General features: G+C 43.8%; 3 protein-coding genes across 5 annotated transcripts; 2 read left to right on the top strand and 1 right to left on the bottom strand.

Moving 5' to 3' along the window:
- Positions 1-29,173: 29,173 nt before the first annotated feature.
- LOC311123959 (transcription factor JunB-like) lies at positions 29,174-31,102 on the top strand. 2 transcript variants are annotated; one of them, XM_084198178.1, is made up of 2 exons: positions 29,317-29,470; positions 29,720-31,102. In XM_084198178.1, exon 2 carries the CDS (start codon positions 29,758-29,760, stop codon positions 30,655-30,657), a length of 900 nt encoding a protein of 299 aa, XP_084054304.1. In that variant the 5' UTR covers positions 29,317-29,470; positions 29,720-29,757; the 3' UTR covers positions 30,658-31,102. The 2 variants fall into 2 exon arrangements, with proteins under 2 accessions (XP_084054303.1, XP_084054304.1); XM_084198177.1 differs by having other exon boundaries at positions 29,174-31,102.
- A 1,303-nt stretch (positions 31,103-32,405) lies between these two features.
- Positions 32,406-37,105, bottom strand: LOC311123958 (peroxiredoxin-1-like). Of its 2 annotated transcripts, none has more exons than XM_084198175.1 (6): positions 37,001-37,105; positions 35,657-35,787; positions 34,478-34,631; positions 33,806-33,928; positions 33,401-33,531; positions 32,406-32,984 (listed from the first exon to the last, which is right to left on the bottom strand). In XM_084198175.1, the coding sequence occupies exons 2-6, from the start codon at positions 35,757-35,759 to the stop codon at positions 32,902-32,904; spliced, it is 594 nt and encodes a 197-aa protein (XP_084054301.1). In that variant the 5' UTR covers positions 35,760-35,787; positions 37,001-37,105; the 3' UTR covers positions 32,406-32,901. The 2 variants fall into 2 exon arrangements, with proteins under 2 accessions (XP_084054301.1, XP_084054302.1); XM_084198176.1 differs by lacking the exon at positions 37,001-37,105 and adding an exon at positions 36,038-36,104.
- A 242-nt stretch (positions 37,106-37,347) lies between these two features.
- Positions 37,348-50,592, top strand: LOC311123957 (protein Wiz-like). The gene is made up of 11 exons (XM_084198174.1): positions 37,348-37,435; positions 37,955-38,051; positions 38,360-38,830; positions 39,057-39,443; positions 39,644-40,093; positions 43,563-43,747; positions 47,341-47,515; positions 47,797-48,023; positions 48,767-49,025; positions 49,164-49,329; positions 49,557-50,592. Exons 2-11 carry the CDS (start codon positions 38,030-38,032, stop codon positions 49,759-49,761), a joined length of 2,547 nt encoding a protein of 848 aa, XP_084054300.1. The 5' UTR covers positions 37,348-37,435; positions 37,955-38,029; the 3' UTR covers positions 49,762-50,592.
- The last annotated feature ends 21,497 nt before the right edge of the window (positions 50,593-72,089 follow it).

The following is a 72,089-nucleotide window of genomic DNA, read 5'->3' as shown; positions in this document are numbered from 1 at the left end:
TGAATGGTGTTGTTTTAGACACTGGGTGAAAGAGCAGTTGTTCGGAAGTTGACTTCTATTTCAGTCATTTTCTGAGGGGAACTAGCTAACCTGAATGGTGTTGTTTTATACACTGGGTGAAAGAGGAGAGTCCAGGGGAGGATGTAGAGTGGGGCTCCCGAGTGGCGCAGCGGTCTAAGGCACTGCATCTCAGTGTTTGAGGCGTCACTACAGACCCCCTGGTTCGATTCCAGGCTGTATCACAACCGGCCGTGATTGGGAGTCCCATAGGGCGGCGCACAATTGGCCCAGCGTCGTCCGGGTTTGGCCGGTGTAGGCCGTCATTGTAAATAAGAATTTGTTCTTAACTGACTTGCCTAGTTAAATAAAGGTAAAATAAAATAAATAAAAATAGTCTGAGGGTGTTTGACATTGGCACTGACTGGAGAGATGCCGCTTTGGGGGTATAGAGATCCATACATAGGCTTACAGTATCATCGCTATACAGTATATCCACTACTTGTAACCAGAAGTGTGAAAGCCTAGTGGTTCACACTAAGAGCAATACCATAGAATTATATTATAGCGTGTTAAATATGTCTCTATGAATAGCAACTATTGTAATGAGTGGTCGTTGGTGGGCAGAATAAATACACTGTAGACTTAAATGGATATTAATTCTGCTAACAGCTGAGAAGCTGTGCTGTGGGAGAGAGAGAGAAAAAAAGACTCAGCCCTGCTGTAAGGGGTTGAGAGGTGAAAGGCTAACGGAGTGAACTCCAAGTCCTTACCCCGCTTCCTCCCCACTCCTTGTCACATCAGGGCTGAGTGACGGGATGGGGGGTGACAGTAGCGACTGTCCCCTATCTCCTCTCTCCGCCCCCATCCCCCTCCGCCCCCAACAGCAACCCTCGTAGGGATATAGGGTGACCTCCCATTGGGGCATGAAGGGGGCAAGCAGCCCTCAGCCTCCCTGGCTGTCAAAAGCACATCCAGCATCAAGCAGCATGTCGCCTGTCACCCTCTGGAGAAGACTATTAGGTTCAGTCCCAAATGGCACCCTATTCCCTACATAGTGCACTACTTTTGACAAGAGCCCTATGGGCCCTGGTCAAAAGTAGTGCACTATATAGGGAATAGGGTGTCATTTGGGACGCAATCTTAGTCTGGTGAATTAATGTTGACAGCTTGACAGCTGGTGTGTTTCGTGGCGCTTAAATCTCTATAGTTACTGGAGGTATCAGTGGAGGTAGAACTACTCTCTAGTGACAGGCCTTGATTACGGGTGCCGAGATTACAACTACTGTGTGGAGATTGGAGAACAATTCCCTTCCTGTGACTAGACTAGACCTGACGATACATTTCTAGAAAAAAGTATAGTCAAAGCCAACATATCTGCATCACTTAAATTTAGAGCCAATTAGTTAGAGACAACATCTACCCAATATCTAGTCAACATAATTCAGTAACTTGATAGATAGGCTACATGTTAAACATTCTCATAAAACGCATTCCAACCTTTATTAATCAAACAGTACTACAAATTGCACTGTATTGCGCCCAGAGTGGAAGTACCAGGATGTGTCAATCAAATGTCTCTTTAAATAATGGATGGAAGGGTGTGGCATTGTTCATTACAACACAGTCTGTACACACACACCTTCCTTCACAGTGATATTGCTCAATAAGCAGGTCCCCAGGTGTGGGTGGGTGTATGAACCTGCTGAACTGAATATGATGACAGTAATCAGTGTGGCTGTTGTACACTTGGGTTAATCTGGAACAACACACTCACTCACACACTCATTCACTCACTCATCCACTCACTCACCCACTCACTCACTCACTCACTCACTCACACACTCACACACACACTCACTCATTCACACACTCACACACTCACGTAAGCACACACTCTCACTCACCCACTCACACACTTACACACTCACTCACTCACATACTCACTTACACACTCACTCACTCACACACTCACGTAAGCACACATTCACTCACACACACACTCACACACTCACTCACACACTCACTCACACACACATTCACATATGCACACACACAAACACTCTGGTACGCACACTCACTCACACACTCACACACTCACAGATTCACTCACTCACTCACACACTCACACATTTACTCACTCACTCACACCCTCACTCACTCACTCACGTATGCACACACACACACACAGAAACACTCATTCAAACATCAACACCCAAAAACATAGATCCACACACACACTCACGTATGCACACACATAAACATGCTTGCAAGCACGTGCACACACATGCACCGTATACACTCATGCACTTTCATAAACATACACCCTTATGTACACATATGCACCCCCTCGCCTGCTCTTTTTCATAAACACACTGTACCCAGCTCTCATCATGACATTATGAACACACTCACACGTCTGTTTTACTATCCTTGTGGGGACCAAACAATTGATTCCCAATCAAAATCCTATTTTCCCTAACCCCTAACCATAACCCTCAACCTAACCCAAACCTTAACCCCTAACCCTAAACCTAACCCTGACCCTAATTCTAACCCTAACCCTAAAATAACCTTTTGAAGGAGACTGCGAAATGTCCCCACAAGGATAGTAAAACCAAACACACACACACACAGTCAACTACAGGAGTGTAACACAGTCAACTACAGGAGTGTAACACAGTCAACTACAGGAGTGTACACAGTCAACTACAGGAGTGTACACAGTCAACTACAGGAGTGTACACAGTCAACTACAGGAGTGTAACACAGTCAACTACAGGAGTGTAACACAGTCAACTACAGGAGTGTAACACAGTCAACTACAGGAGTGTACACAGTCAACTACAGGAGTGTAACACAGTCAACTACAGGAGTGTAACACAGTCAACTACAGGAGTGTAACACAGTCAACTACAGGAGTGTAACACAGTCAACTACAGGAGTGTAACACAGTCAACTACAAGAGTGTAACCCAGTCAACTACAGGAGTGTAACACAGTCAACTACAGGAGTGTAACACAGTCAACCACAGGAGTGTAACACAGTCAACTACAGGAGTGTAACACAGTCAACTACAGGAGTGTACACAGTCAACTACAGGAGTGTAACACAGTCAACTACAGGAGTGTACACAGTCAACTACAGGAGTGTAACACAGTCAACTACAGGAGTGTAACACAGTCAACTACAGGAGTGTAACACAGTCAACTACAGGAGTGTAACACAGTCAACTACAAGAGTGTAACCCAGTCAACTACAGGAGTGTAACACAGTCAACTACAGGAGTGTAACACAGTCAACTACAGGAGTGTAACACAGTCAACTACAGGAGTGTAACACAGTCAACTACAGGAGTGTAACACAGTCAACTACAGGAGTGTACACAGTCAACTACAGGAGTGTACACAGTCAACTACAGGAGTGTAACACAGTCAACTACAGGAGTGTACACAGTCAACTACAGGAGTGTAACACAGTCAACTACAGGAGTGTAACACAGTCAACTACAGGAGTGTAACACAGTCAACTACAGGAGTGTACACAGTCAACTACAGGAGTGTACACAGTCAACTACAGGAGTGTAACACAGTCAACTACAGGAGTGTACACAGTCAACTACAGGAGTGTAACACAGTCAACTACAGGAGTGTAACACAGTCAACTACAGGAGTGTAACACAGTCAACTACAGGAGTGTAACACAGTCAACTACAGGAGTGTAACACAGTCAACTAAAGGAGTGTAACACAGTCAACTACAGGAGTGTACACAGTCAACTACAGGAGTGTAACACAGTCAACTACAAGAGTATAAGTTACAGAGTGTGTCATATAAATCAACAGCTATGATGACCTCATTCCAACCCTCCCTCCACCCACTTTATTGAGGTCCAGATGCAAGAGGGCTTCACTGTTCACTCCTCCTGTAACAAAACACACACATGCATACATGCACACACACTTACTTACGGAGTCAAATACACACAGACACAGGCGCACATACACACACATACACACACTTAAACAATGGCCTGCTGTGTGCAGCTGTTGTTGTCTGAGACAGAGAGGCCATGCAGGTGGTGTAAACCTGTCTGCCAAGCCCCACTAGCAACACACCTGGCAAGACACCACACCGCAGACCACCACATGGCAATACACTTTTAGTTTAACAGCCATTTAAGATGTACTAAAGAAAGGATTTGGACTACCTCTTATGCATCTGCATAGAAATCTAATATACCTCCTTTTGTCACATTTGTGATTTGTAATAGCTTTAATACTATAAAAGTTTAATTTAGTAATGTGTGCATTTATTGATGTATGCACTGGCAAAGTGCGGAAGATTTATTGTATAACTTAAACAAATAACCACTTTAATGAATATATTTTTATTTAGCTTTTACCGATTTCCAGGACCCTTTTAGCAAAGAAGAGAAACCTTTCTAAATGTCCTCCTCTTCACTAAAGCACCGAAGTGCGCCAATATCACACTTCCACTCTATGTTTTATAAAGTCACTGACTGGCTCTTTATCTTTCCAGACTAAACCGATGACAGCTTTCCACATACTTCCATAGCCTTCTAATGGCCACCATCTTCCTCAAAAATTGGTTCATTATTGTCGGCTATCTTGGCCCTCGCCAAACAAAACCTAACCAGCATCCCTAAACTACCTCTCTCTCTCTCTCTCTCTCTCTCTCTCTCTCTCTCTCTCTCTCTCTCTCTCTCTCTCTCTCTCTCTCTCTCTCTCTCTCTCTCTCTCTCTCTCTCTCTCTCTCTCTCTCTCTCTCTCTCTCTCTCTCTCTCTCTCTCTCTCTCTCTCTCTCTCTCTCGCTCTCTCTCACACACACACACACACACACACACACACACATATACACAATAGCAGACAACCACAGCTCATAATTACCCATTCCATTCCTACTTGCAGAACCCTAAAACACAGACTCATGCATGCACGTATGCACACATCAAAAAATCCCATCCACAATAAATGAAGCCCAACAAATCATGACCTCACAGTCACACACACAGTCAAATGTAAATCCATTGGATTAGGATCTAAGTAGATCTAAAGCTTTGTGTGATCGTTGTTTTCCCACATACAGTCAACAAACCTTAACACAGAATGAGCTGTGTGTGTGTGTGTGTGTGTGTGTGTGTGTGTGTGTGTGTGTGTGTGTGTGTGTGTGTGTGTGTACTGCGTACATGCCTGCGTGTGACTAACTACATGCCTATAGTTTTGGTCTGTGGTACGCCTTATAACAGACAGTACAGCTATAAGACATGTTCCACTAACCAACCCTTTCCACTGTTCTAGTCTAGCCCGTTGTTCTAACCAATGACTGTTCTAACCCCAGAGTGTTTGGACCAGTTCATGCCAGGTTCCTTGCCCCAGGTCAGGCTGGCAGTCTAGTTCTGGGGTGGTTGGACAGGAACATGCCTTATTTTTTCCATGCCTATTTTATTTTTCCACCCAATGGTTCACTCCATGTTGGTTCTTGTCTTGTCTTGCTGCTAGCTGTTGTTTTCATGCTGGAGTTGTTGCTGCTGCTGTGTGTGTGTGTGTGTGTGTGTATGTGTGTGTGTGTGTTTGTGTGTGTGTGTTTTCAAGCTCCTCAGGAGGAGCTAAGAGGTGATCTCATCTGAATCACCCCTCTCCACAACATTGCATTTATCTGACCAAAATAGCCACCTCGGGTTGGAAAAACCCCACTCAAGACTACAGCCGCCCACAAAAATAGGCCAAGAGTTTCCAAAGCAGGAAGCTAGCATCTGTCCGTCTGTCTGACTGACTGTCTGGGTGTGAGTTGAGGTGGTGGTGAAGCTAGGTGGTTGAGTCTGCGTTATGAGACTGACAGACAACAGCTACAGCGCACAATAACTTATTATTTATTGATCAGGTTTCAAACTCTAGACAAACGCTTCATCATATGTTTCATGGATTGATTGCTGATGAGCTATTGATAAGTACTGACAATCTAGTTCAGGAATTTTCCTGAATTGAAACCTGCTTGAGCCTCAGTTCAATATTGTCAACTAAATGTATCACCATCATCATCATCAATAAGCTTCTATCACCCAGAGCCAGGTCTTCTTTCACCTCCACCACCCTCATCATCATCGAGCTTCATGTTTTGGCTATGAACAGGAGGGAAACAGTGCTTGCTTACATTACTGTCTGACTTTGCTTTGCCAACTCTCAGTGACTGAGGCTTAATTACGCCTATCCGCCCTGAGGGAGACTACACACACTCACACAAACATTAACCCTCCCCATCCTCTCTAGAACTCTACCGTGGAGGAGAAAAAAAATAGAAACGAGCTAAAAAAAAACACATTCCACTTCCCGTAAAACCAGGAAAGGGGCCGTGAGTCACTGTGCAGCCGTCTTAAACGGCCCTGTTCTGGTCAGGCGGCCACCTTTGAATGTCTCCGCGCGGTGCTTTTAACTTCAGTCGCTCCACTGCTCTACTTGCTCCAGTCAAGTGTAGTCGCCCACGCTCTCTAGCCATCCGTCCGCTTCCATCCCGCGATTTGTCCAACTGCCACTCCGTCTCCGACTATAGCGCTGCACTGTGGCGGTTTGTATTTTCTATCGTTTTTGTCAATGGTCCCTTGTTCTGTTGGCTCGCTCCAAAGTGCGCTACCATGATAAGTGTCAACTTCACTAGGCTACATCATATATAATTTACAAAGGAGATTAAAGTTTAAAGCGCCCATCGTGTAAGGAGGATATGCAAACAAAGTTTATCACTACATGCCATGGAAGATGATGGATGACCACTTAAAATAGACAATATGCACCTAAAGTTCAGCAATTGATCAGAAAATATCAATAGAGCAATGTATTTTCACAAACATTGCCAGCATAATCTGATCCTACTAGGCTACTGACACAGAAGACAGTAAACACATCAACCAGCCCACACTGAGTCCCAGCAGATATGCTATTGTCTGTAATTTAGAGTTCCAGTCCTTTACCCTTTATTTTCTTAGTTTAATGGTGCCAGGAAAGGCATTACGGTAAACGGAACCTGAAAGGAACTGCCAAAGAAAGACACTCTTATGGGAATAAGCTTCAGTAGGCTAAAACACACACACACACACACTCTCTCACACACACACACTCACACACACACACACACACTCTCTCTCTCTCGGAAGTACCCATGACTAGTATGACTGGAACCCCAAAACAGATCCAAACCCCCAAACAATAATGTATTATTTTTTTCCCATTCAACTCGCACGCACTTCCCTGAATCACTGATTAGTCAAGTCCAGCTGATATACCCACTTCATACATTCACAACATAGGCAACCCGTTAAGGAACCCAGTCAGGGTTCTGGCGAGGTGTCAACGGAACCTGGGTTCTATTAGACAACTGCAGCTGCATGTGACTGATTAAGCAGAGGGCTTCAGGTAGATCACAGAAATTGTTATGATGATTTCTGTTCATAATTAAGACCAGGGACCCGAGTGTGTGTGTGTCTGTCTGTGTGTGTATTTGTGTGTTTGTGTGTGTGTGCATGCGTTCCTGCATGTCTGAAATAAGATTTATGACTTGCCAAAGGAAAAATGTACCCCCTCCTTCCATCCATCCATACCTCCCCTGCTCAATGTTTCCCCATGATCATACCCCTCTTTATCTATTTTTCCACTCTCTCATTCCATTTCAGAGGATTTTATAGGTAGATTTATGTTCTTTCCCCCATGTCTCGCCCCATTGGGTTTTAATGATCACATGTCGAGCTCCCTCATCTGGCCAATGTCCTCCAGCTGATACCTTTAGGTTCACTTGGGGCCAGATTCCCAGACACAGATTAAGTTTAATCCTGGACTGGACTAAAAAACACACTCAATGGAGAATCTCAATTAAAAGTGTTTTTTAGTCCAGGAACAACTTTTCTCTGGGACAGGAAAACGTACAAACATACAGTAGGTCCTTTGAGTTCATAGTTACATATAGTAGGTTGTGTCTCTATCTTGACAGAGATGCTGTTCTAAACCCAGACAGACCCAGACTGAGACACATTCCCCCCCTATGATGGAGATATCCCACATGTCTGTACAACTCCCTGCCTGGACCTTAGTGCCTGCCTACACACCCACACTCAGCAGCTCCAGACCCCTAACCATGCACCCAAAGGGGACAATTGTGACTCAGAGCGACTCACGCATAGGCCTAGCACACACACATAAGAGCTGCAAACAAACACACACACACACACACACACACACACACACACACACACAGCTATGTCTTACTATACTTGTGAGGACTTTTTGGGGACCAACAATTGATTCCCTGTCACGCCCTGGCTCTGGGGACTCTTATATGTTGAGCCAGGGTTTTCTATGTGTTATTTTCTATGTTTTGTTCTAGTTCGTGTATTTCTATGTTGGCCAGGGTGGTTCCCAATCAGAGGCAGCTGTAGCTTGTTGTCTCTGATTGGGGACCATACTTAGGCAGCCTGTTTGGCACTGTTTATGGTGGGATCTTGTTCCGGAAGGTTTGTGTTCAACCCAGGACTTCACGTATCGTTTGTTTTGTTGTTTTGGTTCGTGTTGTACATTTAATAAAGTATGTACGCATATCACGCTGCGCCTTGGTCCGCTTCATCTAACGACGATCGTGACAGAAGATCCCACCAAAGGAGGACCAAGCAGCGTGTCCAGGAACAGACAGCCTGGACTTGGGAGGAGATCCTGGACGGGAAGGGATCCTGGACTTGGGACGAGATTCAGGCCGGAATGGATCGCCGTCCTTGGGAGGAGACTGTGGAGCCTGCTCCCCGCACCAAGCCAGTGGTGCGCGTCGCCAGCCCGGTCCGGCCCGTTCCTGCTCCCCGCACCAAGCCAGTGGTGCGCGTCGTCAGCCCGGTCCGGCCCGTTCCTGCTCCCCGCACCAAGCCAGTGGTGCGCGTCGTCAGCCCGGTCCGGCCCGTTCCTGCTCCCCGCACCAAGCCAGTGGTGCGCGTCGTCAGCCCGGTCCGGCCCGTTCCTGCTCCCCGCACCAAGCCAGTGGTGCGCGTCGCCAGCCCGGTCCGGCCCGTTCCTGCTCCCCGCACCAAGCCAGTGGTGCGCGTCGCCAGCCCGGTCCGGCCCGTTCCTGCTCCCCGCACCAAGCCAGTGGTGGGTGTCGCCAGCCCGGTCCGGCCCGTTCCTGCTCCCCGCACCAAGCCAGTGGTGCGCGTCGCCAGCCCGGTCCGGCCTGTTCCTGCTCCTGCTCCCCGCACCAAGCCAGTGGTGCTCGTCGTCAGTCCGGCACGGTCCGTGCCTGTTCCACCGGTGCCTGGTCCGGCACCGGTCAGCTGCTCCACACCGGAGCCAGAGCAATCCGCTCCACCGATGTCCAGTCCAGCTCCGGCCAGCGGGGCCAGACCAGACCAGGGGCGCTACGGGGGGGTAGTGAGAGAGTGGTGGTCACGCCCGGAGCCGGATCCGCCTCCGAGGCGGAATGCCCACCCGGCCCCTACCCTCTTGTGTTTGGTTGGCGCGGTCGCAGTCCGCGCCTTTGGGGGGGGGGGTACTGTCACGCCCTGGCTCTGGGGACTCTTATATGTTGAGCCAGGGAGTGGATTTTCTATGTGTTATTTTCTATGTTTTGTTCTAGTTCGTGTATTTCTATGTTGGCCAGGGTGGTTCCCAATCAGAGGCAGCTGTAGCTTGTTGTCTCTGATTGGGGACCATACTTAGGCAGCCTGTTTGGCACTGTTTATGGTGGGATCTTGTTCCGGAAGGTTTGTGTTCAACCCAGGACTTCACGTATCGTTTGTTTTGGTTCGTGTTGTACATTTAATAAAGTATGTACGCATATCACGCCGAGCCTTGGTCCGCTTCATGTAACGATCGTGACATTCCCATTCAAAATCCTATTTTCCCTAAGCACTAACCTTAACTTGAACCCTAATCTTAACTTTAACCCTAACTGTAACCCTAAAATAGCGTTTTTACAAGTGAGGACCTGCAAAATGTCCTCACTTCTCTGAATTTTTGTTGGTTTGCTATTGTTGTGAGGACTTCTGGTACTTACAATTATAGTAAAACGCACGCACGCACGCACGCACGCACGCACGCACGCACGCACGCACGCACGCACGCACGCACGCACGCACGCACGCACGCACGCACGCACGCACGCACGCACGCACGCACGCACGCACGCACGCACGCACGCACGCACGCACGCACGCACGCACGCACACACACACACACACACACACACACACACACACACACACACACACACACACACACACACACACACACACACACACACACACACACACACACACACACACACACACACACACACACACACACACACACACACACACACACACACACACACACACACACACACACACACACACACACACACACACACACACACACACACACACACACACACACACACACACACACACACACACACACACACACACACACACACACACACACACACACACACACACACACACACACACACACACACACACACACACACACACACACACACACACACACACACACACACACACACACACACACACACACACACACACACACACACACACACACACACACACACACACACACACACACACACACACACACACACACACACACACACACACACACACACACACACACACACACACACACACACACACACACACACACACACACACACACACACACACACACACACACACACACACACACACACACACACACACACACACACACACACACACACACACACACACACACACACACACACACACACACACACACACACACACACACACACACACACACACACACACACACACACACACACACACACACACACACACACACACACACACACACACACACACACACACACACACACACACACACACACACACACACACACACACACACACACACACACACACACACACACACACACACACACACACACACACACACACACACACACACACACACACACACACACACACACACACACACACACACACACACACACACACACACACACACACACACACACACACACACACACACACACACACACACACACACACACACACACACACACACACACACACACACACACACACACACACACACACACACACACACACACACACACACACACACACACACACACACACACACACACACACACACACACACACACACACACACACACACACACACACACACACACACACACACACACACACACACACACACACACACACACACACACACACACACACACACACACACACACAGTGCTTCCAAAATGCCAAACAGCCTCTTACAGAAAACAAGCTGTATTATTAGTTGCAGCCCTCCATCTCCCTCCCTGAAGTATCACGTTTTGATGATGGTGACCACTTGGGAATTTGGGTGTTTTACATTAGATACCTTCCTACGCTTTCTGGGCAGAGGGGAGGAGGGGGAGTCGAGGGGGGTTGAAGAGAGGAGGCGAGGGGGAACAACTGATTTTAGCTGGAAGTTCCACTCCAGGTGCCAGAGGAGACACCCCTCCACCCCCTTCCTCACCCCTCCTTCCCCTTTCTTCATGTGGCGGAATGCTGGGTAACTATTAATCACAAACACAATGATGTCATTGCCCCCACATCTCACGTGGACCATTAAAGTGGCGTTGCTACCAGTAATAACACACACAAACACACATTCTAACTATATGGATGTCTACAGTGAGCTCTTGGGCCAAGAAAAACGTATGAATCACAATGATGTTTTTATCAGGTTGTTTCCTATTGAAGACCCACAATGTAATACACAGCACCGCTTTTGCCAGTAGTACTTCATATTATGAAAACGCCTATTGTCCAATTCTGTATTATGATACCAGTGATGATAATAGTGATAATGTTGTAGTGTGTAGATGAGGTATTGAGTATTGAACATTAGTTACAAAGGGGGAGGAGTGTGGGGGGTGAATTGACTCATGTTCACATTTTCCAAGCCATGGAAGGAGAGAATGTTCTCTGGCCCATATGCCCAAGGCAAGCGTAGGCAAGGAGAAATAGTGGAGAGATAGAAAAGGAGAAGAGAGAGAGAGCGAGCGAGAGAGAGAGAGATATATGGTGAGAGAGGGAGAGAGGACAGATTGATGTTGTAACACAGAGAGGGGGAAGTGAGAGAGAGAGAGAGAGAGGGAGCTACAGTGCTATACTGTTTCAGCTGGTCTGTGTGTGTACTGCTAACATCCATGCGTCAGAATGAAGCTATTCCCAGACTCACACACACTCACAAATGCATTTACATGTGAGTGTCTGTAGCCCTCCCTTTCTATGCTCACAATGTCATTCCAGGAGAGAAACTGCGTGCATGTTGTGAGCGTTCTTTTTTTTGGTCTTCGCTCTTTTGATGTATTCGTTGCCATTTCTCCACACACCGCTTTGATTGGCTTTTGGTTGTTTCCTTGACAACAGATCTATATAGGTCGTACCACCGTTGGCGTAGGGGTGGTACACAATCTAGGGATGTATCACTACTAGAAGCAGACCTATGAAGGCTCATGGCTGTAGAGAGACACACCTTACACGACGAGGGTGTGGCAAATACCAGAACATCAGGACACTGGCATTGTATTTCTATCACTATAATGAGTAGAACTTAATCCATATAATCATATCATGACTTTCTTTCTCTCATTTGACGTGAAGAGGCTTAAGACTACTGGCCACCACTCTACAACACCATAGCCAAGGTGAGCTGTGGTACCAGAAAGTGAGCGGGAGTGAGTGTGGCCCTTGAGGCCCCAAACACTGGTAACAGTAGACGTTGGCTAGGTTCCAATATCCATACTAGCCACTTATTTAGTTAGAATCCATGGCCAGTACATTGCTTCATTCTAAGTAGTATGCTAGTATAGACATTGGAAAAAAACGTAAGAGAGTCCCCTAGAGAGTGAGCGTGGCCCCTGAGGACCCCAGACACTGGGAACAGGAGACATCAGACTTGGTTTATCTACAAGGTGATAATCACACAGAGAATTCTGAAGGCCCCGTGTTGAGTGAATGTGTCAATTAGATTTTCTGATTGCCTAACACCTTGTGTTGTCTTGACGTCATTTCGAGGATCTGGCAACACACACCCTAATGACTAACCGCCCACCTGCTGTGTCCGTAGACATTATGATAACATCCACAATATTTTATTAGTTCTATCAAATGGTTTCCTACCTCTCTTGCAACATTCGTGAACTCCCTTTGACTTTCTACTGTTTATTAACATGTATGCTTGACCCTCTAATGTTTCGTCCATTTTGAAGGGGTAATGATTAAAATAATTAATGATTAATGATCTTAGAAGCATTGTTCTTACTGTTATTGTATGAAGTGTATGCCCATGTTAATATTAGACGTACATGACTGAACACAACACACACACACACAAAGACAAGTAGGTGCGCATACGCACACACACACACACACACACACACCAACCCCCAATGCCACTAACATGCTCACTCCACTACAGGAAATAAAGCATTTCCTGCTGAATTTCACACAGGAAGTGAGGTTTGTGGCTCGCTGTGTTTTTGGTGAATTATGAATGAGAGCCGTAGTGTCATTCAGCCCTGATGAACTCTTCTAGAGCTTCTTATTGATAATAAACAGGAAATCAAATCCGTCTTGGTTGTGTGTCTATGAGGCTGAGTGTGACCTATGTCTTACCTCACCTTGATATTAAGTTGTTTACACACATGTAATATAATTCTGCTCATCCAACCAACCCCAAACCCTTCCCTCTGTATCCCCATTCTGGAAACACAACCCTGGAGTCTGTCAAAGCATCTGCCCCCCTTCCCACTGGCTTCCAGTCTATAAAAACAGAAAGTTTGCTGCTCCCTCTCTCGCCTGTGGACAGAAATGAGAAAGGGGAAGGTGAGGGGAGGAGGTGGTGTGTGTGTGTGTGTGTGTGTGGGGGGGGGGGGGGGGGGGGGGTTCCGCTTAGAGCCATGCCATTAGACTGATTACAATTGGTGAATTACACAGGTGCTCGTTAGGCCTCGTTAGAGCTCGGCGCTCTGATGTGGCTTGTCGACACAGGCACTTACAGATACAGAACAAAGAGGGATGGAGGAGGGGGACTCTGTTGTCTTTTCTCTTTATGGCAGGGGTGTGTGTGGGGGGGTGGAGTGTGTGTGTGGGGGGGAGAGGGGTGTGTGTGAAGATAACAATGGGTACATTTACATGGACACAATAATATAATTACTGTGAATAAATCAGATTAATAGAATAGTTTGATAAAAACGTTTACATGCAAGAAGAACGATTTCCCTAATAATCCGGTTTACATGGACACATCTGAAATCAGGCTACAAATTATGAATGTTGATGAATGCAGAAAATCGGCAATCAAAATAAGCATTCTATCAAAGCGGCCATCTTATTTTTGAGAAGCCAATTTAATTCTGAGTTCTGACATAATAAAGTTAAGGGTTAAGATGCATAAGAGGGAGGCTTGCTGGGCTGGTGCTAGCACATGCGCAGATCAAACACACCGCTGGAACGCCCATTAAGGTGTTTACATGTCCTAATCATTTAAAAGATATAATCTAGGGGTTTTACTCAGCGTATGCTTACTTCGATTATGACCTTACATCGATTAAGATAATCAGAGTAACATGTTTACATGACTAATAACATACTCTGCCTATTGCCATAATCAGTTTAATATCAAATGATGAATGTGCATGTAAACGTAGTCATTGATGTAGCAAGGTGGAGCCGAGGGATGAAACCAAGTGTTTCATTAGTGTTGTACGCCTGTGTCTCTTCTCATCCATCCTGTTTTTTCTTCCTCATCAAGGTCAGATCCTACCCCCGATCATAGAAGCCAGTGGAGGCTGCCGAGGGAAGAACGGCTCATAATAATGGCTAAAATGGAGTAAATGGAATGGTATCCAACACATCAAAGACGTGGTTTACATGTGGTTGATACCATTCCATTGACTCCATTCCAGCCATTACTATGAGCCGTCCTCCCCTCAGCAGCCTCCACTGATAGAAGCCCAAAACACTGTTAGGACATCACCTTTCTTTAATGGAGATAATAATAATAATAATATGCCATTTAGCAGACGCTTTTATCCAAAGCGACTTACAGTCATGCGTGCATACATTTTTTTTGTGTATGGGTGGTCCCGGGGATTGAACCCACTACCTTGGCGTTACAAGCGCCGTGCTCTACCAGCTGAGCTACAGAGATACAGTCAAAACACTGTTAGGACATCACCTTTCTTTAATGGAGATACAGTCAAAACACTGTTAGGATCATCACCTTTCCCCTTAATGGAGATACAGTCAAAATACTGTTAGGATCATCACCTTTCCCCTTAATGGAGATAGATGTCAAGAACAATAATTAAAATATTTCCCCCATAACAGGTGAAGACAAGCCTTAAGCAGCAAAGATATTTCACATACAGCCACTCTCCTGATTGAATGATAAGACATCCTCATTTCTAGGCCTCAGCCATCAGGACTACCAAGTCAGCTGCACAGCTGTGGGAGATAAAAAAAAAATACATAACTCATTTTAACCGTTTTGCTGCCGGACAGAATTCAAGTTTAACCGTTTCACTGCCGAGCAGAATTGAGTCGTCTGCGGTCTAGGCTGAGCTCCCTGACTAAAAGCATGCAGCCTTTCTCTCTCTGTCTTACTGGCTGAGAAGTTTCAGTCGCAGCAGTACTGGTGTTGTTGAGGTCCGTTGCTCGGCCTCTCCCAGTCTGCTGGTGGTTGGTAACTAGGCTACGCCTGTCTCAGCTACCACTACCTGACTATTAGCATTGTCAGTACTTCTAGTTTGTGCTGATGACCCAGAAAACACCTAGAATACAACAGACCGACAAAGTATAACTGTAATATCATGGCACGAACAATACCGTCAAATACAATAGTCAAAATATCCTTCAGAATGATTTGTCTTTTTTCTCTAAATTCATCACTGGTAGTCTACTTCTGAGAAAAGGTGTTTATGACTGTTCAGGTACATCATCATCATCAAGTGTGTTGCCAAACTGTTGCTTACAAAAAATAAATGCAAGTAAGCTTTCTCTTTCAGTGAAAAGTAAGGGTGTAAAAGAAGAAAGAAAAAGAAAGAGTGAGAGAGACAGATCTGCTGCCAATTTTCTGAAAAAAGAAACCCACACATGCTTCACCATGCATAGCGGTGACTGGATGTTTTCTCCCCTCTGTCTGTCAGGGGATTCAGGGGAAAGTAGACCGAGGTCAGGGGTCTGCACAGCCAGGCACCGAGCATTTGATGTGTGACCGAAAAGTGTCATGTTTATTTGGGGGCATGTGAATCTGCGAGTCAGAGGGCCTTTATGAGTGTAAGTGTCTGTGTGTATATGTATATGTACTATGTTCTCATGTTTCCATGGGACTGAAACGTTTATCTTTGTGGTTTCTTTAGAAAGTTTGAGAATGTACGTTATCAATCCTGCGTATAACAGTTGCAACTGTGACTTTCTTTTCTGGCATTGCAGAATTCAACTGACTGGTAGTCTGCTCTATATTTCTGATAGGTAGCAATCAATGCTTATGAACACAGGGACTGTTTGTGCGTTAATATGTATATTGTGGGTACAAGGCTGGTGAACCACTTCTGATAAATAAACTAGAAGGAAGTGAGCTCTGTGTTAGTTGGCATTAGTGTGGTATCAACAACAGTCGCTGATGGTAAAGGAGGAAGGGAAAGTTGATCTATTTTCATACTAGCACTAACTTTGCAGATTAGTACTTTGAGGGAAAATGTACTTGCTACAACTGTGATGTGGTTGTCTCACCCAGCTATCTTAAGATGAATGCACTAACTGTAAGTGGCTCTGGATAAGAATCTCTGCTAAATGACTAAAATGTCAAATGTAAATCTGTTGGTGCTTATTTCTGAAGTGTTTTCAATTGAGGTGTTCTGATGCAAAATATAATTGACTGATAAAAACATGCTGAATGCAACAAGTCATTCAACTGACCAGGGAAGTGAATTCACTTAACTCAGCCTTAAGCATGCTTAATTAAGTCTCCGTCCCAAGCATGTGAATCAAGCTCCCGAGTGGCACAGTGGTCTAAGGCACTGCATCACAGTGCTAGCTGTGCCACTAGAGATCCTGGTTCGAATCCAGGCTCTGTCGTGGCCGGCCGCGACCGGGAGACCCATGGGGCGGCGCACAATTGGTCCAGGGTATGGGAGGGAATGGCCGGCAGGGATGTAGCTCAGTTGGTAGAGCATGGTGTTTGCAACGCCAGGGTTGTGGGTTCAATTCCCACGGGGGGCCAGTATAAAATAATAATAATGTATGTAAGTCGCTCTGGATAAGAGCGTCTGCTAAATGACAAAAAAAACACACTTCTCTTTATTTCCTGGAAGCATCAGGGGCAGTCGCTGATTCTAAATGATGATCAGCCCTGCATCTGAATGCAACATGTCGCCCACACAGTTCCAGCTAAACTCACACCATCACACACAGTGTCCTTTCACTATCTCTCTCACTTTCTAAGATAAATGTTTATGTATTTCTTATGCAATTATGTATGTCTTCACTGTCAAACAAATGACAAAGTCTCTAACACACACACTCTCACCGACACACACCATTTCTTTGAAATGGGACTGCCTGGGGATGGGGAGTTGTTTGGGTTGCCAGACTAGAGCTCTACTGGAAATGACTGCTTTCACTTTTTGATTCTGATCACTGGAGTATTCTGCATTGAAGAGTATATATAGCCTCTGTGAATGCACACAATGAGGTACAGTACCAGTCAAAAGTTTGGACACACCTACTCATTCCAGGGTTTTTCTTAATTTTTTACTATTTTCTACACTGTAGAATAATAGTGAAGACATCAAAACTATGAAATAACACATATGGAATCATATAGTAACCAAAAAATATTTTATATTTGAGATTCTTCAAATAACCACCCTTTGCCTTGATGACAGCTTTGCACACTCTTGGCATTCTCTCAACCAGATTCACCTGGAATGCTTTTCCAACAGTCTTGAAGGAGTTCCCACATATGCTTAGCACTTGTTGGCTGCTTTTCCTTCACTCTGCCGTCCGACTCATCCCAAACCATCTCAGTTGGGTTGAGGTCGGGGGATTGTGGAGGCCAGGTCATCTGATGCAGCACTCCATCACTCTCCTTCTTGGTAAAATAGCCCTTACACAGCCTGGAGGTGTGTTGGGTCATTGTCCTGTTGAAAAACAAATGATAGTCCCACTAAGCCCAAACCAGATGGGATGGCATATCGCTGCAGAATGCTGTGGTAGCCATGCTGGTTAAGTGTGCCTTGAATTCTACATAAATCACAGACAGTGTCACCAACAAAGCACCCCCACACCATAACACCTCCTCCTCCATGCTTTACAGTGGGAAATATACATGCAGAAATCATCCGTTCACCCACACCGCGTCTCACAAAGACACGGCGGTTGGAACCAAAAATCTTCAATATGGACTCCAGATCAAAGGACACATTTCCACCGGTCTAATGTCCATTGCTCGTGTTTCTTGGCCCAAGCAGGTCTCTTCTTATTATTGGTGTCCTTTAGTAGTGGTTTCTTTGCAGCAATTCGACCATGAAGGCCTGATGCACACAGTCCCCTCTGATGTTGAGATGTGTCTGTGACTTGAACTTCGTGAAGCATTTATTTGGGCTGCAATTTCTGAGGCTGGTAACTCTAATGAACTTATCCTCTGCAGCAGAGGTAACTCTGGGTCTTCCATTCCTGTGGTGGTCCTCATGAGAGACAGTTTCATCATAGCGCTTGATAGTTTTTGCGGCTGCACTTGAAGAAACTTTCAAGGTTCTTGAAATGTTCTGTATTGACTGACCTTCATGTCTTAAAGTAATGATGGACTGTCGTTTCTCTTTGCTTAGTTGAACTGTTCTTGCCATAGTATGGATTTGGTCTTTTACCAAATAGGGCTATCTTCTGTATACCCCCCTACCTTGTCATAATACGACTGATTGGCTCAAACGCATTAAGGAGGAAATAAATTCCACAAATTAACTTTTAAGAAGGCACACCTGTTAATTGAAATGCATTCCAGGTGACCACCTCATGAAGCTGGTTGAAAGAATGCCAAGAGTGTGCAAAGCTGTCATCAAGGCAAAGGGTGGCTATTTGAAGAATCTCAAATATATTTTGATTTGTTGAACACTTTTTTGGTTACTACATAATTCCATATGTGCTATTTCATAGTTGATGTCTTCACTATTATTCTACAATGTAAAAATAAAGAAAAACCCTTGAATGAGTAGGTGTGTCCAAACTTTTGACTGGTAATGTACATGTTTAACATTTCACCATCTATCATACAAATCACTTGCTGGTAAATCCTGTCTGTGTGTGTGTGTATGATGTGTGTGACTGTTCTCGCATGACAGACGTAGGATACCGTAAATATGACAAGTAATTGTGCTGCAATGGTTAACAGCCTTTTGTTTTAAACACTCTTTCCAAATTGTAATTTTGCACATTTAAAAGTAATCCTTAAAGCTAGAATAATTAATTGAAACAATAACAAATTGTTCTCCCAGGCCTTGTTTTGCTGAAAAGCTAAGGGATTGGGCTGGAGAAATGTAACCAGTCTCAACTTCATAGACAGAGCTATGGATGCAAGGACTTACCAGCCATGCTATCAACATTACAGTTTTAATTATGTTTTGAGGCTATACAGTGTTTGTTTATATCTAGGTTGTTTACAAACATTGGAGTAAAACACACTTATATTTTGGGTTCTGATGGGGTACGACAGTTGAACTAAGCTCATGAGGCATTTATAAATTATATTCTTCAAGAATCAATGGATATATATCATTAATTTATATGTCCAAAAATGGATGTAGCAACTAAGGATTATTTCTTTAAAGATACAAGAAGATGACACTAGTAAAATAATATCAATACTTTTAATAGGGCCATAACTGTTTGTGAGAGTGAGTTTTGCCAGATTCTTTTTGTGTGCTGGTGTTGAGAGGAGGTTTTCCTGCCTTCTTGCCACACAGGTCAACTCCACCATTTTGGGAAATGAAAATGTGGTGTACAATAGCTCCATCCATCCAGCCACACCCAGACCAATACCTCCCACCTCACATTCACTTCTGCTATTTCTCTAAAGAGTAACCGTCTCTAGTACTAAGACCAAATATACAAGTATATGATTGGAAAACATTTACAGTGCCTTCAGAAAGTATTCATACCCCTTGACTTATTTCACATTTTGTTGTGTTACAGCCTGAATTCAATATGGATTGAAATGATGTTTTCCTCACCCATCTACACACAGTACCCCATTGTTGACAAAGTGAAAACATGTTTTATTTAATTTTTTATGTATTGAAAATGAAATACAAAAATATCTCATTTAAATAAGTATTCACACCCCTTTGCTATGACACTCAAAATTGAGCTCAGGTGCATCCAATTACCTTTGATCATCCTTGAGACGTCACTACAACTTGATTGGAGTCCACCTGTGGCCAATGCAATTGTTTGGACATGATTTAGAAAGAAACACACCTGTCTATATAAGGTCCCAGGGTTGACAGTGCATGTCAGAGCAGAAACTATACCATGATGTCTGAGGAACTGTCCGTAGAGCTCTGAGATAGAATTGTGATGAGGCATATATCTGAGGAAGGGTATAAAACAATTTCTAGAGTGTTGAAAGTTTCCAAGAGCACAGTGGTCTTCATCAGTGGGAAATGTAGAAAGTCTCTACAGCTCTTCACCAATCTGGGCTTTATGGGAGAGAGGCCAGACGGAAGCCACTCCTGAGAAAAAGGCACATGACAGCATGCCTGAAGTTTGCAAAAAGGCACGTGAAAGACTCGGGAATCATAAGGAAAAAGATTCTGTTGGTCTGATGAGACAAAAATTGAACTATTTTGCCTGAATGCAAAGCGCTGTCTGGAGAAAACCAGGCACAGCTAATCACCCGTCGAACACCATCCCTACCGTGAAGCATGGTGGTGGCAGCATCATGCTATGGGGATGCTTTTCAGCGGGACTGGGAGACTGGGACTGGGAGACTGGTATGGATAGAAGGAACAATGAATGAAGCCAAATACAGGCAAATCCTTGATGAGAACCTGCTTCAGAGTGCTAACGACAGACTGGGGCTAAGATTTACGTTCTAACAGAACAATGACAATAAGCATACAGCCAAAGCAATGCTGGAATGGCTTCAGAACAAGAATGTGAAAGTCCTTGAGTGGCCCAGCTAAAGCCCAGACTTGAATCCCATTGAAAATCTGTTGAAAGACATGAAGATTGCTGTTCACCGCGCTCCCCATCTAACTTAACAGAGCTTGAGAAAATATGCAAGGAAGAATGGGAGAAAATCTCCAAATACAGATGTGCAAAGCTGATACAGACATACGCAAGATTCAAAGCTATAATCGCCACAAAATGTGCTTCTACAAAGTATTGACTCTGGGGTGTGAATACTTCTAAATGAGAGATTTCTGTATTTCATTTTCAATAAATTAGCTAAAATTTCGAAAAACATATTTAACTTTGTCATTATGGGGTATTGTGTATAGATGGGTGAGGAAAAACAATCTATTTAATCCATTTTGAATTCAGGTTGTAACAACTGAAATGTGTAATAAGTCAAGGGGTATGAATACTTTCTGAAGGCACACAGTAGGGTAACACACTAGGGTAACACACTAGGGTACTACGAACTAAAAATGAACAAACTAAAAGCAGTTCCTAACTTCCTATACAATATGAAACAAATAAATCCAGAATGATGTACCTGTAAATACAATTGTAAGCCTACACTAATACATTGATACTAGGCTACCATTACGCTATCTATGACTGGCAGTTGGCCAAGATCATCATGTGGACCAACATTCCATTAGTCACTCTAGAGTCTAGTCTACAACACTTTAAAAGTAGCATGACTATGATGAGCATTGTTTGGGTGTGTTTGGAGTGGAGTGTGGGAGTTACTACTTACTCACATCTCTCAATCATTCACTCTCTCTCTCTCTGCGTTACGTATAACATCATCTCCCTTGACCTGGCCATGACCCCTTCATAATGTACCCCCCTTATCCCTGAAGGCAGGGGACATCTCCATGGCAACCCGTTACCTCTATAACCCTCTGTAGATATCACCTTGACATTGTACCATAGCAGTCCAATGATAAACCGTGTCTAACTGTTATAATGGAAGAGTTGAGAAATGCATGGTGCTTTTCACCTTACAGCAGGGGTCTCTTACAGCAGGGGTCTCAAACAAACAGTGTAATCAAATGCGGCTCACAAACCAATTTAATGCAGGATGAGTTGTTTGAACTCTGGAATAACCTGTTTTAGACCTTGTAAAGGTTAGGTTTAAAGATGTAATGAAAGGTAATTCTAATGAAAGGTCATTCTAAATGTGTGAGAAAATAAACATTCTGGAGCCTCCACCCTCCCTCACTATTCCCTACACAGCAATCCAAAACGAATCTCTTTATGAAAAACAAAATGGCAGCCACAATTCAACTCAATTAAATCAAATTAGTGTGATTTAAATCAAATGATAAATCCAGCACATACAATAACCTACTACTGTTTGCCTTGTTACAGGCTGGCAGAGCGACAGCTAGGGAGATGGAAGAGGAGCGGGAAGGACAGCTCCATATGTATCTCATCAGCCCCTGGGCCTGAGGGGACAGTTTGGGCCGACCGTCTTTTCACTGTTGCGCTCTGCGCTGCTCATTTGGCCTCCTCCTGTCTTGTGCTAAAGGTCTCTCACTGCTACAAGGCTCCTTAGCACTTCACTGGGAGCTATGGAACGAGGATACGCAGATTCAACCGCAACGGTGCTTTAACTTCATTAAAGCGATTACGTACACAACATCTCATTTTCTCACGGGCGGACAGATAACGACGACAGAGGGAAAAGGAGGTTTGAGAAAAGGAAGAGAGGGAGGGGTCGAATAGGGTGGGGTAAATAATTAAAAAAGAAAAATCTCTAATTCTAGTTCGTGACCCCCACGCACTTAAGGCTGAGTCGCTGACTAGCCCCTTTACTAACCCCTAACAAGCGTTCTCTGACTTAATTTGCTGAATGAGGGACGCAAGTAAGTTCTCCTCTGTTGTCCTGGCGGGGAAAGTGCCCTGGCGGACACCGCTACCTGAATCACTGCACCTTCCAGGCCATTTCTGGTTCACTGCACTTGGAGCAGAGAAGACCTTGCCAGAGAAGAAGACATGTAGTGGGGAGTAGATGAGATTTGTTCTGGTTCATTTAACTGCGATGGCCAGTGTTAAGTGTTCGTCAAGCGCCTGACTCAGAAGGTGAACCGGGGGCAAAAGAGGAGGGAGGAAGAGAAAGAGGAAGTAGAAATATTCATTGTGAAGGGGGAAGTTTGGAACTAGAGGCATAGGAGGAAGGAGAGATGGAGGGAGGGAGGGAGGGATAGGGGAACTGGGGGCATAAGAGAAGGGAGGGATGGATGGAGGGAGGTAGAAAACTGTCATCATTGTGAAGGCCAAATAGACATCATGCTCCTTCAGGCAGCTTTATTGTTTTGTCCTTTACTAACTGAGGACACAACTTTGGAGTAAGCGAACTAATGACATACAACGGACAGAGAACACAAACAAATGGATTTGGTTTACAGTACATGAAGGCACAATACTGTTAGTGATGGCATGCACAGGATACACCTCCATTTACTGAACATTTCAGATGAGTTTCTTTCGCCCCCAAATTCTGTGACTCACGATCAAATAGATCTTAACATACGTGCCTCTTTCTATTACTAAGCCATTCATTGTGAGAGAATGCTTAACCATCAATCTCTCTTTGTCATCAAGGTAGTGCTGAGTGATTAACGTGCTTTGAGGTCGGTTCTTTTCGAGAAAAAAAATGTGAACATTAAATGCATTAGGAAATGCCTTTAAAATGATTTTAGAGCTTTTCAATGGCAATTCCAAAGCCAAGAATAGTGAACATGCAATCGCCAAAACATTTCAAATATTCCATTGTCTCTGTCAGGTTCACATTGGGTAAGGTATCAATAGTAAAATTATAAATTACTATTAAATAATACAATATTTCAGTTGTGTATATTACTTTTATTATTTTTCATTCCTTAAAAGTCACCATCTCATCTCTGCTCAGGCAGTAGCAGCCAAACAAAAGTTATCTCTGCTCCCCATACTGTACTGTTTTTAGTCATCCTATTTGGCTTGGCTAGCCTGCCTAAGCATGCTGCATCCTTTCCTCATTCTCTTTCAAAGCCTTGCCTGACCTTACCACTCTCCTTCCGTTTTCTCATACAATGTTCTTCTCTTACTCCATCTCTCCTCTTCTCTATACTTCATAATCTCTCTCTCTTTCTCTGCAGCCCAGGGCAGAGTGCTGCTAAGGTCTAGCTCTTAGCATATCTTCCTCTCACTCCAGCTCTCCTTCTTTACCCCTCTTTCCCTCTCTCCAGCCCTTCAACCCAGCCCAGGGCAGAGTGCTACAGTAGCACCCATGGCAGGGCAGTGATGTTTGGGCCCAGTGATGTACTAATAGTGAGTGACCAGGTTTAAGTGCCCCTCTTTTCCTACAGCTCTGCCACAGGCCTCATGCATGCTCACACACACACACGCCTGCATCATGCTCACCACCGTGAGTGATTAACACCACAGGGCTCTACGGTTTTACTGTCTTTTCCTCCCTACTTTTTCTTCCCATCTTTCACCTTCTCAAAAAGCAAATGAAATCTGTCATCCTAAATTACCCTTTCACTCAACAAAAATGACGAAATCGCCTGTATGAGCTGTGAACTGTGTGTGTGTGTTTGGGCATGCATGTGATGTGTGTGTGTGAGAGAGAGAGAGAGAGTGTGTGCGCAAGTGAGTCTGTGTGCTTATGCATGTGATGAGTGTGAGAGAAAGAAGGTGGAAATAAGGGTATTCTATTTGTGTTCAGGAGAAATCTTGATAAAGTGCTGAAAATACCTGTTTTCTAATGAAATATTGAATACATTGAGTAAACGGAAGCAAAACAAGAATAAATGTCTATCTTAAGAAACCGGAAACAGTGCACCTCTATGACCACTCCATGACTCACTCAGTCATTATTAGGCCTATAACTAGAGTGAGTAATTACTTATTAATAACCACTCACTATGTAGGACCCCCAAAAATGTTAAACCATGTCACAGATCATAGGCCCGCAATGAACAAGATCCCTATTGATTTCTGACAATCTTCTTGACCTTTCAATGAATGAGGTCAGACTGGTCAGTGACCTCTCTCAAGTCAAGAGTTGACCACTGCTGTGGTGACTGGCTGTTTCTCAATTAATCTTTCCTTAATTCCTCACGTCCTCATCTCCTTCTCAAACTACATTGGAGGAGAGGATCCAAGTTCACTCCCCTCGAACCTTCTCCTCCTATGCATATTGAGAAGGGGGTGTGGAGAGAAGATGCAAGGAATCAAAGAAAGAGCCGCTATGCATCATGCTGTTCCTCTGAATTGACTCACTGACAGGAGAGAAGGAGAACAGATGTAGATAAGGTCACTGGTTCATGTAGATGAGTATGTGTGTAGGGGTGACCTCTAATTGACATGTCCTATGGGCTGGACCCATGGGCTGACCACCACTTAGGTCTAGCATTAGTTCCCATAAAGGAAAATATTAAGAGTCAGCATTGGCTTGAGAAAAAGAATCAATGGAGATATTTCTGAAAACATTTCTCATAGGGGAAAAAATAATTTCCTTTCTAATTGTAGATGTATTCATCTTATTTTTTCCCCTTCAGATTACCACAAGGGATCAATTCATGAGGTGCATATCTTATTGAACATTTTGATATCTAAGTTGCCTAAAAATAGCACAAAAAGTTGCAGAATTGGGTGCACCACAAAAGACATGGCAGATGCTCGGTAGTAATGGTAAGCCTATAGGAAGTTGGTTTCCTGAACACAATTTTGATAGAAGTTATCAAACAACTTTGCTTACAACTATGTTTCTGTCTAGCCACAACATCGTTATGGTGTTTCCCCTCCAAACTCATCTCATAATTTTACTATGAGTGTCTTTATAGTACAAACAATGTGCTTACTCATTAATTTGCCTAGACGAAATATAACCATAACATTCATCTGTAAATAACTAACACATTTTACTCATCACTTTATGGCCATAATCAATTCATAATATCTTAGAGGACGCACTGAACTGATGATTTTAAGTCCAATCATAATACAAGTAAGTCATCGATTATTGGCTATAAGTATTTTCTGCTTAGGCTATCTTATCTACACTTTGCAAGGTCTGTGGTCATATTGTTGTCAGGAAATGTGTCAGTGCCTAACTGACATATTTGTCATATTTCTTTGCATATGACAAATTGTCCTACAAAAACGGAGTACACAGAAAGATGGAAATGATATTAAAACATGCATACTGAGCACATTTGCTTGTTGCTGGCTGCCAAAAATCTGATTATAAACAATAAAAAGTATTTACTGAAGGAAATTACAATGGAAGTGTTTTTAAGAGTTATCGCCAGAAAACGTTATGTTCCCCTGATAGGCATACAGGTATAGACAGCATAGTAGACTGCTACTCCACCTGAGGATATGGGTGGAAGGTTGGGACGAGTCGAACATGGAGATAGAACTTGGAGAGCTAGAGGCGCGTGGGCGGATGCCTGCATCGTTCGATTTTATCGTTCTTCTGTTCTGGATGAGAGAATGATTCAGACCTCATTACCATACTCAGGAGACAGAGACGTCTTTCTCTTCGAACCAAAAACAGGTGTTTGGATAGAGGGGTCTCCTGCTCTGCTCCACGCGCTCCCTCCGTGCCTCAGGTACTGCTGTTTTGTTTGCTACCATGGTTTCTCAAGGTAAAACTCTAGCTGTATGTCAGCTAATATTATAATACATTTAAAAGTCTGGCGTGGCTTTTCCATGCATAAAATACCCAAGGTTGATAAAAAAAAGCCTAAACCACACTTTTCAAGTGTCATCAAATCAAATACAATTGTATTTGTCACATGCGCCGAATACAACAGATGTAGACTTTACCATGCAATGCTTACTTACAAGCCCTTAACCAACAATGCAGTTTTAAGAAAATAGAGTTTAAAAAATATTTACTAAAGAAACTAAAGTCAAAATTTAAAACAAAAGTAACAGAATAAAATAACGAGGCTATATACAGGGGGTACCGGTACTGAGTATAGGGGGGGTGTCAATGCAAATAGTCTGGGTGGCTATTTGATCATTTGTTCAGCAGTCTTATGGCTTGCGGGTAGAAGCTGTTAAGGAGCCTTTTGGAACTAGACTTGGTGCTTCAGTACCGCTTGACGTGGGGTAGCAGAGAGAACAGCCTATGACTTGGGTGACTGGAGTCTTTGACAATTTTTTGGGCCTTCCTCTGACACTGCCTAGTATGTAGGTCCTGAATGGCAGGAAGCTTGGCCCCAGTGATGTACTGGGCCGTACGCACTACCCTCTGTAGTGCCTTACGGTCAGATGCCGAGCAGTTCCCATACCAGGCGGTGATGCAACCGGTCAGGATGCTCTCGATGGTGCAGTCGTATAATTTTTTGAGGATCTGGGGACCCATGCCAAATTTTTTCAGTCTCATGAGGGGGAAAAGGCGTTGTTGTGCCCTCTTCACAACTGTCTTGGTATGTTTGGACCATGATAGTTTGTTGGTGATGTGGACACCAAGGAACTTGAAACTCTCGACCCGTCATCATGATGATGGGGCGACAGGTAGCTTAGTGGTTAAGAGCGTTGTGCCAGTAACCGAAAGGTCGCTGGTTCTAATCCCCGAGCTGACTAGGTGAAAAATCTGTCGGTGTGCCCTTGAGCAAGGCACTTAACCCTAATTGCTCCTGTAAGTCGCTCTGGATAAGAGCGTCTGCTAAATGACTTAAAAATGTAAATACAAATAAATAAATAAATGCTTACAGCAATTAATACAAAATAAAATAAAGCTGTTTGGCCTCTGTCTCCATTGGTAAAAGGGAAACATAAAGACTCCAAAAAGGTTGATTGTAGGAATAAAAAGCATCCCAAAACACTTTTTTTTTCTCCAGATTTCATCGTTATGGTGTCAGCAATTCTTCTGATTTGGTTATTCTGGACATAACACTACTTTTCCACTCCATAATAAATTCATAACAGTTTGGCTGGCGTCACCATGCATAAAATGAAAAGGAAGGACTCCAATACTTGAGAAAGAATAGGCCTACTGGCCTTTGTGGGCCAGAACCACTTTTTCACATGTGATCGTGATGGTGCCAGTCTTATTCTTGTTCTGAATAAACTATTCTGGACATATCGCACTACCTTGCCACTCTAGCCTCTGCTCTCCTCCACACCCCACCCTCCCTCTGCTTTACCCGGAGTATAGTACGGCTACTCCTCCTCTTCCCGCCCGGAGGCCTGCTCCTGGAAGCGGTCCAACCTGGGATTGGCTTCCCGCTTTTCACACGGAGCAGGAACTGATGCGCCAGGATAACCATATATGGACTTGCTATCAATTTCGTTGCCATGACTCAGCCTCGCGCCTTATCAATAGAACACGATTGAACACTGTGTGGATACAAGGCGATGGGAAGTGGAATTTGGCTACTGTTCAACCAGTTCTACAAAGACATTGTATAGGCTAAATAATCGTGTTTTTAACCTGAGGAAGACCTATAGTTTTCTTAGGTAAATGACCCAAGCTGTAATTGTAAGGCAATCTTCAATCAGCTAAATGTGTCAGTGATATTTTCTTATATTGACCCTAATAGGCACTAAATAAATGTAGCCTATCAATACATGTAGAGTATTCAAATGTATCAATATGGACGACCTCCACAAGATGAAGCAGTATGAAAATGTATGCGCTCACTAACTGTAAGTCGCTCTGGATAAGAGCGTCTGCTAAATCACTAAAATGTAAAATGTAATATAATATTATATCCAACTGGCAATGCCACCTTTATAACGGTAAAGATAGCCTTCAAGATTATATCCACATCAATATATGAAGTCAAAATGAATCTGAAAGTGGAGGTTTAAGCAAATAACACTACAATTTAACCCAGATAGAAGTATAAAATCATATAAGAAGCCTATCACTTTCCTCTCTCGCAAGTCTTGTTTATCTCAGCAGTTCCTGGCAACAACGTCATCGAACATCTGACGTTTCAGGGCGTGGAACAAGGGCTGACCAATCGGTGCGTTTCTTGCACTGTAAACTGTATAAATTGCCTGTATCGCATGAACACTGGTAGAACACGAGTTTAGACCAGCGAGGAAACCGCAACACTCCAGATCTCAAAGAAATATCAACGGGACAAAAGACCGTGTGGAATCCAATAATTAGCCACCGGACATCAGTTTGAATACAACTGTCAAGAAAAAAAACCCGACGACTATTGACTCGGTACAGTACAGTTCCACTATTTTGGAAGTTTTGTTCTGTTCTACTTTGATAACTTTGGGCTTGATTATAATATACCTTCTGCGGAAACGTTTGGTTGCTGAAAAGACACTCGAGAGGGCTTGCCCTTTTTTGGACGTATAAATTCAGCTACTACACTGAAGAATTCCAGCAATATTTGAATAATGTCCACAATAATGGAACAGCCTTTCTATCATGACGACTCGTTTCTTTCTGCTTATGGTCATTCAGGCGCTGCCCTGCACGACTACAAGCTCCTCAAGCAGAACATGAACTTGAACTTCGCCGAGAACTATCGGAACCAAAGCCTCAAGGCTCAGCTGCGCTCCGAGAGTGAATTCTATCCGACCGGGAGCGCATCGGAAGTCGGCTCGCTGAAGCTCGCCTCTCCTGAACTGGAACGACTGATCATCCAGAACAGCAACGGTGTCATCACTACCACACCGACACCTGGGCAGTACTTCTACAGTCGGGGAATCACAGAGGAGCAAGAGGGCTTCGCGGACGGGTTCGTCAAAGCTCTGGACGACCTCCACAAGATGAACCAGATGCCGCCACCGAACGTGTCCATCGGAACTGGTGGAGTCTCCACGTGCACGGTGGCCTCCACCGTGTTTGGTTCCTCCATGCAGCAGGAGCACCTCGAGTACACCACCCTGAACAGCTGTGGCCCTCACACTACCCTCACACCTGCAACCAGCAGCTACCCCTCCACCACCATCAGCTACCTGCCTCAGCACCAGTACCATCACCACCAAGCCGCTGCGCACCCATCCCACCACTTCCAGCACTCGCTAGCCGGAGCAGGCCTACACGCACAGCGATATTCGGGGCTGAAAGAGGAGCCCCAGACCGTCCCAGACATGCAGAGCAGTGACGACGAGTCACTTCGCGGCATGTCCCCAATCGACATGGAGAACCAGGAGCGCATCAAGGCCGAGCGCAAGAGGCTCAGGAACCGCCTGGCAGCCACCAAGTGCCGGAAGCGAAAGCTGGAGCGCATCTCGCGCCTGGAGGACAAAGTGAAGGTTCTGAAGACAGACAACGCCGGGCTCTCGAGCACAGCTTCCGTCCTGCGCGAGCAGGTAGCTCAACTCAAACAGAAAGTTATGACACACGTCAGTTCCGGCTGTCAACTCATGTTGACGTCCAAGATCAAGTCGTTTTGAAAACTATAAAACGATGGACTATAAAAGAAACACTGGACAATAATGGGGAGGACATTTGTTTTACTTTGTTAAAGCAAACATAACTTTTACTGCACTGTTGGGACAGCAATTGACGAACTTTGTAAACTACCATTGATGTGTTTTCATGTTGAAAATATTCAAAAGTTTGTTATTTTTGCATTGTTTATTGGTTTCCAGACTATGATGGACATGGGAAACCACGTGCACAACAATAAGACTAATAACACTCGGGGAATTCTGAACAAGTTGTATAAAGTGTCATGTAGTTATGGCTTTGCCTGTTTACATTTGTTTTATTTTTTTTACTTTGAAAAGTCATATGTGAAATGCATTCCATTTATAAGTTATTGTGTTAAGTCAGGTTGAACCTCACTGTCTTTTTTACTTGTACAGTATATATTTAAGTAAAATATCTTTACATTTACCCTCTGTCTATTTTACTTTTGTATCCTTTCTACACAACTACATTGACATTTCTCAAACCAATGAACGTTATAGGCCTATGAGTTAGATACAGCCTAGGCCTATATGACATTTCAGCTATAGTGTTCATGACAAGCTTTAGTGTTATCAACATTATATAAGTAGAAGCAGGAGTGTTGTTTACATGGATACATAATTACTTTGAGATTTCCCACGCTAACCAGTAAATTATCATTAGGAACTGTTTCAGTTTTTTTAATCAACCAACATAAAAACGGGGCTTGACGTACGAGACGTGCCCGCGTTGGGTTGTTTGCCCTCACTGACGTACATACGTATGGCCAAATATGGTAATGTTTTGGTATCACACGTCACAGCAGGGGGAAGATTTCCGGGAACCCCCACCTACATTGCCCGTCAGTACAGCGGTGCGTTTTCGATAGACCTTACACTACTAGGCCATACTGTGCGTGTGAAGAGACGTTTCTCAATGGCAAGCTTTTATTAAAGACGGGGGGAGTTCCCCTATTCAGCCACCGCAGCGTTCAATTTCCCAAAACAACCCTATGCGAAACTAATGTCGAGATAAAAATACACGGGTCAATTTTCCAGCAAAGCAAACGATATTCTGCTGACGTGAAAATGGAAACTAAACATTTTTATGCTGTGTGAGTAATCTTGTACATGTCTCTGAACATTCAAAGTCTAATGTAAACTCAGCAAATAGCCTGTGCAATAAATTATGAACAGGAAAATTGTAGGCAGTATGAAATTGTATGCACTAACTGTAAGTAGCAATGGATAAGAGCGTCTGCTAAAATGTCAAATTGATATCAGCACAGAGTTCGGTAAATTCAACTCCGTTCAATTGAAGATATCCATATTACAGGGATCTAAACTAGAGCTAGGCACATATCCTCTGAACAGTTTGCCAAGGATCTAGGGACGGCAGGGTATTGAGGTTGGATGCGGAGAGCGGTAGGTTCTCTGCATTTATTAGGTGACCAATTGGGACAGCCTTATTGATATCAACTTTATAGAAAAGGTGTCATCTGATGACAGTGCTTTTATAATATAGCCTGCTTTAAGGAATACAATATAGGGTACAGGATATCCAACTGATAAAAGACTGTGCTGGGAATTCTCCACATTACACACCAACAAAATCTTACAAAACCTTTATTATATCACCACCTACCATTGTTGAAGCAGATCTGTCAACTGATTTAGGAGAGAATCTGGCAAAGTGGCGTTAGGCTCCACCTAGTGGTCAAAACTAAATTCCACACATGACAACAAACTGATAACTTCCACTTGGTTTTATTTGTCAGACAAAACACTGCCAACATGTAAGTCATTATTTTCCCATTTGTTGTTATTAATCACGTGACTGTAGACTGAGTAGTTAACAATTGCAAGGTACAAAATATTCAATGTTTTTCTAACACTTGAGATAAAGGAGAAAAAAACAAAACACTTTCAGTGCTTGGGACTAGAAGAGACTGTTTCCACCAGTAGTTTGTCATACAGATACACGATTTTGTAACAATGTCAAGATAGAAGAGTGGGAGTCTAACGAGTTCTTTAGAACTAAAGATATATAAGTGTGGGTTGGACGCCAAGAGACAGCTGCTAAAGGGGGGACTTCCCATCTGAAGGTAAGTGCTAGGACATCTCAGGAGTGCCTGAGTGTGGGTCGGAAATGGCACCCTATTCACTAATGTGCACAACCTTTGACCGGGGTCCATATGCACTACATAGGGTGCCATTTTGGACACAGCCTGAGGCTCCGTTGTGTGGTTACTGTTTGGAGAAGAACTCCTTGCTCTTCTGGATGTCGGGGACGATGGTGTCACTGCCTGGCTTCCAGCCAGCGGGACACACTATTCCAGGAAGAGAGGTACAAGCCCAGGATGAGTCACACTGACATGGAATATTCTTCCAAACACATTCCACATGTTCTAAACTAACTGAGCTCCCATATAAAAAAAAAAAGAGGCTAATGAAATGGTATAGGTGTTGTAAACAGAAAATGTTAGCTGTTGGTTTACTGAATGACCATGCCGAAATGTCCTGTGCATAGCAACGCGACTAGATCCAGATGCTGCAGGCTCTGCAGACTTTTTATTACAAGGAGCACGTGTGCAACAAAGTTGAAAAATGAAGGCGCACAAAATTCCAGGTGGCGCAAACTATTTTGCCGCATATGTGAGTAAAATGGTCGCACTGTAGAGCCCTGTGCTGGTTCCTGAAGTAAGAACTAGGTAGCAAAAACATGTAAAACCTGCTAGTCGCTTACCCTCGCCGTATTTGTCTGTGTGCTGGAAGGCCTGCACCAGACGCAGGGTCTCGTCCACAGAGCGGCCCACTGGCAGGTCGTTGATGGTGATCTGCCTCAGGATGCCCTTGTCGTCAATCACAAACAGACCCCTGACAGAGAGGGAGAAGACACGGAGGGAGAGAGAGGAAGCAGACAGTGAGAGGGTCAGAAGGCCACATGGGGCATCTGTGATAGACTGTGCTAGAATCAATACAGGAGTCACCTAACATGGAGGTGAATCAAATGCAAAATGAAGCATACACATAAACATGCACACATTCATTTAAAAATAACCTTACAAGTGCACACTAAAACTTCAAATAGCACCTTGCATACAGAGGCTTCACATACACACTACTGATGGCAGTGTTGTAACTAACTGACCTGTAAGCGATGCCCTGGTCCTCCTTCAGCACTCCGTAGTCTCTGGAGATGGACTGTGTGAGGTCAGCCACCAGGGGGATGTTCATTGGTCCCAGTCCACCCTGCTTCCTGGGGGTGTTGATCCTATAGGGAGGGAAAGGGAAAGCGCACAATGTCATCATACCATAACCTCAAATACAGCCCTTGTTTACGCTTCATTAAGGATGTAGTGAGCGTCACATAGTAACAGAAAGTCAAATTAATAATTCTAAAGGCTGACATTCACACAATAGTCAACAAAGTAAATTAACCATTGATGCAAATGTAACCTACATAGATGGATGATTGTAACACCATTGTTGGATTGAGTCCAGTGACCGTTAGTCTGCTGAGAGCTATGGCTCCTATCACCACTAGGCAGTACAGCAGGCAGAGACAAGATAGCCAGAGGGTGGGAGTGTACTCAAAAGCTTGCTTAAATGTTTTACAATTGGCAGATGTGGACAGCTGGAAAACATTTTACACTGACAATTTGTTATCGGTTCAAATAGGTTAGCCTCTTGACCATTCTGATCGAGGTGCTGTCAGGTGCAAGAATATTTAACCCTACTGTATATCTCCATGCCTTTAAAGTTCCCATCAATAGAAAAGACTTGAACAATTAAATGATCAAAAGCCTAAACCAGTTCTTACCAGGCCAGATGGCTGAAGTGAGAGTCTGTGGAGGCGCCGATGACCTCACAGCCGATCTTGCGGAACTCCTCGGCCTGGTCGCTGAAGGCCACGATCTCAGTGGGGCACACGAAGGTGAAGTCCAGCGGGTAGAAGAAGAACACCACATACTTCCCTGGAGGGGACACACGCAGGAGAGGAGTCAGAAGAGTGTGTGTGTATGTTTGGGTACATGTAGGCCTAATCTCGGGACAGCAATAACACTGAGTAGCTGATTTGGTTCTGGGTACCAAGATTATTGTACATGCTACTCTACAGCCTATTATTTTGAAGGTAAGTCACCTTTGAAGATGCAAGTACATCAGAGAGTTACATTTACATTGTAGTCAGAATATTCACTTTCATTTTTTAAGTACTTTACGCACACACAGCTGAGTGACCTTGTTAAAACTGCCATCATGAGTAGTTCTGCATGGTTGTTAAAGACAACGATGTAATTGACAGTAAGGATGAAGATCCTTACCTTGGTAGTTAGTCTGATTAATCAGGCTGTAATACACTATTAATTGGTATATAGAGCCTGTGACATTTGTGTGCAAAATTGTGTAAATGGTCCTTACAAGCCAGAATGTTGAATAAAATTACATTTAAACTTGCTCTACCAGTTGTCTGTGCAGTTTGTCCTGTTGATGGAAAATTGAGACAACATATCCACAGAGTAGTGTTATTAACCCGACTTTCAGTACACTGGTCTGTATAACAGTTTGTACTTCCAGTTTTTATTTTCAATACTGATGCAATTCGCACGTGCCAAACACTTGCACAATATGGCCGAGCCTAACAGAACCACAGACCAAATGGCAAACACTTCCAGCTGATTGCGAGGAAACATTGCTTTGGTTGACTACTTCTGGTTACATTTGGACCTACCGGGGTCAGGTAAACAACACTTTCATGTGGATACCCCATCACCACCTCCTACCGCCTAAAGGACCAACAGCATGTACAACCGGTAAAGTAACCTCAAACATCATTTTATATAACATTCTGGGGTGTAGAGACTTGACTCTTTCAGACTGATATCCATGGAGTAACCATGGTAACATTCTGATGTTTAGGCAACTTTGTAGTTAGATGGTAACCTGTTAACGACTGACCTGACAATTAAATTGTCATTTAGAGAAAGTCAAAAGTCCTTACCTATGTAGTCAGACAGCTGGATATCTTTGAACTGTCCGTCCACCACAGCAGTGGCTTTGAACTGTGGGGCCGGCTGGCCTATTTTAGCGTTTCCAGCAGACATGGTGGTGACTGACAGCTCACTGGAAAGACTACGAATGACCCAGCAAAGCAAATCAACAGTGAATCAATACAGTTTGGAACTTCACGTCTCAATGTGCCAAAGCAAATGGGGTGGAGTCTAGTAGGCTATGCTCCAGGAGCCTCACTCCTTTTTAACAAGCATTAGCATATGAAGAAAAAAAGTCATTCAGTCATACAATGTAAGCAATAGTCAAAGTAATACAAAAACACTTAAATGAGAAGTTTTTGAAAAAATGCTCAAAGCGCCAGGTTTCTTACACTGAATTCAATTATACTGCAGTGCTGTACTAGCTACCTAGCTGTATAATGCTGCAGGATCAATGTGCCAATACCAAGTCTAGTCACATGCAAGTCAGTTGTTCTGAAGGCTGTGCGTGAGAACAAAGGTCTCACAGTGTTGCCTTAAACCTTGCCCAATGAAGAAATTCCATACTCCGTTGACATTCAAAGGTCCTTTATAATAGTTTCACTCATTTGTGTCGGGAAATTGATTACTACATTGTTGGGTTTGGAACTTGCAAGAAAGGCATTTCACTGTACTTGTGCCCTTGACAAACTTGAAACTATATAATTAAATCAAATTGTATTTGTCACATGCGCCGAATACAACAGACCTTACCGTGAAATGCTCACTTACAAGCCCTTAACTCTATTTCTTGAACTGCATTGTTGGTTAAGAAAATATTTACTAAATAAACAAAAAGTAAGACAATAAAATAACAATAACGAGGCTATATACAGGGGGTACCGGTACCGAGTCACTGTGCGGGGGTACAGGTTAGTCGAGGTAATTTGTACATGTAGGTAGGGGTAAAGTGACTATGCATAGATAAACAGCGAGTAGTAGCAGTGTAAAATCAACTTGTTATGTAATAACAATGAAACAATTTAATAGTATTATGTATGCATTCATTTACTAGCCATCTATGCAGGTAGTTACATTACAACTAGTTAACTAATTGGCTAACAAGGTGCCAAGCCTCCACACCCACCAAACTGTTCAAAAGGACAAAGAACAAGCTAGTAAGACATAGACCGCAAGTAGAAGGAGGATTGACCCACAATGCCTAGCTAACGTTAGTTGCTAGCTAGCAAACTCGCTAGCCGGTTTCTTTTGTCTGCAACTCTTCGCAACTTCAGCAAAAATAGCAACATGTTAGCAGCTGAAAAATACACTGTAGTACACTGGAATGATAGTCGAAGTAGCTAATGTATACTTACGTTTCTTGTGAAAGGCATAAAGATACGTTTTTGTGTTGCGGTTTGCTGCAGTGGCGTGGAAGCCGCTAATACAGAAGAGAAAACGTTCCCCATCCGTTTTAAAAGATTTTGTTTTCAAAATAAAAGTCGCCAGAGAACTCGTTTAAATAAATGTCAATAGAATTGGATTGCTTGTTGTGTGATTAATTATAATTCAAAACACTTTCTGATATTACACAATATGTGTACACAAAAGTGTTTCTGTGGGATGACACCACATTATATGATAATTCTTTCATGTTCAATCGATGGATTTAGGACAAGGACTTTTAATTTGTATGAGTAAACATTTTGACCCGGAAACGATTGCTGTAAACTCTTCACAGGCGCTGATGGTGGAACACGGGTTAAGTTGTCGAATTCAATTATTAAAGAGAATAATATTGCATATTTTCGGTGAGTTATGGTCTATTTAACTAGTTAAGTTCCTAGCTACCTATCATATCTTATTGTGAAGTATCCTATTCTCTGACAAATCCCGTTTTCAACAAACCTAGCTATCTAGCCAGCAAGCTAACGTTAGCTAGCAAAGTGCAGTCATTTAGTTCGCAAACTACAATACCAGTTTACTTATTATTTTTTGCTTAGTTGAGTCTGATGTCCAAGCTGTGGACTTGTATTTTCAAATCGTTATGGCAGCTAGCTAGCTAGCTTACAATCTGAGCAAATGAACTCATATCTCTGTTTACATCTATTGAAAGGGAACTCAGCTCAGCTGCTGTTGCTGGTCTGAGTGTCATTCAAGAAGTTTGACAGCCCTCGAGTTGGAATTGACTGGTACATTCTGACCAAATCAGAGTGGTCTGAATTGACTGGATGCGGCATGCTGTTTCAGTTCAGTTACATTCTAACCAATGAGCGCTAAGACATTCACCATATATTTTCTATCCATTTCCCCCTTCTCAATTATCTCAGGTACAGAAGAAGACAACAGCCTAGGCTAGATCCGTTTTCAACCCTGGAATCAAACTCATCCAGTCACCCGCATTCATGGAGAACACAAAAGAAGCGGGTAAGAACAAAGAGAGGAAAAGAGAGAATTTAGACTAAGAAGGTGTGCATGAATTATAGTCTGAGCCAGCTGGAACCATTTTTGATTAGAAGCATAGTCATGCCTCATCAGATTCAGAATGTCTCTGGATTTACACTCACACTCTTACTATTTCCTCTGCACCACTTCCTCTCTCTTCCCTTCCTCTCTCTCCTCCCTTGTCCTCTCTCTCCTACCTCCTCTCTCTCCTTCCTCCTCTCTCTTCCCTCCTCCTCTCTCACCTCCCTTCCTCCTCTCTCCTCCCTCCTCCTCTCTCTCTTGTCCCTCAGCCCCGTCCCCGGTCATGTGTGAGGTGTGCGGGACCTACTTCGAGACGCGGCGGGGTCTCTCCAGTCACGCCCGACTCCACCTCCGTCAGCTCGGCGTGGCTGTCTCGGACAACAGCGGAGCTCCAATCGACTTGCTCTACCAGCTGATTCAGGACAGGGACGGTTCCATGCATCCACTCAAACCCATCTACTCTTCACCCAAAAAATCCAAGGGGTCAGGGACGCTCATCTCCCAGAAGGAGTCCCCTCTAGGGGGTAGGGTCAAAGTAATGACGACCCCACAGAATAATATATCCCAGGTAGCCCCGGGCCCCACAGCTCGTAAAGGAACAGTTTTGGCCAAGCCTCTGCAGTCTTCCATGTCGTCGTTCCCAACAGCAGGCAAGACGCCATCGCCCTCAGGGGGAGCGAGCCTGGCCTCGGCCAAGCCTGCCTGGGCACCGCAGGAGACGGATGCCCCTCTCACCCTAGGTAAGTCTCAGCTTGGGTGTTTTAGATTGGAGTAGATATTTGAAGTGTTTCGTTATTAGATGTGTGTCATCAGGAAGTCACATAGTAGGCCTATTATGTGTGGAATTGAACGTTGTACCATTACATATAGATAGACATTTCTGTTCTTATGTAATGACATTATTAACTTCAAGTAGAACGTGGCACATTCTAACACCAGTCTCTGGCTCCTCCCCTGCCTCGACAGCGATGGACACCAATGACGAGGTGCATGTGTGCCAATTGTGCGGTGCCTGGTATGAGTCCCGCAAAGGCCTGGCCAGTCACTGCCGGGCCCACTTGCGCCAGTTCGGCATCACCGAGAACACCGAGACGAAAGGAGGACCAATAGAATTCCTCTACCAGATCATGGAAGCGGAAGACCTCCAACCTATAGCAAGTGAAGGTCTCAACGTCTATAACCCATCTATGTCTTCTAACTCTAACAAACGGCCCTCCGGCTCTGGTTCGTCCACCTCGCCTGCTAGACATAAAGGATCCCCCCCCTCCTCCCTTCACCAGCCTCCCTCCAGCAAACGGCCCAAGCCCTCCGCATCAGAAGGAACCGCTCCGCAGGATCATAGGCTCAGCAAGGGTGAGTTTCAAGTTATTTTTGAAGGGGCATTCTGCGATTGGTACATCCATTTAGTTGAAGTCATATTTTAAGTCCAATTAATTCATTTTAGTTTAAGTCATTTTAAAGGGATGTCACAACACAATTCAAAGAACATAAAAAGAAAGGTAAATGATAAAACCTCAAGTGATTTAATAAAAAACATATAATTTGAAATACAGGTGAGTTCACCTGCGTGTTGTGTGGCGAGGAGTTTGAGAACCGTAAAGGCCTAGCGAGCCACTCCCGCTCTCACCTGCGCCAGCTCGGCGTCACCGACCTCCTGGGCAAGGCATCGGCCATCGACACGGTCCAGCAGCTGGTCAGCAGCGGTGTGCTGGCGGCCGCCGCATCGGCACAACCCAGTAACAACACCACCACCACCAAGACCCCGTCTCAGTCTCCAGCTAGATCCCCAGCTAACGCCCACCTCAGCCCCTTGGCCTCCAGCCACAACCCCAGGCCCAAGGCCAAGAAGGGCTCCACCCTGGTCTATCCCAAGCCGGAACCCCTGGAGATGGAGATGGATGTGGGGTTCTCCAGTCCGCTTGGGGGGTACAGCAGCAGTAATGGATCTCAGGGTTCTCAGAAGTGGCCCAACTCTGCTGGAAATGGCCAGTCCTTCAACTCAGGTAAGATGTGGGTCCTATCTTTTTGACCAAGTGGTATAAATTCTGTGGTTTCTAATTTGTTTGTCAAATTCCCTCTTCTATTTGTGTTTTTCTGTTTTACCATTATATAACTGCACTCATAGACCATTGACCATCCATTCAGTCAAAGCAGCATAGCTAAATGCAGTGACATGTCAAGTGAATGGCGCCGGAGGAGGTGGCTGCCGTTTTACGTGCTCCTAACCAATTGTGCTATTTTGTGTGTTTTTTCGCGTTGTACATAATGTTTCTGCCACCGTCTCTTATGACCGAAAGTAGCTTCTGGATATCAGAAAAGAGATTACTCGCCTCAAACTGGACGAAGATGTTTTCTTTAACGAGTCGGACGCGAAGGATTTACTCCAGATACGCGACCAGGTCCAAATCCCTGTCATTCGTATGAAGAAAAGACACTGACACAGGGGACGCAGGTCCGGATGCCTTGTGAGAATTTGTCAGTGAGTGGGTAACCCGCCTCTACCATCCGTCCTTTTGGCCAAAGTGCAATCATTGGAGAATAAACTGGATGAGCTCCGTTCAAGAATATCCTACCAACGGGACATTAAAAACTGTAATATCTTATGTTTCACAAGTCGTGGCTGAACGATGACATGGATAATATACAGTTGGTTGGTTTTTCCATGCATCGGTAAGACAGAACCGCTGCCTCCGGTAAGACAAGGGGTGGCGGTCTGTGTCTATTTGTCAATAACAGCTGGTGCACGAAATCAAATATTAAGGAAGTCTCAAGGTTTTGCTCGCCTGAGGTAGAGTATCTCATGATAAGCTGAAGACCACACTATTTACCAAGAGAGTTTTCATCTATATTTTTTGTAGCTGTCTATTTACCACCACAACCCGATGCTGGCACTAAGACCGCACTCAACAAGCTGTATAAAGCCATAAGCAAACAAGAAAATGCTCATCCAGAGGCGGCGCTCCTAGTGGCCGGGGACTTAATGCAGGGAAACTTACATCCGTTTTACCTAATTTCTACCAGCATGGGAAAAAAAGCTCTAGACCACCTTTACTCCACACACAGAGACGCGTACAAAGCTCGCCCTCCATTTGGCAAATCTGACCATAACTCTATCCTCCTGATTCCTGCTTACAAGCAAAAACTAAAGCAGGAAGTACCAGTGACTCGCTCAATACGGAAGTGGTCAGATGACGCAGATGCTAAGCTACAGGACTGTTTTGCTAGCACAGACTGGAATATGTTCCGGGACTCATCCGATGGTATTGAGGAGTATACAACATCAGTCACCAGCTTCATCAATAAGTGCATCGATGACGTTGTCCCCACAGTAACCGTACGCATATACCCCAACCAGAAGCCATGGATTACAGGCGACATCAGCACTTAGCTAAATGGTAGAGCTGCCACTTTCAAGAAGCGGGACTTTAACCCGGACGCTTATAAGAACTCCTGCAATACCCTCAGACGAACCATCAAACAGGCAAAGCGTAAATACAGGACTAAGATTGAATCCTACTACACCGGCTCCGACGCTCGTCGGATGTGGCAGGGCTTGCAAACTATTACGGACTACAACGGGAAGCATGGCCGCGAGCTGCCCATTGACACAAGCCTACCAAACGAGCTAAATTACTTCTATGCACGCTTCAAGGCAAGCAACACAGAAGTATGCATGAGAGCACCAGCTTTTCCGGACGACTGTGTGATCACGTTCGCCGATGTGAGTAAGACCTTGAAACAGGTCAACATTCACAAGGCCGTAGGGCCAGACGGATTACCAGGACGTGTACTCCGAGCATGCGCTGACCAACTGGCAAGTGTCTTCACTGACATTTTCAACCTGTCCCTGGCCGAGTTTGTAATACCAACATGTTTCATGCAGACCACCATAGTCTGTGTGCCCAAGAACACCAAGGTAACCTGCCTAAATGACTACCGATCCGTAGCCCTCACGTCTGTAGCCATGAAGTGCTTTGAAAGGCTGGTCATGGCTGACATCAACACCATCATCCCAGAAACCCTATACCAACTCCAATTTGCATACCACCCCAACAGATCCACAGATTACGCAATCTATTGCACTCAACACTGCCCCTTCCCACCTGGACAAGAGGAACACCTACATGAGAATGCTGTTCATTGACTACAGCTCAGCGTTCAACACCATAGTGCCCTCAAAGCTCATCACTAAGCTAAGGACCCTGGGACTAAACACCTCCCTCTGCAACTGGATCCTGGACTTCCTGACGGGCCGCCCCCAGGTGGTAAGGGTAGGCAACAACACATCTGCCACGCTGATCCTCAACACGGGGGCCCCTCAGGGGTGCGTGCTTAGTCCCCTCCTGTACCCCCTGTTCACCCATGACTGTGTGGCCAAGCACGACTCCAACATCATCATTAAGTTTGCTGACGACACTGCTGTGGTAGGCCTGATCACCGACAACGATGAGACAGCCTATAGGGAGGAGGTCAGAGACCTGGCAGTGTGGTGCCAGGACAACAACCTCTCCCGCAACGTGATCAAGACAAAGGAGATGATCGTGGACTACAGGAAAAAGAAGAGGACCGAGCACGCCCTCATTCTCATCGACGGGGCTGTAGTGGAGCAGGTCGAGAGTTAAGTTCCTTGGTGTCCACATCACCAACAAACTATCATGGTCCAAACACACCAAGACAGTTGTGAAGAGGGCACGACAAGGCCTATTACCCCTCAGGAGACTGAAAAGATTTGGCATGGGTCCTCAGATCCTCAACAAGTTCTACAGCTGCACCATCGAGAGCATTCTGACTGGTTGCATCATCGCCTGGTATGGCAACTGCTCGGCCTCCGACCACAAGGCGCTACAGAGGGTAGTGCGTACGGCCCAGTACATCACTGGGACCGAGCTTCCTGCCATCCAGGACCTCTATACCAGGCGGTGTCAGAGGAAGGCCCTATAAGTGGTAAAAGACTCCAGCCACTCTAGTCATAGACTGTTCTCTCTGCTACCGCAAGGCGAGCGGTACCGGAGCGCCAAGTCTAGTTCCAAAAGGCTTCTTAACAGCTTCTAGCCCCAAGCCATAAGACTGCTGAACAGCTAATCAAATGGCTAACTGGACTATTTGCATTGACCCCCCCCCCCCCCCCCCCTTTTTTTAAACGCTGCTGCTACTCGCTGTTTATTATCTATGCATAGTCACTTTACCTCTACCTACATGTACATATTACCTCTACTAACCTTTACCCCCGCACATTGACTCGGTACAGGTACCCGCTGTATATGTTATTGTTATTTTATTGTTGCTCTTTTATTTTTTACTTTAGTTTATTTAGTAAATATTTTTCTTAACTCTTATTTTTCTTAAAACTGCATTGTTGGTTAAGGGCTTGTAAGTAAGCATTTCACGTTAAGGTCTACACCTGTTGGATTCGGCGCATGTGACAAATAAAATTTGATTTGATTTTGACAAATCCTTCCCTCCCTTCCCCAGGTTCAGACCAGGAGCTCATGATCACCTGTGAGTTCTGCGGCCAGTTCTTTGACAGCCGCAAGGCCCTGTCCTGCCATGCCCGCTCCCACCTGCGCCAGCTGGGAGTCATGTGGTCTGTCAACGAGTCGCCCATCGACCTGCTGAGAGACATCCTGCTGAAAGAGGGCAGTGCCACCGCCACCCAGGTGAGTGTGTGTATGTGTGCGGTCCAGTTGGCCACGGAGGTCAGATCGGTATCTCATCATGTGCTACCTACATGCTGCGGTTGTGCCCTTGAGCAAAGCACTAAGGGGCGAATCTTAACTTCTGCTTAAAGGGTAACTCTCAACCCCAATTTCAGCCTTTGCATTCAGGTGAGAAGTTGTGGGTGGGCGGAATTTGCTCACCATCAGAAATATTCATTTTGGGGATAGGTAAACGTAGTTGTACCTGATCCAAACACTTTCTCACTAAAGCATACTTACCAGAAGTCCACTGGCACGCTCTCATAATAGAATTATGTGCATCGTAAGCAAATATGGCTCTGGACAGTTAGCTCACAGTGTAATGCGCAGAGTTCCTGACATCTATTGTAAGTTCGAATCCCCCGTGGGGCGCAAAAAATTATATTTGAAATGTGGAATTGCATTTATTGTGTTGGGAAGAAAAGTGCAACCATCACCTAGAAAATGAAGATTAGGGGTTCAATTCAATTCAACCCACATTGCAGTATTTACGCACTAGCTGTTTTTCCAATGGTCAAATTAACTCGCAGATTGGTCTTGGGTACTGTATAAAAACAGACTATTACCAGGCGACCCCTCTCACAGGTTAACTTTTTTGAATTAGAAGTGTGGGCACGAGATGAATATATATACAGTACCAGTCAAAAGTTTGGACACACCTTACTCATTCCAGGGTTTTTCTTTATTTTTACTATTTTCTACATTGTAGATTAATAGTGAAGACATCAAAACTATGAAATAACACATATGGAATCATGTAGTAACCAAAAAAGTGTTAAACAAATCAAAATATATTTGAGATTCTTCAAAGTAGCCACCCTTTGCCTTGATGACAGCTTTGCACACTATTGGCATTCTCTCAACCTGCTTCATGAGGAATGCTTTTCCAACAGTCTTGAAGGAATTCCCACATATGCTGAGCACTTGTTGGCTGCTTTTCTTTCACTCTGCAGTCCAACTCATCCCAAACCATCTCAATTGGGTTGAGGTCGGGTCATTGTGGAGGCCAGGTCATCTGATGCAGCACTCCATCACTCTCCTTCTTGGTCAAATAGCCCTTACACAGCCTGGAGGTGTGTTTTGGGTCATTGTCCTGTTGAAAAACAAATGATAGTCCCACTAAGCGCAAACCAGATGGGATGGTGTATCGCTGCAGAATGCTGTGGTAGCCATGCTGGTTAAGTGTGCCTTGAATTCTAAATAAATTACAGACAGTGTCTCCAGCAAAGCACCCCCACACCATAACATCTCCTCCTCCATGCTTCATGGTGGGAACCACACATGCAGAGATCATCCGTTCACCAACTCTGTGTCTCACAAAGACACGGCGGTTGGAACCAAGAATCTCAAATTTGGACTCATCAGACCAAAGGACAAATTTCCACCGGTCTAATGTCCATTGCTTGTGTTTCTTGGCCCAAGCAAGTCTCTTCTTATTATTGGTGTCCTTTAGTAGTGGTTTCTTTGCAGCAATTCAACCATGAAGGCCTGATTCACGAAGTATCCTCTGAACAGTTGTTGTTGAGATGTGTCTGTTACTTGAACTCTAAAGCATTTATTTGGGCTGCAATCTGAGGCTGGTAACTCTAATGAACTTGTCCTCTGTAGCAGAGGTAACTCTGGGTCTTCCTTTCCCGTGGCAGTCCTCATGAGAGCCAGTTTCATCATAGCGCTTGATGGTTTTTGCGACTGCACTTGAAGAAACGTTCAAAGTTCTTGACATTTTCCGTATTGACTGACCTACATGTCTTAAAGTAATGATGGACTGTCATTTCTCTTTGCTTATTTGAGCTGTTCTTGCCATAATATGTCACAACACAACTGATTGGCTCAAACGCATTAAGAAGGAAAGAAATTCCACAAAATAACTTTTAACAAGGCACACCTGTTAACTAAAATGCATTCCAGGTGACTACCTCATGAAGCTGGTTGAGAGAATGCCAAGAGTGTGCAAAACTGTCATCAAGGCAAAGGGTGGCTACTTTGAAGAATCTAAAATCTAAAATATATTTTGATTTGTTTAACACTTTTTTGGTTACTACATGATTCCATATGTGTTATCATAGTTTTGATGTCTTCACTATTATTCTACAATGTAGAAAATAGTAAAAATAAAGAAAAACCCTTGAATGAGTAGGTGTATATCTGCCCTATGTGGGAGAACTCACAACCATTGGGCCATGAGTCAACTGTTTTAGCTTTTGACATGACCACCTTTGTCATCTATTTCTTGTTACAATGGATGTAGCTACGAATAAATCTGTAGAATCCTCATAGCTACATGTTTTTTTGTCTTCGTAAAAGCACATGGATGTGTATGAAACGGTAAGCAAAAACGTTGAATTTGGTCATATGCGGAAATGTGCCTTACTGCCTTTTGAATTTTGTTTAAAGTCAGTAGTCTGGTCAACAAAATATATTGGCACACTTCACTGGCAAATAAGGCGCGCTGTCACCTGCTTTTATAGTTAGCCTTGAGGTGGTACCACCCAGTACATCTAGAAGGGAGTAGATTTTATACCTAACCCCTCCCTTGAGATAACAGAGGCCCCTTTAACACGGTTTCAATGGTAGAGTTGAACCACTAGGGGCAAAAAGAGCTAGATTTTCTACTAAAATACCAAAATATATCACTTTTGCAACAAACTGTCAAAATGAAGATCAGAATTGACGTGTTTCACTATAACTAAACGTAAAACATCAGGTTTTGTTTTTTATTTTAAGTCGATTGTTCATATAGTCATGCATTGGTGTCAATGATAGACAAAGTATAAGTTAGGATTCACCCCTTAACCCCCAAATCTGCTCCAGGGGTGGAGCCTGTCTTGTGTGTTTGTGTGTGGTGTGACAGATTAAAATAAAATTGTATTTGTCACGTGCCGAATACAACAGGTGTAGACCTTACTGTGAAATGCTTACTTGCGAGAACTTAACCAACAATGCAGTTTTTTAAAAGTAAGTAAAAAACATTTGCTAAATAAACTATAGGAAAAATAGTAACACAAAAAAATAACAACGAGGCTATATACAAGGGCTACCGGTACCGAGTCAAAGTGCAGGGGTACGGGTTAGTTGAGGTAATTGAGGTAATATGCACATGTAGGTAGGGGTAAAGTGACTATGCATAGAAAATAAACAGAGAGTAGCAGCGTGTGTGTGTGTTTGGCGTCAATATGCATGTGTGTGTATGTCCGTGTGTGTTGGAGTGTCTGTGTAGTATGTGTGAGTGTGTCGTTTGAGTCCAGTGAGTGTACATCGAGCCTGTGCAAGAGAGTCAGTGCAATTTAAAAAAAGAAATACGAATAAAATAAGGGGTCAATGCAAATAGTCCAGTTAGCCATTTGATTAACTGTTCAGCAGTTTTATGGCTTGGGGGTAGAAGCTGTTAAGGAGCCTTTTGGTCCCAGACTTGGCGCTCCGGTACGGCTTGTAGAAAGAACAGTCTATGACTTGGGTGGCTGGAGTCTGACCATTTTTAGGGCCTTCCTCTGATTCAGGGCTGTGACAGGAAAAAACCTGTGCAAATGGATCAATAAAGATGTATTGTGTTGTAGGTCAAGAGGGAGCCAGCGTCCACTCACTCCAGTGCCAGCCCGGCCTGGGCCAATCACAGGCGGTTCTCTGAGCCTTCGTGGGCTCCCCAGGGCTCTAAGAGGACGTTCACTCCTCCACTGGACTACTCCCTCAACGACAAGCCTTCCCCTGATAAGAATGGGTCCTCCCAGTCTGGTAAACTAACAGTGCTAACGCCTGATTAAAGCCCAGTGGATCTCAGCCAGGTTATTTGTGGCAGGCAACTGTTTTCCATTGCAGCTGTGTTATATGATGGCAATTGTATTTAGCAGATGCTCTTGCCAAAGGTGACTGATCCCATTATTAGTAAAAATAAATCAAAATCAACTAGGTAACCTGCCTAGTAATTAGTGCTGAAATAGAAACGTTTATCACGTGAAAAGTTCCAACTGTCAAACTTCTGTTTTTAACCGCCATGTCCTCTTCTCTCCTTCCAGCAGGGGATGCGTGCTGCGAGCTGTGTGGCTTTGACTTTGAGAACCGCACGGCGCTGGCGAGCCACGCACGGGCCCACCTCCGCCAGCTGGGGGTTAAGGAGTGGAGGGTAGAGGGTGTGAAGGCCTCCCCCATTGAGTTGCTCAGCGCCTGGATCCAGAGGCAGCCACGTAAGGCCGCGGAGATCCACCGCCAGTACCGCGACGGTGACCTCAACATCAGGTTTAAGGTGAGTGTTACATCTTCTATTACAAACTGGGTGGTTCGAGCCCTGAATGCTGATTGGCTGATAGTCGTGGTATATCAGACCGTATACCACCGGTATGACAAAACATTTATTTTTACTGCTTTAATTACATTTGTAAACAGTTTATAATAGCAATATGGTACCTTGGGGGTTTGTGATATATGGCCAATATTCCACGGCTAAGGGCTGTGTCCAGGCACTCAGCGTTGCGTCGTGCTTAAGAACAGCCCTTAGCCGTGGTATATCGGCCTTATACCACACCCCCTCGGGCCTTATTGCTTAAGTATAGCGCCCATTAGGTTTGGATCTAATTGCTCTGTGGCAGTGGGGCTGCTCACACCCAGTCTTGGATTAAAAGCAAGTGACAATCACATGCCCTCAGGTGCATGGCGTTTAGGCACTTTCCAGCTGCTTAGTTCTGTGGCAGGAGTGCTTCAACTCTCAGTCTCGGAGAGCAGCTGGGTTTCGTCCTCGCTTTTCCAGTAGCTGAGGCTTGGGGAGACTAGATGAGTAGACGCGTTCTCTGACCAGTTATTGATTTAAATTGAGAAGAAAAGCAGCAGATTGACATCAATAGAATAGCCGTGCTCTGTAGTTGCTAACATCCAAGTCTCTATGTGTACTGTATGCTATTTCTACAACCAATCCAGGTGAATGTAGATGATCCTGTCCAACTTAGACGAGAAACTATTTCACCAACACTTGTTTTCTTTCCCCCCTTCCAGAGGAAAGCCCCGTCCCACTCTCCCGCCACAGACTCAGGCTTCTTCCCCTCGGGAGCCCAGAGGACTGCGGCTGCGGGGCTGCAGCTGGGGCGCAGGGCGGGACGAGAGGTGGCCAGGGTCGCCGGGGGGTTGTCCAGGACAGCTCAGGGTCAAAGGTCACAGGGGGAGACGGGACACTCGTCACATCACCATCATACCGTCGCTCATACGCAGTCCCAGGGGGCTAGAGGAGACTTCAACCACATACGCTCTCCTAGAGGTGAAAGATGGAAACGGACGCAAATGTGCATGTACACACACACCCTATAGTCATTTCTACCTGTAAGCCCTCTGATAAAACCAACGTTGAGCTATGCTAGACTGATTTTTAAAGCCCTTCCCATCCTGTCTGTGCCAGGTTTTGAGCGGCGGGTCCCTAAACACACCGCCCATACGGAGGGAGCAGAGGTAGACGGCAGCTCTCAACAACCCTCCCGGTCAGGAAACATCCCTTCCCTGGTTCCCAGGCCTCCCTCCACTCCTCTGGTCAAACAAGTGGGCAAAGAGTACACCCTCAAGTGCAGGTGAGTTGGTTGCCAAAATGCTGATAGTTCAATGTACGCTGAACTCACAGACTGCCTGAGGTCACACACTTGTAGGATTTATTATTGGCATCGTAAGAGGGTCTATGCACTACAGGTTTTGATACTTCCACAATGTTTCATAGAAAGTGGTTTAAGCACTGGTCTGTTTGTATATTCATATTAACAACCCTTCTCACTCTTGCTTTCTGTTCTATTCCATCCCTCAGGTTCTGTGAGGCAGTGTTCCATGGATCTCAGTCAGTACAGGAGGACTGGATCAGACACCTGCAGCAACACATCCTGGACCTCCGCTTCAACAAGGCCTCTCCTCCCCCCACCCCTGGCCCAGAACGGCCCCTGGTCCCGGGCATCGAACCCTCAGCCATCCCCCCTACCACCACCCCTGTCTTTCTGGCACCACTAGCTGTTTAAATGGTCCACTACAACGGCTACACTCACTGCATTTTTCTTATTACCACTCAGTTGGATTGTCTTATCTGTTGTTCATGTATTTGTTTTCTTCAAAGGACTGTTGAAGTCAGTGTACAATGTGGCAAAAACACTACTAATAAGGTGCGTGTGGGGGACTATGCGTTTGTTTATTTATTCAGCGTTGAAGAAATGACTCGGTATGAATGATAACAGCACAAAGTGGATATACTGTGTCACTAGTCTTGTCCACCAGCTGGCTCTCTCTCTAGCTGTTAGCCTGGGGACGAGGTTACTGGAGTACAGACATAGCTGTACCAGCCTCATATCAACTCTAGAGGGCCTACTTGGGCCATTTGAAGAAGTCTACTTTCAATAACTGTACTCTTGCTGGGGTAACTTGGACATGAGGGGTCAAACAAACTAACATCCATTCATCATGTCAGTCACACCACGTAGTAGTCTAGCAATGGTTACATTCCAGATCTTTATTGTGATGTTTATTGCACATTGTTTTCATAGAAACCTAAATTCATAGTAGTCTGTATGACTTTGGATGGAATGGATTTCCATAGACTGTAGTTAGTGATGTCAATGAAGAAGTAAGGCAAAGCCTGTTCTAGCATTAAATACATTCCCCTTGTTTCAACTGTTTCAAAGCAGTGTGTTATTATAGGTTGCATTGCAAAATAGCAGGGAAGGAAGCATGTTCAGCTTTGAATTATGGTCTGAAATGTATTTCCCTAATGTACAGGAATTTGTATTTACTTTTTTATGAATTATGTTTTAAAATGTAGAAATGTTTTCTGAAGTAAAGAAATATAGACAAGGTTTTATATTTGTCTTGAATTCTTCTGTAATGAGTGGTTTGCAAGGCCGCGGAGCCAGACAGAATTCCAGGACGCGTACTCCGAGCATGCGCTGACCAGCTAGCTGGCAAGTGTCTTCACTGACATTTTCAACCTACAGTGCCTTCAGAAAGTATTCACATCCCTTGACTTTTTCCATATTTTCTTGTGTTATAGCCTGAATTTAAAATGGCCTACACACAATACCCCAGAATGTCAAAGTGGAATTATTTTTACATCATTAAAAATGAAAAGCTGAAATGTCTTGAGTCAAGTATTCAAACCCTTTGTCATGGCAAGATTAAATAAGTTCAGGAGTAAAAATTTGCTTAACTAACATAAGTTGCATGGACTCACTCTGTGTGCAATAATACTGTTTTAACATGATTTTTGTAAGAATACCTCATCTCTGTACCCAACACATCTGTAATGTCCTTCATTCGAGCAGTGAATTTTAAAACACAGATTGAACCACAAAGACCAGGGAGGTTTTTCAATGCCTCGCAAAGAAAGGCACCTATTTGTAAATGGGTAAAAATTTTAAAAAGCATGGTGAAGTTTGAGCATGGTGAAGTTATTAATTACACTTTGGATGGTGTATCAATACACCCATTGACTATAAAGATATAGGCGTCCTTCCTAACTCAGTTGCCAGAGAGGAAGGAAACCGCTCAGGGATTTCACCATGAGGCCAATGGTGACTGAAACAGTTACAGAGTTTAATGGCTGTGATAGGAGAAAATTGATGATGGATCAACAACATTGTAGTTACTCCACAATACTAACCAAAATGACTGAGTGAAAAGAAGGAAGCATGTACAGAATAAAGATATTCCCAAATATGCCATCCCGTTTGCAATAAGGCACTAAAGTAAAACTGTACAAATTGTTGCAAAGAAATTAACTTTATGTCCTTAATACAAAGCGTTATGTTTGGGGCAAATCCAACACATCACTGAGTACCACTCTTCATATTTTCAAGCATGGGTATTCTTGTCATTGGCAAGGACTAGGTAATTTTTTGGGGATAAAAAGAAACGGAATATAGCTAAGCACAAGCAAAATCCTAGAGGAAAACCTGGTTCAGTCTGCTTTCCAACAGACACTGGGAGACAAATTCACCATTCAAACACAAGGCCAAATATACACTGGAGTTGCTTACCAAGTTTCAGTTTTGACTGAAATCGGCTTAAAAATCTATGGCAAGACTTGAAAATGTATGTCTAGCAATGATCAACAACCAACTTGACAGAGCATGAAGAATTTAAAAAAGAATAATGTTCAAATATTGTACAATCCAGGTGTGCAAAGCTCTTAGAGACTTACCCAGAAAGACTCACAGCTGTAATCGCCACCAAAGGTGCTTCTACAAGTAAGACTTATGTAATATATATTTCTGTATTTAATTTACAATACATTTGCTAAAATTTCTAAAAACATGTTTTCACTTTGTCATTATGGGGTATTCAATCAAATATATTTACAGTGGGGAGAACAAGCATTTAATACACTGCCGATTTTGCAGGTTTTCCTACTTACAAAGCATGTAGAGGTCTTTAATTTTTATCATAGGTACACTTCAACTGTGAGAGACGGAATCTAAAACAAAAATCCAGAAAATCACATTGTATGATTTTTAAGTAATTAATTTGCATTTTATTGCATGACATAAGTATTGATACATCAGAAAAGCAGAACTTAATATTTGGTACAGAAACCTTTGTTTGCAATTACAGAGATCATACGTTTCCTGTAGGTCTTGACCAGGTTTGCACACACTGCAGCAGGGATTTTGGCCCACTCCTCCATACCTTCTCCAGATCCTTCAGGTTTCGGGGCTGTCGCTGGGCAATTCGGACTTTCAGCTCCCTCCAAAGATTTTCTATTGGGTTCAGGTCTGGAGACTGGCTAGGCCACTCCAGGACCTTGAGATGCTTCTTACGGAGCCACTCCTTAGTTGCCCTGGCTGTGTGTTTCGGGTCGTTGTCATGCTGGAAGACCCAGCCACGACCCATCTTCAATGCTCTTACTGAGGGAAGGAGGTTGTTGGCCAAGATCTTGCGATACATGGCCCCATCCATCCTCCCCTCAATACGGTGCAGTCGTCCTGTCCCCTTTGCAGAAAAGCATCACCAAAGAATGATGTTTCCACCTCCATGCTTCACGGTTGTGATGGTGTTCTTGGGGTTGTACTCATCCTTCTTCTTCCTCCAAACACAGCGGGTGGAGTTTAGACCAAAAAGCTATATTTTTGTCTCATCAGACCACATAACCTTCTTCCATTCCTCCTCTGGATCATCCAGATGGTCATTGGCAAACTTCAAACAGGCCTGGACATGCGCTGGCTTGAGCAGGGGGACCTTGCGTGCGCTGCAGGATTTTAATCCATGACGGCGTAGTGTGTTACTAATGGTTTTCTTTGAGACTGTGGTTCAGCTCTCTTCAGGTCATTGACCAGGTCCTGCCGTATAGTTCTGGGCTGATCCCTCACCTTCCTCATGATCATTGATGCCCCACGAGGTGAGATCTTGCATGGAGCCCCAGACCGAGGGTGATTGACCGTCATCTTGAACTTCTTCCATTTTCTAATAATTGCGCCAACAGTTGTTGCCTTCTCACCAAGCTGCTTGCCTATTGTCCTGTAGCCCATCCCAGCCTTGTGCAGGTCTACAATTGTGTCCCTGATGTCCTTACACAGCTCTCTGGTCTTGGCCATTGTGGAGAGGTTGGAGTCTGTTTGATTGAGTGTGTGGACAGGTGTCTTTTATACAGGTAACAAGTTCAAACAGGTGCAGTTAATACAGGTAATGAGTGGAGAACAGGAGGGCTTCTTAAAGAAAAACTAACAGGTCTGTGAGAGCCGGAATTCTTACTGGTTGGTAGGTGATCAAATACTTATGTTATGCAATAAAATGCAAATTAATTATTTTAAAATCATACATTGTGATTTTCTGGATTTTTTAGATTCCGTCTCTCACAGTTGAAGTGTACCTTTGATAAAAATTACAGACCTCTACATGCTTTGTAAGTAGGAAAACCTGCAAAATCGGCAGTGTATCAAATACTTGTTCTCCCCACTGTATAAAGCCCTTTTTACATCCGCAGATGTCACAAAGTGCTATACAGAAACCCAGCCTAAAACCCCAAACAGCAAGCAATGCAGATGTAGAAGCACGGTGGCTAGGAAAAACTCCCTAGAAAGGCAGGAACCTAAAAAGAAACCTAGAGAGGAACCAGGCTCTGAGGGGTGGCCAGTCCTCTTCTGGCTGTGCTGGGTGGAGATTATAAGAGTACATGGCCATTTAAGGCCAGATTGTTCTTCAAGATGTTCAAACGTTCATAGATGACCAACAGGGTCAAATAATAATCACAGTGTTTGTAGAGGGTGCAACAGGTCAGTACCTCAGGAGTAAATGTCAGTTGGCTTTTCATAGCCGAGCATTCAGAGATCGAGACAGCAGGTGCGGTAGAGAGAGAGAGTCGAAAACAGCAAGTTCGGGACAAGGTAGCACGTCCGGTGAACAGGTCAGGGTTCCCTAGCCGTAGGCAGAACAGTTGAAACTGGAGCAGCAGCACGACCAGGTGGACTGGGGAAAGCCAGGAGTCATTAGGCCAGGTAGTCCTGAGGCATGATCCTAGTGCTCAGGTCCTCCGGGAGGGGAGGGAGAGAGAGAATTAGAGGAAGCATACTTAGGACACCAGATAATAGAGGAGAATTACACCAGATTTAACAGACTGACCCTAGCCCCCCGGCACATAGACTATTGCAGCATAGACACTGGAGACTGAGACAGGGGTGAGTCGGGGGACACTGTGGCCCCGTCCGACAATACCCCCGGACAGGGCCAACCAGGCAGGATATAACCCCACCCACTTTGCCAAAGCACAGCCCCCAGACCACTAGAGGGATATCAACAGATCACCAACTTACTACCCTGAGACAAGGCTGAGTATAGCCCACGAAGATCTCCTCCACCGCATGCGCCCGAGGGGGGCGCAAAACCGGTATTGTGTGTAGATGGGTGAGAGAAAAAAATATATTTAAACCATTTTGAATTGAGGCAGTAACACAACAAAATGTGGAATAAGTCAAGGGGTATGAATACTTTCTAAAGACACTGTATGTACATAGCTACCTCTATTACCCTGTACCCCTGCACATCGGCTCGGTACTGGTACTCCTTGTATACAGTATAGCCATGTTATTTTACTCTTTCTTGTTATTCGTTATTCACTGTGTATTTATTCCTCATGTCACAATTTCTAAACATATACAGTTGAAGTCGGAAGTTTACATACACCTTAGCCAAATACATTTAAATTCAGTTTTTCACAATTCCTGACATTTAATCCTAGTAAAAATTCCCTGTTTTAGGTCAGGATCACCACTTTATTTTAAGAATATGAAATGTCAGAATAATAGTAGAGAGAATGATTTATTTCAGCTTTTATTTATTTCATCACATTCCCAGTGGGTCAGACGTTTACATACACAATTAGTATTTGATATCATTGCCTTTAAATTGTTTAACTTGGGTCAAAAGTTTTGGGTAGCCTTCCACAAGCTTCCCACAATAAGTTGGGTGAATTGTGGCCCATTCCTCCAGAGCTGGTGTAACTGAGTCAGGTTTGTAGGCCTCCTTGCTCGCACACGCTTTTTCAGTTCTGCCCACAAATGTTCTATATGATTGAGGTCAGGGCTTTGTGATGGCCACTCCAATACCTTGACTTTGTTGTCCTTAAGCCATTTTGCCACAACTTTGGAAGTATGCTTGGGGTCATTGTCCATTTGGAAGACCCATTTGTGACCAAGCTTTAACTTCCTGACTGATGTCTTGAGATGTTGCTTCAATATATCCACATAATTTTCCTTCCTCATGATGCCATCTATTTTGTGAAGTGCACCAGTCCCTCCTGCAGCAAAGCACCCCCACAGCATGATGCTGCCACCCCCGTGCTTCACGGTTAGGTGGTGATCTTCGGCTTGCAAGCGTCCCCCTTTTTCCTCCAAACATAACGATGGTCATTATGGCCAAACAGTTCTATTTATGTTTCATCAGACCAGAGGACATTTCTCCAAAAAGTACAATATTTGTCCCCATATGTAGTTGCAAACCGTAGTCTGGCTTTTTTATGGCCGTTTTGGAGCAGTGGCTTCTTCCTTGCTGAGCGGCCTTTCAGGTTAAGTCGATATAGGACTCGTTTTACTGTGGATATAGATACTTTTGCACCTGTTTCCTCCAGCATCTTCACAAGGTCCTTTGCTGTTGTTCTGGGATTGATTTGCACATTTCACACCAAAGTATGTTAATCTCTAGGAGACAGAAGGCGTCTCCTTCCTGAGTGGTATGACGGCTGTGTGGTCTAAACACTAAAATAACACATCCTAGATCTGAATGAATGAAATCATCTTATTAAATACTTTTTTCTTTACATAGTTGAATGTGCTGACAACAAAATCACAAAAAAATTATCAATGGAAATCAACTTTATCAACCCATGGAGGTCTGGATTTGGAGTCACCCTCAAAATTAAAGTGGAAAACCACACAACAGGCTGATCCAACTTTGATGTAATGTCCTTAAAACAAGTCAGAATGAGGCTCAGTAGTGTGTGTGGCCTCCACGTGCCTGTATGACCTCCCTACAACGCCTGGGCATGCTCCTGATGAGGTGGCGGATGGTCTCCTGAGGGATCTCCTCCCAGACCTGGACTAAAGCATCCGCCAACTCCTGGACAGTCTGTGGTGCAACGTGGCATTGGTGGATAGAGCGAGACATGATGTCCCAGATGTGCTCAATTGGATTCAGGTCTGGGGTACGGGCGGGCCAGTCCATAGCATCAATGCCTTCCTCTTGCAGGAACTGCTGACACACTCCAGCCACATGAGGTCTAGCATTGTCTTGCATTAGGAGGAACCCAGGGCCAACTGCACCAGCATATGGTCTCACAAGGGGTCTGAGGATCTCATCTCGGTACCTAATGGCAGTCAGGCTACCTCTGGCGAGCACATGGAAATGCCACCCCACACCATGACTGACCCACCGCCAAACCGGTCATGTTGGAGGATGTTGCAGGCAGCAGAACGTTCTCCACGGCGTCTCCAGACTCTGTCACGTCTGTCACATGTGCTCAGTGTGAACCTGCTTTCATCTGTGAAGAGCACAGGGCGCCAGTGGCGAATTTGCCAATTTTGGTGTTCTCTGGCAAATGCCAAACGTCCTGCACGGTGTTGGGCTGTAAGCACAACCCCCACCTGTGGACGTCGGGGCCTCATACCACCCTCATGGAGTCTGTTTCTGACCGTTTGAGCAGACACATGCACATTTGTGGCCTGCTGGAGGTCATTTTGCAGGGCTCTGGCAGTGCTCCTCCTAATCCTCCTTGCACAAAGGCGGAGGTAGCAGTCCTGCTGCTGGGTTGTTGCCCTCCTACGGCCTCCTCCACGTCTCCTGATGTACTGGCCTGTCTCCTGGTAGCGCCTCCATGCTCTGGACACTACGCTGACAGACACAGCAAACCTTATAATAATAATAATAATAATATGCCATTTAGCAGACGCTTTTATCCAAAGCGACTTACAGTCGTGCGTGCATACATTTTTGTGTATGGGTGGTCCCGGGGATCGAACCCACTACCTTGGCGTTACAAGCGCCGTGCTCTACCAGCTGAGCTACAGAGGACCACAGCTCGCATTGATGTGCCATCCTGGATGAGCTGCACTACCTGAGCCACTTGTGTGGGTTGTAGACTCCGTCTCATGCTACCACTAGAGTGAAAGCACCGTCAGCATTCAAAAGTGACTAAAACATCAGCCAGGAAGCATAGGAACTGAGAAGTGGTCTGTGGTCACCACCTGCAAAACCAGTCCTTTATTGGGGGTGTCTTGCTAATTGCCTATAATTTCCACCTGTTGTCTATTCCATTTGCACAACAGCATGATACATTTATTGTCAATCAGTGTTGCTTCCTAAGTGGACAGTTTGATTTCACAGAAGTGTGATTGACTTGGAGTTACATTGTGTTGTTTAAGTGTTCCCTTTATTTTTTTGAGCAGTGTTTGTAAAGATGAACGTGGTACCTTCAGGTGTATGAACCAGACTTGTGGAGGTCTACAATTTTTTTTCTGAGTTCTTGGCTGATTTATTTTTATTTTCCCATGATGTCAAGCAAAGAGGCACTGAGTTTGAAGGTAGGCCTTGAAATACATCCACAGGTACACCTCCAATTGACTCAAATTATGTAAATTAGCCCATCAGAAGCTTCTAAAGCCATGACCTCATTTTCTGGAATATTCCAAGCTGTTTAAAGGCACAGTCAACTTAGTGTATGTAAACTTCTGACCCTCTGGAATTTTCATACAGTGAATTATAAATGAAATAATCTGTCTGTAAACAATTGTTGGAAAACATACTTGTGTCATGCACAAACTAGATGTCCTTCAATTGGTAGTCATGTCCAATTCGTCCATATAGTGTATTTGTAAAAAATAAACAAGATGTTATAGTTGACTTGGCCAAGAACAATGACCAATTCCTTAATATCAAACCGAACCAAAATAGAACTTAAAACTTGAGTGTCATGTCATGGAGTTTGAATCCATCACAAACACTTTCTTTCACAAAACCCTCTCGAATCCAAACAATTCAAACTATAGAACCCTATCATTTTCACTCTATTCCACTTTTTCTTTCATCCAAACCTCATTGTTGTGTCTTTGGGCTTCAGTAACACATTAGACTAAGAACATCTGACAGCGACTTCATACAAATTCAGTCTGAAGCAGAGGAGGCTGGTGGGAGGCGCTATAGAAGAATGGGCTCATTGTAATGGCTGGAATGGAATGGAGTCAAAGATGTAATTTCCATATGTTTGATATGTTTGATACCGTTCCATTGATTCCATTCCAGCCATTACAATGAGCCCATCCTCCTTTAGCTCCTCCCACCAGCCTCCACTGGTCTGAAGGAATGTTGAAACGGTTCTGTGCTGATGGACAGTTCAATACATGTGCCTATAACTGTGAGACTGAGACTGTATAGCTATCTGGCCTGGGTTAAAATAATATTTCAAATATTTCAAATACGTTAATCATTTCACTGAGCCTGCCTAGCGTCCCTGATGGACATGGTTAGAATTTTTGGGACTATTCCATTGGTGCCATTACCGCCAGTAAAGCTCATTAATCAAGCTCAAATAAGCCCAGCTAAAGCACTATATCAGAATTGTGCTGCCTGTGTAGATGAAGCCCAATACTATTTGAACAACACAAAGCTAGGACAGCTTCCCAGCATTGACAGTAGCAGACCCGAGTCATTCATTTAATTGCCTGTATAAATTATGTCTGGGCAGTGGCTATAGTTCTCCCTGGTGCTGCAGTCGTCCACTCCCTACTGTCTCATTAGTCTGTTGTAATGTTAATCACTAACCTGAACAGACTGCAGCGGTCTGGACCTTGAGGAATGGTAGTAGTTAAATCAGTGTTAGGTCTGCACTCAACAATCTACTTTGGATAAACCACACTTAAAAGATTGATGCTAGTTGTATTTCAGTCACATAGAGTAAAAACCAATCTACCCTAGATAAACTACGCTACGTTTTAGAATGAAGATCGTTGATAGTTTTATTTCAGCCATATAGAGTAAAAATCTATGTACCACAGATTAACTACTACTCTAGAGGTTTTAGCATAAAAGATCAATGATACTTCTGTATCAGTCAAATAGGGTAAGAAAATAACTAATATTCAGGCTTTTTTTTTACTTTGCTAGTGGAATAGACTTGCAGGTAAAATAGGTTATGTTGGTACAATATGAGTTTCTCTAAGATGTTTGACAGTTATTTTTGTTTTGAAATATTATCCTTATTCAAAATGGATCAATTCCCAATTAGCTGCTAAACAAATGTAAATGAGCATCTTTACTCACGGCTGGACTATCCTAAAATAGGCTACATGACGTATCTCAAGTACGTTATATAGATGCTGATTGGCCTCTTTGTGGTATATTGAGTGACGAGAAGAGACCACATCATTGAGTCAGAGGGCTTATAGGAGTAGAGTGAGGGAGGGAGGGGGAGAGAGAACATGATCACTGCCAGGCTTATAGAGCTCGACATAGTGTCTGTGTGTCTGTGTGTCTGTCTATTCTAAACACTGGGCCTCTCTCTGGAATCAATCTATCACGCTTCTGTCCCAGTCTCCTCTCTGTTTCCATCCGCTCTCCTCCACCAGACATTACGGACGTATTGATGGTCCCTGAGGAACCATTCAACCACCCTCGCTGATCCACTTCCAGCCCACTTTTAAAGCCTGCTAATTCCATATTCCTGGATCCCATTCTGTTAATTCCATATTGACCCTATACGTTTATTACACTCCCTGAGCTGGGAGAGTGCCCTGTCTGTCTGTCTGTCTGTCTAAGGCAGCCGGTAGATTACTCATGTTGGTCCGTCTTTCTGTCTGGAGTGGACATAGTCATTACTGGACAGATGAGGTAGAGCAGTAGAGCCAATGGTCGGCCCAATTGATGCCTGATGACCCAATAATGAGAAGAGGAGCCCTTTTCAAAGGGACCTGCTCGTTTTAAGTGAGAATGCAGCCTCGATCCCCTCCTGAAAAGAGATGATTGGAACACAGCCTAATCTCCTCAAAAGAGATGATCGATGAGACAGTTTGTAGATGTACTGTCTGTATCCAGAGCTGGATGAGTTGGATGTTCCGAAGAAGTCCTGCTTGTTTCAAGTGAGAACCCAGCCCTCACCTAACCTCCTCAAAATATAGTTTCTAGATGTATTCAAGGACTGGAGCAGTTGGATTATGACTTGAATGTCCTACTATGAGCTGGATATTCTACTTCTCATATCATCCTGAGTTTATAGCTGTGTTTTATGTGTTTTACACTGATGATGGTCCATCTTGGATACTGTAGTCTGTACCAATTAGTGAAAAGGCTCAGCATGTTAAGTCTACTATGATCAAACAGACTATAGGCCTGTTTAAAAGATAAATGACTGTGGTAGCCCTACTCCATTCACCGGCCACCTGCCTTTGATCTGGCAGAAGTGATGACACAGTCCTTTATATAAATATCTAGAGGAGACATTATGTGATATGTGTCACTATTTTTAGCTACAATATCAAGTATGAGTTTGTGTTGATGCCTAGTGAGCTGTACTGGATCGTGTTCAGAAGGGCACACAATAGCAAAGCGCTTTGCAACAGAAACAAAAATCTGTGCTTCTTATTGGACAAGTTCTTGTAATACCTTCCGTTTCACTCCATTTCAAAACGTTTTCTCCTTACTGAACACGACCCTGGACTCTATGAATTCACACGGTCAGTTGATCTTCTAGAACAAGGGTGTCAAACTCATTCCATGCAGGGTCTAGTGTTTGCAGGTTTTTGGTCTTTCCTTTCAAGTAAGACCTAGACAACCAGGTGAGGGGAGTTCTTTACTAATTAGTGACCTTAATTCATCAATCAAGTTCAAGGGAGGAGAGAAATCCCGCAGACACTCGGCCCTCCGTGGAATGCATTTGAAACGTGTTCTAGAAACTCTGTGGCACTCAATCTTATAGAGCAGTTGTATTCAACTCTTGCCCTACGAGGTCCGGAGCCTGCTGGTTTTCTGTTCTACCTGATAATGAATTGCACACACCTGGTGTCCCAGGTCTAAATCAGTCTCTGATTAGAGGGGAACAATTAAAAAATGCAGTGGAACTGGCTTTGAGGTCCAGAGTTGAGTTTGAGGGCTATAGAGTCATCTTTCCTTTCTCCTTTGTGAAAAAAAGGACTCCATGGAAAGAGTGTAGTGGGTGTACCAAGTTGTCAATTGTGTGACAATGCTGCTGTGGGATACATTTCGAAGTATCCGTTATTTCCCTTTCCCCTTCTCATTTTGGCCATGACACAGTACTTTAACTGAAACCTTAGATATGTCTTCAATAGATGATTCATATAGATACTCAGTGACTTGGCAGATTACATGGTTTTCTCACAAGGCTTGTGGCTTCGCAATCAGTGTTCGCAAAGGACCGATTTTCTCAGACTGTGGAACAGTGGACTGTGTGTGTGTGTGTGTGTGTGTGGGTTGTGTTTTTCCATATAGTCTTGTAGAAACCGAACCTCTCTTGTCACACAGGGGAAGATGTAAAACAGGGGGAATCTCATCATCTAAAACTATTGAGGTTGAAATCACATTTTTAGTTTGTTTTGTGCTCGTCGGCTTTTCTTGCAGTGTTATACATGACAGACTGTCATTTGTCTACATGAAAGTGAATGCAGTACAGTTGCATTACAGAATACAATACTGTTTCAGTCAGTGTGTACCCAGCCAGTCAGCAACATATACCGTAGGGCTATGTGCACTAGTCAAATCAAATCAAAGTTTATTGGTCACGTACACAGATTTGCAGGTGTTATAGCAGGTGCAGCAAAATGCTTATGTTACTAGCTCCAACAGTGCAGTAGAATATCTAGCAAATACAATACAATATACAACATTGAAACATGAAATCAAGAAATGTCAGAACGAGTCCAATTAACAATCCTAAGTAGATATATTAGAGTCTACAGTAAGTAGTTAAGTCATCTCCGCCATGTTTGTAAGACGGGCCAAGGTCCTTGTCTGATGGCTTCAGCATTTCATCAGCAGGACGGTTGTGACCATAGAAATAGAATGAATAGAACGGGCTTGGAAGCTATAACCCTGGTAATTTGACTAGTAAACTCATGTGTACACTCGCAATGGCTGCCTGGTATTGTGATGCAATAATTTCCATGGTATTTTGGATTGCCATGGTAATGTAGAATGTATTATTTATAATGTCAGTTGAGTTGACACAACAAATCACAGCACAGATTGAAAAGTACACGTCCTGCTTTTACTACCTGGCATGGGTACACTCAAAATGGCTGCCAGTCCACTCATTATGCCATAATTGACTTGAATGGAGACATCCTTTCTATTCATTCTATTTCTATGGTTATGAGTGGGTCATCTCTGTATGTTCCTAGACTGTATGTAGCCTGATCCCAGATCTGTTTCTACTGTCTGGTCAACTCCTATGGCCATTGGTGTGACAGTACAAACAGATCTGGGACCAGGCTATAGGTCATAATGAGGTCATGATAGGGTCCCCATGCAGAATGCCTTCTGCCTCTCAGGTTACCTGAACTGATGGTTCTCTGCTGCGTCTGGAATCTACTGACACTGGACCCCATAGGGGGGCGAGGGCCATACCCTACCCAGGGGGCCATGCTGTGCTGCTGGGGTCATCAGTATCAGGTTCATCCATCATAATTAATGATGACCATGACACATTAATGTACATTAAGACATATCAGACCTCGTCCTTCATATGGTGAGAACGCAGATGTCTTGTTCCTGTGGTCAGTAACAGCGTACTAGTCAGGTCATGTAACCCTAGGTCATCTTCCTGTGGTCAGTAACAGCGTACTAGTCAGGTCATGTAACCCTAGGTCCTCTTCCTGTGGTCAGTAACAGCGTACTAGTCAGGTCATGTAACCCTAGGTCCTCTTCCTGTGGTCAGTAACAGCATACTAGTCAGGTCCTGTGATCTATGGGTCCTCACCTATGACCTCACATGGTGCTGTTAGATCACCAAGGACTCTGAGTGAAACAGAGAACCAAACGTACCTTTGAGTCTGGCTTTAAACTGTGCATTCCTGTAATGATAAAGTACAGAAGTGTTTCTCAACCTGTTTTATACCTGGGACTGGCATGACATGGCCCTTACATTGAAACTACCACTGATAATAAAACTACTACTTCAGAGAAGTGACTAAATCAGGGTCGAATAAATAATAATCTGAGGGACGGGTTAGCAACACCCCGGGGTCCAGTTCCACCCAGAACCAGGGGTTGTCTGACCTACACTGACCTACAGCATTGCAAAGATGACTCATCATATCTCCATGTAAACAGAGGCTTATGTTTACCATCTATCTATCGTTTCTACTGTGACAGTCAATGATTGATGTGGTGGATCATCTGTTTGTGCCGGTATTTTTAGCGACAAATTTAGCTCCAGACAGGCCATAAGATTTGGGATGTTCACTTCTCCCACCCTGTGCTGTGCTGGAGCTCTCTGTCTGGGGAATATATGGTTAGTTAGTCAACCGTGTGTGTTGGGCGTGCCTGCAGATGGCAGGTCAGACATTGTCAAGCTCAGCCCAGGGCAGTGTGTCCTGTCACAGAGTTATCGCGTGCAAGAACAGAATGAAGGAACGTTCACTAGGACATGATGGAGGACAGAGCATGGGTGGAGAGAAGGAGAGGAAGCGTGATATTATTAGCAAACGTTAATCAGAATCCGCTGCTGCAGTGTGAAAGTAGACAGTAGTGTTACTGAACCTCATATGATACACTCTTAGAAAAAAGGGTTCCAAAAGGGTTCTTCTGCTGTTCCCATAGGAGAACCATTTTTGGTTCCACGTAGAACCCTTTTTGGTTCCAGGTAGAACCCTTTTTGGTTCCAGGTAGAACCCTTTTTGGGTTCCATGTATAACCGTCTGTGAAAAGGTTTCTACATGCAAACCAAAACCTGGAACCAAAATGGTTTTACCTGGAACCAAAAAGGGTTTTCCAAAGGGTTCTCCTATGGGGACAGACAAATAACCCTTTTAGGTTCTAGAGCGCACCTTTTTTTCTGAGTGTACCTGTCAATGTCACCTCCAATACTGCACGGTTGTCATTCACAGGACAGAAAGTGAGAGGGAGAGGACATTATTCTTAGGCAGATAGACAGGGAGTCTGATGTAACCTGTTCTCCTCAGGACTGTCTCTATGAGTCTCTCAGTCATTCTTTATGACCTGGGATCCAAAATGAATCCATGCTTTGTGTCACTATCGTGTCACTTCACAGGAGGGACCCCTATCACCTTTAACCCTGCCCATATTTTCTCTATGCCCCCTAGTTTCAGATGTTGATATTTTGGGGAATAATCATGCCATTGGACATTTAACATACCGGTAATATTCCCTCAGGTATTAAGGTATTTGGAACACACCATTATGTGACATATAATGTTATTGGAATCAGAGAGTGATGCCAGTCCTAGCCTGGAAACGAGACATGGAAGGGGAATCCTTAGGGACAGGGGTTTTGTTTTAGGTATTGGGGCTGGACAGTGAAGGGAGTTGACCATAAAGGGACAGAAAAGGATGCATTCCTAACTTTATAAGACTCTGGAGACTTGTTCAGTCTTTGAAGGCATGTCCGTTGGTTTTAGGGGGTTTATCAGTTTGTTTCTTACGTTTGCTTACACGTAATTAAAAGATTACATGTAATTGCTGGCATAAGTCAAATGAACCCTGGCCTAACTGTTGTTGAAAGAACTGCGAAAGAGAGCGATAACCAGATATCTGCTCAAAGGAACTACTTCTTGGAACCATGACATAAAGTTGTTATATGGTAGTTAGTTACAATATACTACAGTGTATATATCTATCAGTGATTTGGGAAAACACGTCAAACAGGAAATGGGAGAAATCTCCAGTGACATAATTTCCTCTCACTAAGGAGACTATTGAGTGATTTGAAAGGACCAGGATTTCCCTCCACCTTTTTACTGTAAATGATTTGTTAAATTCAGGTTCCTGATGCATTTGGGGAAAATATCACATTAAATCTTACTCATAGTACAATCTTAGTAGCATCAAACCAAATGTATTCAACACCTCCAACTACGATCTCAAACTATTGTTCCTGATGTGGAAATACTGAAAATCCGGTAAACAGTGATTCACGATGACACTTTCGGACAAATAAGAAAAAGTTAGGTTGTACATTTAGAGATTTCACCACATTATCATTTAGTCTACCTAGAGGAGTAAAGTACTTTCCCCACCGTCCCTCTCTCAATGTTCTGCCAGGAAAAATAAGTACAATCTGTGACATTCCGGATTAGATGGAATACGTTTCTTCCAGCCTCCGATACACAACGGTTGCGTCCCAAATGGCTCCTTATTTCCTATATAGTGCATTATTTTTAACCAGAGTCCTGGTCAAATGTAGTGCACTAAATAGGGAATAGGTTGGCATTTGGGACGCAAACAACATCATATGTCATGTATGATAAATGGACTGCCTATAAAATGTAGTATTTCATCCTGGCGTATTTCATGGTGGTTGTGATTCCAGTGAAATATTCTGTTTGTGTTGGAAAGGAACAGTGGTTCGTAAAACAGTAGGCCCCTCTGTAGTGTGCACAGTATGTATGGTATCTATCTCGAATAGGGTACCATTCGAGATAGATACCATACAGTATATTACCACTTATCCCTTAAAGGATCTCTACACACAAAAATATCTCCACACTATCACATATCACATCAAAGATTCCCAAACATTGCCTCTGCACCCTAACATGGCTCTGATAACAAAATATACTAATATTTATAATCTAGATAGTATATAATTTTTGGACGAACCACACTCCCTAACAATGACAATATGACAGCTAGTTGCATATAATAGAGACTGCATGCACGGTCATAGGTCAAGCAAGAGCATCAGAATGTAAAGCTGGCTTTTTTTTTTTACATTAGGTTCATTTGAGTCAGAAGAACAAGGCTATTTTTATAAGTGGTTAGATCAATCCAAGTCAGTGGCCTTGTGGTTACAGTGTCCGCCCTGAGATTGGAAGATTGGGGATTCGGTCCCCGGTCGAGTCATACCAAAGACTTTAAAAATGGGACTCAATGCCTCTGCTTGGAACTCAGCATTCATCTCGTATTAGGTAAATTATGTTGAGATGCATGGAGGTGAATGGTAAATTAAGATGGAGATTGCCATTAAACAAATGGTATTGATTGGCTACTTTCCCTCCACAGCCAATGGGATTTTATCACTTTAATGTGCCTGGAATTAAAGATATTTACAAGGCCACTAGGTAATGTGGGGCATCTGACAGGAAGTGTGTATGTGTGCGTGTGCATGCTTACGCTATGTTTATTTGATCATGCTGTCGTCACCTAACAACTATAATTACTTAAATCAATACAATTAATCAACATGGTCAGCTTCTGTTATGGCTCTGCTCTCGTCAACCTTCTGTAGCGGGGTTGTTCCACCAATTCGGTGCCTTTTGAGTAGTGTAAAAAAAGTTTCATTTCACCAAATTTTTACATTGTCATAAAGAGCACATGTTCAACTTAATAAAAAAACACGTTTTTTCGTTTAAAAAAAATGACTATAGTATGTGCCTATTAAGTGCCAAATAAAGTAACGGGGTTGACCGTAAGAGGGTTGACGATTTCTTCTTAAATCAGCCATAAATCCCCTTGTGACAGGGGGAATGGATGCTTGTTGTGTGCAGCAGGGAGTTGCAATTTAATGCAAGCATCACAATGAAATGTAATTGTAAAAAAGATTATAGCCTGTCTACAGTATCTATGAGTAACAGGGTTGACAGGTTAATGCTCGACCCGCTCAGTTTTCCAACACAAAACTCCAGCAAATGGTCAAAAAGAGTAGAACCAGCTCAACTGATTTTATTCTATGCTTTGACTATTAGATGTTCAGTGTTTCTTTAGAAAAAAATATTTAAATATTTCACCATATTCAAAAGAGAGTTCAGTTCACGTAACAGGGTTGACCTTAAAATGAGGGACAGACGTAAATGAATCACTAATCACATGAAATCAATAATCTTCAGAAATTTCTTTGTCAAAACAACAAAATAACCAGGGCTTTACAATGATGGTGAAATTTGGAGAACGTTTGGGATTAAGTGGGTTAAAATCTTCCTAGAAGTGACACAGAGTTGAATGATGAATTTTGGCACAGATCTAATTTCTTGAATTCTCCATGTGATCTAAATTAAAGGGCACTTCCTTTAATATCACAGTCTTTTAAAATTCAATATTGATGCACAATTTCTACTTAAAGCCACTCTTTTCGTGGAACGACCCAATAATCGTTCCTTTCAGTCAGCAACCCCATCATTCATTTCATTCAATAGCTTTAATTCTGCTCCTTTCAACTCTTTCCATATAACTGTACTTGATGTGTGTTGACTGTAGTCCAGAAAAGACTGTTCCAAACGACATCCTATTCCCTATAGATACGACCCTGGTCAAAAGTAGTGCACTATTATGGGAATAGGGTGCCATTTGAGACGCAGGCGATGAGCATTGAATATAGTCCAGACAGAGACTGTTTTCTTGCTGAAAGGAGGAAAGCCAACCCAATTAATCAAACTGTTATATTTAATGAAAGCAGACATTTTTAATGTCATGAGCATACGCTCCTTCAGTAGATAGAGTTGACCTTGGTGGGTGGATGGTGAAATAGATCTACCAGAAAATATTAGTTTGGGTTTGTGTTCCTTCCTGATGACCATAATGGAACCTCTAAACTTCAGATCGATTGCCATGGTTATTACACAGAACAGAAGAAACCTCTGCTACAGTACTTGAACTGAAACACATCTCTGTCCTATTTCTGTCCTAGATAGCAATCAAGGAAATAAAAATTCCTATTCTGAAATGATAAAGGCTTTAAGAATTGCACAATACTTTTGGATGGCTCTCCAATTAAGCTGAATTTGCAATTCAGATCTGATCTTCTTCTGATCTCCCAATCCAGCCTGGTCTCCCATTCCCAACACTGAATAACCTTACCAATGATCCATTTATAACCTGGGTGGATTTGATGGCTCCTCCATGAGATCTCATCCTCCATGCTTCAGTGGAAACCAGATGACCTTGGACTGGAAGGGAGTGAGAGAGAATGTGTGTGTGTGTGTGTGTGTGTGTGTGTGTGTATGTGTGTGTGTGCAAGCGTGTGTGCATACAGGTGTGTTTCGTTTGTGTGTGTGCATCTAGAAACTGGCATGGTCAACATTGAGGAAGGGCTAGGCCAAACATACAGTTGAAGACGGAAGTTTACATACACCTTAGCCAAATACATTTAAACACAGTTTTTCACAATTCCTGACATTTAATCCCAGTAAACATTCCCTGTCTTAGGTCAGTTAGGATCACCACTTTATTTTAAGAATGTGAAATGTCAGAATAATAGTAGAGAGAATGATTTATTTCAGCTTTTATTTATTTCATCACATTCCCAGTGGGTCAGAAGTTTTCATGCACTCAATTAGTATTTGGTAGCATTGCCTTTTAAATTGTTTAACTTGGGTCAAACGTTTCGGGTAGCCTTCCACAAGCTTCCCACAATAAATTGGGTGAATTTTGGCCCATTTCTCCTGACAGAGATGGTATAACTGAGTCAGGTTTGTAGGCCTCCTTGCTCGCACACGCTTTTTCAGTTCTGCCCACACATTTTCTATAGGATTGAGGTCAGGGCATAGTGATGGCCACTCCAATACCTTGACTTTGTTGTCCTTAAGCCATTTTGCCACAACTTTGGAAGAATGCTTGGGGTCATTGACCATTTGGAAGACCCATTTGCGACCAAGCTTTAACTTCCTGACTGATGTCTTGAGATGTTGCTTCAATATATCCACATCATTTTCCTTCCTCATGATACCATCTATTTTGTGAAGTGCACCAGTCCCTCCTGCAGCAAAGCACCCCCACAGCATGATGCTGCCACCCCCGTTCTTCACGGTTGGGATGGTGTTCTTCGGCTTGCAAGCAACCTCCTTTTTCCTCCAAACATAACGATGGTCATTATGGCCAAACAGTTCTATTTTTGTTTCTCAAAAAAGTACGATCTATGTTCCCATGTGCAGTTGCAAACCGTAGTCTGGCTTTTTATGGAGGTTTTGGAGCAGTGGCTTCTTCTTGCTGAGTGGCCTTTCAGGTTATGTCGATATAGGACTCGTTTTTACTGTGGATATAGATACTTTTGTACCTGTTTCCTCCAGCATCTTCACAAGGTCCTTTGCTGTTGTTCTGGGATTGATTTGCACTTTCGCACCAAAGTACGTTCATCTCTAGGAAACAGAACACGTCTCCTTCCTGAGTGGTATGACGGCTGCGTGGTCCAATGGTGTTTATACTTGCATACTATTGTTTGTACAGATGAACATGGTACCTTCAGGCGTTTGGAAATTGCTCCCAAGGATGAACCAGACTTGTGGAGGTCTACCATTCTTTTTCTGAGGTCTTGGCTGATTTCTTTTGATTTTCCCATGATGTCAAGCAAAGAGGCACTGAGTTTGAAGGTAGGCCTTGAAATACATCCACAGGTACACCTCCAATTGACTCAAATGATGTAAATTAGCCTATCAGAAGCTTCTAAAGTCATGACATCATTTTCTGGAATTTTCCAACCTGTTTAAAGGCACAGACAACTTAGTGTATGTAAACTTCTGACCCACTGGAATTGTGATACAGTGAATTATAAGTGAAATAATCTGTCTGTAAACAATTGTTGGAAAAATTACTTGTGTCATGCACAAAATAGATGTCCTAACCGACTTGCCAAAACTATAGTTTGTTAACAAGAAATTTGTGGAGTGGTTGAAAAACGAGTTTTAATGACTCCAACCTAAGTGTATGTAAACTTCCGACTTCAACTGTATGTTGTAACTGCTGTGAGCGAGCGGGTGGTTGTCTCAGTCATTGTGGGAATGGTTCGCTGTCAGGTGTCTCCTTTCCATTTCCAAGAACTACGTTCCAAAGGGTTTATTATTTTATCCAGCCAGATTGGAGTTAGTAGCCAAAGTCCCTTTATTGTTGGTGGTGGTGGGTCTGCGAATACGTTTGAATTTTTTTTTGAGTGCAGCCCGCCTGCGGATATTCAAGGATCTTTCGTTTCTTCTCAGAAGTCATTGGGTTTAAGGGGTTGTCTCAGTTGCTATGGCAACACTTCAACTCTGTAACCAATTAAAGTCAACCAGTATAAAACCAGAAGAGAGGGTGAGTGAATGGGCAGGATATTGGCTGTGTACCTCAATAGCAGAATAACATATACTTCATCTAAGCCTTGATTACAATGTATATAGGGGTGTATGCAGACCTGGGTTCAAATACTATTTCAAATGTTTCATAATTCGAACATTTGCTTTAGCCTGTGTCTGGAGTGCTAGGTGGGAGGGGTTTACACTTTTTGGGACTTTTCTATGGGCTCCATTGCAACAGGCATGCTCAATCAAGAACAGATACAAGTATTTGGAATGATTTCAAATAGTATTTGAACCCAGGTCTGATGCTCACATCCCTTAAAACATTTATCCAGGTGCTGGTTTAGAGAGAGTAGAGTCGTGCAGTAGAAGAGCACACGAAACAAGACAGAGCCTGCAATTGATAGGGGTTGATGCCTCTTTTCTATCAAGCCAGTGCTGTAGTCTACTGAGTCAACACATGGTCAAATGTATTCCAGGAAAGAAAGGCTTTCTGATGCAAGGTGTGGTCAGCTGGGTGGAATGCGAGCACTTTATCGGTGTGTCAGCTTGGTGTTGTGTGTGTGTGCCTTTGTGTGAATGTGTGTGTGCATGTGTGTCTGAACCATTGTGCAAACCCTGATGACTTCCCTGCATCACTCAGCAACAGAGCAGGGTCAACTCTCGGCTCCCTATCTGCCACAGTGCATCTGAGGACACACACACACACTCACACACACATACACACACACTTCCAGATATGTGACAGAAAGTCAAAACGGCAGGATCTCACACTCCATGTATTCGAGCGCTGAAGATCAGCGCTGTAGCGTGGTTGAGCAGACATATGCAGTGTTTACCGTGAATGCAGTCTCTGCGAACGTGGAAACATTGCCTTTACATTTCAATCACGCTACAACGCTGATCTTCGGCACTATTGATTGAATCCAGCCCGTCAACTCAGTGACTCTTCATTGCGTCACACATAAACACAAATCCTCCTCGTCTTTGTGGCGCAATAAAAACCGAAGCCAAATTCCAAACAAGGGTCCAAAAAATGTGGTTATCTTTAACTTCTCGGCGAGAAGTTGATAAATGGTTGTGTTCCGGGTTGTTTATATTGACACGTCTAATGTTCTGTAAACGTCTGCTGACTCCTACTCTTGTTCTGGGACTTGGCCGAGGAGAAGGAGACCCAAGCAAAGTTTGGCTCCTGAATTAGAGATGACTCATGTTCTTTAAGAATAATTTGTTCATCAGTGTTCTCTCCACTGCTCTGTTATATAACCTTCTTCTTCTTCTTCTATGGTATAGAAAGGTTTATAGGCCTCTATAGGAAAGTCTGTCATGTGGAACGCCACTACCACTCTAAAGGGAACACATTTTTTCCCTACTTTAAAAACAGTACGGGAGGACCCTAACTTGCTCTACAGGAGATCATTGATAGCCTAAGCCACTGGAGGCTCAGAGACAGTAATTTATCATTAATAATACATTTTGTTTACGTTCTTATGTCAGGGCTCTGGGTAGATACGTTTGTTTGGAAAGGTGTAATTTAAATGTGCTTAATGGCCGTTGGGGATGAGGAAGGGAAAACAGGAAGTGGATGCAAGGAGAACGAGAGTGGGTGACAATGTAAACTTGGGATTTTCTCCCATCATTATCCA

This window comes from Coregonus lavaretus (assembly GCF_964263955.1).
Source record: "Coregonus lavaretus genome assembly, contig: HAP1_SCAFFOLD_224, whole genome shotgun sequence".
Lineage (NCBI taxonomy): Eukaryota > Metazoa > Chordata > Actinopteri > Salmoniformes > Salmonidae > Coregonus > Coregonus lavaretus.
Note: the sequence above shows the minus strand (reverse complement) of the source record. Positions and strands in the feature narration are given on the sequence as shown.

Bases quoted from the DNA above. Each gene is read 5' to 3' on its own strand.
- LOC311123959 (XM_084198177.1), top strand. From the start codon at position 29,653: ATGTCCACAATAATGGAACAGCCTTTCTATCATGACGACTCGTTTCTT.
- LOC311123958 (XM_084198175.1), bottom strand. From the start codon at position 35,759: ATGTCTGCTGGAAACGCTAAAATAGGCCAGCCGGCCCCACAGTTCAAA. The intron at 33,929-34,477 runs GTAAGAACTGGT...CCCTCCCTATAG, and splicing joins CACTTCAGCCATCTGGCCTG to GATCAACACCCCCAGGAAGC. The intron at 32,985-33,400 runs GTAAGCGACTAG...TTCCTGGAATAG, and splicing joins CACAGACAAATACGGCGAGG to TGTGTCCCGCTGGCTGGAAG.
- LOC311123957 (XM_084198174.1), top strand. From the start codon at position 38,030: ATGGAGAACACAAAAGAAGCGG. The intron at 47,516-47,796 runs GTAAACTAACAG...CTCTCCTTCCAG, and splicing joins GAATGGGTCCTCCCAGTCTG to CAGGGGATGCGTGCTGCGAG. The intron at 49,330-49,556 runs GTGAGTTGGTTG...TCCATCCCTCAG, and splicing joins GAGTACACCCTCAAGTGCAG to GTTCTGTGAGGCAGTGTTCC.